The 72089-nt window shown below is 34.3% G+C and overlaps 1 protein-coding gene across 1 annotated transcript; it reads left to right on the top strand.

The window, feature by feature from the left end:
• Positions 1 to 13019: 13019 nt before the first annotated feature.
• On the top strand, positions 13020 to 36251 carry LOC110108384. Its single transcript, XM_020839011.1, has 7 exons — positions 13020 to 13420; positions 13520 to 14737; positions 14844 to 14883; positions 14970 to 16262; positions 16392 to 16784; positions 35400 to 35648; positions 35787 to 36251. The coding sequence occupies exons 1-7, from the start codon at positions 13020 to 13022 to the stop codon at positions 36249 to 36251; spliced, it is 4059 nt and encodes a 1352-aa protein (XP_020694670.1).
• The last annotated feature ends 35838 nt before the right edge of the window (positions 36252 to 72089 follow it).

The raw sequence follows: 72089 nt of genomic DNA, 5'->3' as shown, positions 1-72089 counted from the left end.
CTAAAATTTGTTATCCTCTAGGTTAAATGCAAATTCAATGTATGGAGTTTCAAAAATATGGGGTGATGCTACCGGATTTCAAATTTTCAAATCTCTTTCAAAATCATTCAATTCCAATCATCATTTTTGTATGTCCTCCTACAATAACCTCTTGTAGTTTAATATACGCAATGCAAATTCAATCATTTCCAAAATCAACTTCAAATTTCAATTCTACTTAAATCCAGATTCTCGTATTTTACCCCCAAGTCAATCATGTGAGCAAAAGCGTCGCGCTGAAACCCCTTGATCTTCCCTACAAATTTTTAAACCTTCATGTTGAATATCCATTTAACATGTTGAGTTTCGAAATTTAGGGAAGATCCTTCTATTTTTGAAAATTCAAAATTAATCCCCGTTGTAATATTTTTTCTATGGCATTCCCTTGTAGATTAACGTATACAATACATTCTCAAATCCTTTTCAAAATTCATTTCAAAATTCAGTCAAATTCAAGCTTGGACATTTCACCCCCAAACCAATTGGTGAGATGACGAGTCAAGCTATTTCCTTTTGAATTTTCTCATAAATTTGTAAAATTTTATATTATATGCAAATTCAACATATTGAGTTTTAATACTTTGATGAAATTTTCTCAAATTTATCAAAATGTAAAATTATCCAGAGTCAATCGTCATTTTCATATGTTCACTACATTGTTCACTTGTAGTTTAACGTATGCAATGCAACTTTAAATCTAAATCCTAGCTTTGACATTATACCCTCGAGCCAACTGACAAGATGAAAGAGTTGAGCCAAAACTTTTTCATCTTCTCTCCAAATTTCTAAACCTTCATGTTTGGTTCATAATCAATATGTTGAGTTTCAAAATTCAGGGAAGATCTTCTAATCTTCAAAAACTCATAATATTCTCAAAATCACTCGAATCCACTTTTATCTTCATTATTATGTGTTTCCTATAACGTCCTCTTGTAGTTTAACGCATGCAATGCAACTTCAAATTCAAATCCAAGATTTGACATTTTACCTCCAATTAAATTGGTGGGGCAAAGGTGTAAGTAAAACTCTCAAGTTTTTTCTATTAATTTTGTAAACCTACACATTCGAGTGAAACTCAATGTGCTGAGTTTCAAAATTTAATAGATCTATTCAATATCAACTTCAAATTTGAATTCAATTTCAATCACAAATCTAATTAAGACCTAAGCTTGACTCTTTCACTCCCTAAACTGACTTGGAGTAAAATTTTGAAACCTAAATTTGAATTTGAAGTTGCATTTGACTTGAATTTGAAAAGTTGAGTGAAAACTTGGATTGTTGAGTTTCAAAGTTTAGAGAAAATCAATCAAGTTCAAAATTTGAAATCCATTCTCAAATCAACTAATTTAAATCACCTTTTGTTAATTCCAAGAAATTAAATATACTCAAATGGCTGGGAAACTCATTTTCTTACTGAATATAGACTTGTCTGGGGAAGAAGTCCTCTATGGCAGCTCAATTCTGGTTGGAATAGAATTTTAGAACTTCAAGCTTTCAGTTAATAAAGAAATAATCATTGAATTGTCTGCTAGTACAAAAAAGGATGTTCCCTTAGTTGAGATTACTTTAGGGGTAGGTGTTGACTCTCTCATCTCAAGGTGGAGGTCACTATCGGACCTTTACCCACTGTACCCTCTACTTAGGAGGATATGAACCATAAGTCAGTAACAATGGAAGAGTTACAATCTTAGTCAGAGATCGGTTCAACTTCTAGCACTCCTTTCGTCAGCTAGAACCAAATAAAGAACTACCTTAGAAGAGCCAAAAAGAGGAATTTTAAGGCTAGAAAGATCACTGAGTCTAAAGCCTTAAAGTAAGTTAAATTTGAGGTCGATCGAGAGTTCATTGCTCCTTTCATGTACCCCCTTGATGGAAACCATTTCCACCCTCTTCGTTTTTCCCAAAGGAGGGAGGATGTGAGAAGAGTAGCACGATCTCCACCATACCCTTTTGACCACTACATAGAAGACATCAATCAAGCAAGAATTAAGCAATCACCAACATCACGTCATAAGCCCCCAGTCGAGGGTTATAACTCATCCACTCTATTAAAGGATGTTAGGGCACGTTACTATGCATGTCCCTCTACATCATCTATAGAGGAGGAGGAGGAGTAGAAACCACTCAGGGTGCCACTCTCCTAACTACTAGGCCATTAGTAATGAGAGAGGGAAATTAATTTAACAAAATATCAGATTATTATACCACCAAAATTTAACTTTCAAAGGGTTCCTATCATGATAAATCTTTCAATTAAAATAATGCCATATCAACTAAGGATAGTGCAGATCCCATAGCAGTCTCTCCCTTCAAAGATATTATAAGACAATAATTCCATACTACTAGGGTCTTGCCACCTAGACTTACAACCCTTAAGGGAAATGTACCACTTCTCAAGTGTACTGGATCTAGATTTTTAAGATAAGTTAATTCATCTTTTTAATAAAAATTTTACCTCTATCTTAAATCTCAAGCAATTGAGAGTTATAGTTGGTTCTGCTAGATTTTTAGATGCCCCTCCCTCCCACTGCTTGTGTGGGTTAATTCAAAATTTGAATTAAAATTTATATCAAACCAAATTTAACTTTAGAAATAAAATTTCCTCAATCTTCTTACGTTTTTCTATCTTAATATGCATCACTTGAAAGCTTTGAATATATTCAATGATTTTACTAGTCAAGGTTATATTATTGTCAAAAGATTGGGTCCGCTTCAAGGATTATTCTTCATTATATAAGATAATGAGTTTTATTCTCTAATACTTGAGATATAATTCCAGCATTAAAAAAAATAAGCATTTTGAGATTCTGAAGAAAATTGAAGCCTCTTCTAAAAATAAATCAAAAAGTTAAAAGATGTACAAAGCAATCCAGAAATCAAAAGATGTGCAATATGCATCACCAGAAATAAGAAAGACTCTTCTTTCTTCTTAAACCCTTAAAACTCAAAAGAAAAATACATCAACTAAAATTACTTGACTTTGAAAAATCTTGAATCCAAATTCTCTATCATGTATTGATTAGATATCATATAGAAAATTCTTATGCAATATAATTGAAAAGATCAAATTTCTCTATCCAACTTAAACCATTTTGAAATCGATTTTAATTCAAAATTCACATAAGGGAAACCTCAGTTTAGTTTCAATAAAACTTGGTCAAGGTCAATACAACTAAATCCTTGAACCTCTTTAGGTTACCTGGAATCAATCTATTTCTCATTCTACTTGTAAATTTGTTCTTGTTTGTCATTCTAGCAGGGTTCAATGGCTAGAAGAAATTTCTAATAAAATGAATGAATCATCTTCTACTGATAAAAATTCAAATCTTGTCCTTAAGGAATACATGTGAGGCCTTTCATTGAAGCATCTTTTCCATCAAGGACTTCTATAAAAAATCACACTCTATGTTAGGTCCAAGATTAACCCCACAAGAGGTGTGTTTTACTCCACCAAAAATTGCCTTTCAAAATAAAATCATGATTGAGCAGAGTTCCTGACCCCAATTAGAGGAGCTCGAGGCCTTATAGAGGGTCATCTTTAAGGCTCAATGAAACTCAAAGTCATACAAAACTCAAATGTTTCAAGCTCATGATAAGATAGTGTGACTTAGAACCTTTCAAGTAAGAGACTTGGTCCAGGTTCTTTAGATGCCTATCTTAGCCTATCAAAAGACTGGTGGAGAGTTTTGAACCAACATAAGAATGACCTCTTGTTGTATAGATGATCATTAAGGAAATTGAAACATTAATTGATCAACCCTGAAGGATGCTAGCCGATATTTTTGAATATTAAGGAGGTTCTTTAGGAAGTACCATGTCATATGAGTATCAAATTTAACATCAAATTCTTTAAATTCAAAAAAAAATTTCTAGATTCAAAAAACTCTCCTTATTAAAAAATCATCAAACATCAAAATTAAAAATTAAATCAAATTTCAAATTCAAAACTCTTCAAATCTAAAATTAAATCAAGTTTCAAATTTAAACATCTTCAAATTCAAAACTAAATCAATTCAAATTAAAAAATCATTCAAATCTCAAATTTCAGAATTCAAACTCGATCCTCTGTGTGGAGCAAGTTTCCTCCAAACTCGATCCTCTATAAGGAAAAATTTTCCTCGATACATGATCATCCAAACCCGATCCTCTGTGTGGAGCAAGTTTCCTCCCAACATGATCATTTCAAATCCAATCCTCTGTGTTGAGCAAGTTTTCTCCCCACATGATCATCCAGTGGAGATTATGGGTATTAATTTTTGACACGACCTGAAACCCGACCAGGACCCAACCTAAAAAAATCCAGGTTAGGGTCAACCCAATTAGTAATTGAGTCAGGTTCGTGTTCATATTTTTAACTAATTTATAAAAATGGGTCAGGTTTGGGTTGACCCAAAAACCCAAAATCAACCCAAATTTAACCCAGAAATTTGGGCTCCTACTTCGGCAATCCGGGCTCAACCGCTTATCTTCCAATGTTTCGCAATCCAAGCTCAATGATTTAGTACCATAATCTGGGCTCCCATTTCTGGAGGAACCCAATCCAGGCTCAACTGCTTTGCTTACCACTTCAGCAATCCAGGCCCAGCCTAGCTAGTAGCCCCTCCGCTTCAGTACTTCCTGCTCTAGCATGCGTGATGAGCCATGTTAGCTTCCTTCAGGTCCACATGGACCACAACCATGCGATCTAGGATCCTTCTTCCACATTCCTAATTTTTTTTCAAGTCGTGTCGACCCGGCAACCTGGCGGGTCGAGTTCGAGTTGTATTTTTTGACCCGTTTACAAAAATTGGTTTGGTTCGGGTCGTGTCAAATAGCATTAGGTCGGTTATAGGTTTGACCCGAATGACCCATTGACCTGAATTGACACCTCTATTGGTGATATTTTATGATTAGGCGTGAGTCCATATGCTTTCTACCTCCTAAAATCTTTACTAACTAGTGGTGGATTTAAGCCTACTGGGCTGCATCATAGTTCAGTCACCTTCTAATCAGGATTCACCAACAATAGTTTTTAGACATACATAATTAATATATTTAACACAATTTAAGTCAAACATGTAAACATTATCTATTAGTTCAATGTTTATAATAACATTTCTAATTAAATTGATTAAACAAACGACATATAAAAATTTAAAATCAAATCTTTTGTCACACAATTAATTGATACTAAGTAAGTTATGTTTCATACCATCTACTAGAAAAATAATTTAAATAATAAAATTCTTATAATTTCCAATCATACTCAAACCTACCACTTTCCTGGTGGTTTTATCTCTATGTGTAACTTTATCTCTTTCCCTGGCCTCCAGTGAGATGAATTGCTTCATATCTCTGGTCATGTGTTGTGAGCATCCATTATTCATTTACCACATACTCTCATTAGGCCTTTTATGAGAACCCCCACTTTCTTGGGGGTCATGCGTCTTCCTAGGGGTATGCAATGCACACTATGTCCTAGACTATGGTTGTGTATGTGTAGGCTTGTGAATGTCTTATTACAGCCTTTTTAACTTTATTTCTAGAGTATTAGTTATACTTTTATCATATTTCAATTCCAATAAAACATCATGCCTATTGGTTTCTAGATCATCTGCAACTACATTTAACTTATAAAATACATTATTTAGCTTAATATGATCAGACTTCAAGGATTCATATGCATTAGTTAAGTCAATATGCTTCTTTTTTAATGAATCAGACTCATCGAGTAAATATATATAATCTTTATTTAGTACATAATACTTAATCCTAAGATTATAATGTTCCTTTTGTAAAGTATAAAAATCATATTTCAAAGTAGCATACATTTTCTTTAACTTCCTATATGAATCATGAATTTTTTTTAGAAATAATAAATAATTCATCATAGGATAGCTGACATAACACATCTTGATCAGACTTATTAAGACTATGATTAACCATGAGAGACATATTAGTTACCTCCTCCTTTCCTTCCTGTTCTGATGATTTTGATAAAGAGTCAGCCCAAAAGGTCTTTCATGTCCTATTCTTTCCTTTCCTGAAGTTTGCCTTTTCATCACCCTTCTCCTTACTATAGTGAGTTTTTAGGTTGGGGAAATCATATCTAATATGCACTAACTTCCTGCTTTCAAAATAGAATATGTCAGATGAAGCTTTAAAATTTCTACTACTTTTACCTTTACTCCATTATTGACGGTGCTTCTACTTTCTTTTTAAAAAGCTTAAACTATTGAGTCATCAGTACAACATCATCATCCTCCTTAGGTATAAAGCTATCATTGTCTGAATCATTGGCTTTCAAAGCCACGATTTTTCCTTTTTCCTATCACCTGCACTACCTAATCTTTGACTCACACCTTTCTCATAGGCAACAAGTGAGCCAAGAAAGTTATTAATAGAATTCACATTTAGATCTTTAGATTCATATATTGTAGTAACCTTTGCATCATAAGCAATAGGTTAGTAATGTAAGACTTTGTTAACCTTCTTAGAATTATATAATTCACAACCTAGGGCACTATCTAATCAAATATATTATACTTTAATTTTTTGTCTCATTTGGTTTCATGCAAAATAATTTGTATTCAAGCAATAAAATTTTTAATAAATATTATTTGGCCTCAATAGTACCCTCATATGTGATTCATAGTCTACCCCATATCTCCTTCCCAGTTGTACATGTGGACACTCTCATGTAATTTTTATATTTTAATGCATATAAAAAATAATTCAAGCACTTTGCATTTAATTAAGCAAGATCTCAAACCTTATTACTCCATTCATTTAAGGGTGTTTCTATATAGATTCCATTAACTAAATGAGAAGGTGTAGAATAACCATCTAAATTAAAAACCACATGTGATAATCAATATATTATAAAAATATTGGCATGGGTTTTTTCTAGAAATCGAAGGGGATGTTATCAAACAAAGGTGGACAGATTATAGAATAACCCACTATAGTATTTCTATTGCCAAAATGTGAACATGAATCATTTTTCTCAAATTTTTCTAGAACTCTAATTATGACACCCTCTCTGATGCCAATTGAAAGTTCAATATAGGATCTTAAGCCACGTTGAACTATTCCTAGGGGTGGTGAATTAGTTGTTTTAAAAAAAAAATTAATACGAAACAAATTTTTTTGATATTTTTAATAACATAAAATAAATAATATTATCACATGATGCCGAAGCAAATTAATAAAATAAAAAATAATAAAATGGTGATGATCAGTTACTCAAATTAATATATTATTAAATACAAATTTTCTTCTAACATGTATTTTTTTAAGAAAAAATTTTAGAAAAGTAAAATGCAAAAAGTAAAAATCAGAATAAACACACCATAATTTTATAGTAGTTTGATTAAACAATGACCTATGTCCACTCCCCGGAGTCCTCAACTCTGGGTATTGCACTAAAAACTTTCCTTTAGCCTCCACTACTAGGAAAAAAAGCCCATATAAACTTTTCACCAACCCGGTGTGACAGAGAACCTTGGCCTCTTTTTTCATCCTCTTGTTGAAGGCAGAGAACCTTGCAATCTTTTTCACCCTCCTAGTGAAGGCAAGGAACCTTGCATTCCTTTTTCACCCTCTTGGTGAAGGCATAAAACCTTGCAATCTTTTTCAACATGCTGGTGAAGGTAGAGAACCTCAAAGATCCTTTAGCTTAAGTTCTTCTTCCAAGAGCAACTCAAAAAACCAAGTAAGTCACTCAGAGGAAACAAGTTAGAACATAGTTCAGAGCAACAGTGTGGAATCCCCTCAAATTCCTTCTCCCTCACACACAACCTCTCATTTCTCCTTCCCATAGCTCTTCAAGATCTCTCTCAAAGCTCTCTCTCTAGAAAACTCAACAACTAACAAACATGGAAAAAGTATACTAAGAGAGCTTAAATACAAAGCTTTATAACAACCCTAATAATTCAAATATGTTGATACCTATCATATAGTATGATTAGATCAAAATGACTTATTAGTATTGTAAAAAGAATAAGAGTTTGTATGATCAGTTCAAGTACTTGAGTTGATCGTCCAGTACGATATAAGGCATCATCTAATGTAAATAATTCAATTAAAAGATATTATAATACCATATGAATGGTGGTGATTAATTATCATCACATGCAGTGATCAGTTTGTACAGTAAGATTGGTCAAATCATACAGTATAACCTGACTAAAACTTTATTCCAAATTTAATACACTAATTAAAGGATTCGATTATGCAAGATTTGATTATATCATACAGTGAGATGGGTATCGTACGATATGATTAGTAGAAATTTTAAAATATTACATAAAATATAATTTGTAGTTGAGATCTTGATTTCTACTAATTATTTGTATGATTTGTATTATAGAGTATGATTAGTACAAAAATAATATTTATTCCGTTTAGTCTTTATAATTATTTTTTGAATAACAAATTGTTATGTAAGATATGGATTATATAGTACGATTAGTTTAAAAAACAAATTACACTTCTAATTTTCTCACTCCCCGTGTGTGCATGCACAGTCACAAAGTTTAGTATCCACCAAGTGAGCATCCACCAAATATAAGAGTTTGACTCAAGAAAAAATAGAATTAAATAAAAGTAAAAATAAAAACTCTTAAAGAACCTTATACCTATTCTATCGAGTCTTGAGTTAATCACTTTGTGTCTTATACGGCATACCTGAAATGTTAGTGCATAAGAAAAAAATATCCAATAATACAAATAATAGGAGATGATATATAGACAATCCAATAATGTTTGTTATTATCAAAATTACAAGTTTTGGGTCTAGATTTGCAACATCTCTCACTCCCTTTATATATTTCTCTTCTTTATTTTCTACTTCTTGATTGGTTTCTCTTCTTTACTATTCTTTACTTTCTTCCCCTTCTTAAATCACAAAAACTATGCATTTCAAATTCATCTACATTGAGAATGTGATTAAATATATTGTTCAATCAAAATATTAGATTAATATAATTTATATTTTATCTAGGATTTGAAGTTATAGTTATATTTAGAAATACATTTTGGGAAATTTTGATATAGTTAAAATAATCGATTAAATTTTATTAATATGCAATTTAGGCTAATTACAGGGTAACTTAGATTAATTATCTTACACCTATTTTAATTAACTATTGGTATTAACACATTTAATTTTTTTCTTGTAACTAATTAAGTTTTCATATTCTATTTGAATATCAAGATGAGTTTTGACCAAAATCATTGGTTTGATATCAATTGGATTTGAAGTTTTGTATCACTCACCTTGAGGAAATAAACATATATTTTCTTAAGGGACAAACCAACTATTATATGTTAGGGGTGTTATCTTTAATTTTTATAATATGTTTTTAGAAAATTATAGGATTGCTAGTCTAACCTTTTTTATTCAATTAAAAGTTTTACCTATGCACATAGATCTCCTTCACTATTCATAATGAAATAACAGGTTGTATAGATAACTACCAACATTTATTACTACAAAAATATCTCTATATTGAATTTATTCCCGTGATAACATAAATTACTTTCATGCTACCTCTATTGGATTTAATAAATTTAATTTTTGTAACTTCTAGCTTGTTATGACGCTTGCATTTATCATATTGGTTACACAATACATGTTAAAACTTTCTTATAAATATAAATAAAACTTTAGGCTTCTGTATAGTGAATGTAGGTTGGTATAACTTTTTGGATATTAGCTAGCTGGGCTAATGGACCTACAAAGAAATTATTGGATTTCCTTAGGTTATTGTTTACCTTCATGGCATAAAGGAACCTTGACAAAATAAACTATAGATATTTAAACAAAACTAAATTGAAAATGATGAGTGTCTTATGAATTATATTACTAGAGGTATAACGGTATCTACTAAGGTTACATTTGAATATAGTAGAATAAAATTTATTGATTGCAGCATGTAACACACTTGTTATGAACATCATCATACTAAAACTCTCTTAGAATAGGCGAGACTTTCCATTATATAGCATATTACTACTTTAACTTGCTGATTTCATGGCACATATAACATTATTATCATAAACTATATCATATCCAATTTATTATTCATGTTGTATGGCCTAGATCCGTACCATTTATCATTTAATAAATAGAAGATACTTTTGGGTTTGGGTTATAAAAATAATTCATTAAAAACTTTTCTCATAATAGGTTCTACCAGAGTGCTCAGTTGACCACTATCATAGAAATAAATCTTTATGTTTTGATAAATCATTTCATATTATCAAGATTACGTAGTGGTTTTGTTTATATTTCCTCTATGTTGGGGTAGCTTCGTTTCTGGGATTATTTCTTTCAATTTTTTTTTCCATTTACTTTTTATTTCACTTACTAGTGCACTATTGTTGGACTTTATTAATAAAAATATTCATTATTTTCTCTAGTTATTCTTATTGTTTTTATTACTTATTATCAAATTTCATTTGTTTTAATAAAATCAATTTCATATCCCTTCATAACATTTCAGGTTACAATAGTGCATCACATTCTGAGCAGGGTGTGATACCTTTAAGTATTGTTGCCTAACAATGACACTTTGACCCCCATTGTTTGATTATAGTGTCTAAGATTATTGTTAGTTGACTTCATTCCTCTATGCATCATCATTGTTTATTTTCCTTTAAGCATCATTATCGTGCCATCATTGATTAACCATCATTGCTCGACTTTGATATCTCGACCATCACTGTTCGACAATGGCTAACCTAACACTATTGCTCAACTTTAATCCTCTGACCACCATTTCCCATATATCATTTCCTAAGAGTGAGAGAAAGTGTTTTTTTTTTTTTTAAATTCTTTCCCGGGCTTCTTCCGTTCTTCGCGAAATTGGCTCCTGGAAGGTCTATGGAAGGCCACTGGCCTTCATCGGCGGTTGGAATTACAGGAATTGTCAAGGGAAGAGGTTCAGCTATGGCAATGGAGATTGATGGTCATCATTCTTTTGCGGATTTGACGAAGGGAAAGGGTGATGTTGGGGTTTCAGGTGATCAAGATCTGGGAGGAATTTTGCGGAAGAAACCTGTGGGTGGTGCTTTCGGTAGGACATCAGGACCGTTGGTGATTAAAGAAAATTGTATGGAATCGATCAAGAAGGTTTCGTTCGTTAATGGTAAGGGCAAGGCGATTGCTGTAGAAGATGGAGTGGGTTCTCTTGTTACAGGCAATAAGGCTTGTGATCAGTATCCTGCTGATCCTGTGGCATCTTCGACAGAAATAAACATTTGTAATGAGAGGTTCGACAATGCGAATGCTTGTGATCATGGTAACAAAGATGTTAAACTCTGTTCGAGCTCTGCTCCGAAATTTGACAGGGAGACGGATAAGATGGTTGATGAAAGGTCTATGAAGAAATTGGATTGGATGGATGTGAATCTGTAGAAGAGGAAGCCATATATTATATTGGACTTTCAAGAGGAGGGCATGGTCTTCTCGGAAGATGGCAAATATGTGAAAATGGTGGAGGAAAGAGAGGTTTCTAATTCTCACAAGCTAAGGAATTCCTTGGTGATTAAGGTGTTTGGGAAGGAAATCCCCCCTCATGTTGTTGCTTGGGAGATATGGAGACAGTGGAAATTGTTTGGTAATTTTCACTTTACAACTTTGGGGAAAGGTTGGTTTCTTTGCTCTTTTGAGTCAAATGAGATTATGGAAGGAGTGTTATCGGGAGGGCCGTGGTTTGTCAATGGCTTTATAGTGGGGATTGAGAAATGGTTTGTGGAATTTCCACTCTTTCATTGAAAGGGTTAACCTCTCCAATCTGGATCAGAATGCCTCACCTGCCCTTATAGTGTTTGGATGAAGTGAATGTGGCTCGTATTGCTTCAGCCATTGGGAAACCGTTGATAATGGATGGTAATATGTTCCAATGGGGGAAAAGAGAATTTGCTAGAGTTTGTGTGAGAGTCAAACTAGATCAGTGTCTTCCCCTTGGTGTTTGGGTTAATAGCATTTCTGGAAAGTTTTTTCAAAAATTCGAGTATGAGAAGATATCGGGAAGGCTCGGTCATCTTATGAATGACTGTAACTTGAAGGCTGACAGGAAATTTGATAAGAAGCTGTATGAGAGTGAATCTAGAGAAGTCAACGTGGAGGAAACAGTTCAAGAAGTGGTTACTGATCAATCATACGGCCCTTGGGTCGTGGTTAAGAAGAAAATGAATAGAAGACCATTTGCTATGAAGGATAAAACGAGATCAGTAAAGAAACAGTGGTTGAGATAGAATGGCATTCAGGAGGTTGTGGCTGGAAATGGTATTCAAGGTGATGATTCTGCTGATGATATGGCTAAAGTTGTTGTGTTTGATCAACTTGAAGAAGGAGAGATACCTATTGTAGATGTTCAAGCTGAGGCTATTTCAGGAAAGAATCCGGCCGATTGGATGGTTCTGCTTTGGAGGCTTTGGATTCTCTCAATGTTTCTTCAGTAAATAACCGGTATGATTTATAGTACTAATCCTATTTTTCCTGTCAATGAGAATAAATTTGATGTGTTGAATGAGATGGAGGATGAGGGGTTAGGAAATGATAGCCTTAAAGTCATAACTGGTGGGGGTGGTTTTGTTAGTAGTGACAAGCCTCATCTAATTGTTGGTAGTCATGGTGGCATGGGAGATGATAATGACTGTAAAGACAGCAAATGTGAAGTGAGTAGTGAGAAGGAAATAATGTCTAGTGGGGATATGGGGAAGTTTAAGCTTGCTAAAGAACTTAGAGCTTTGGGCCCCATCAAGAGAAGCTCTAGAGAAAGAAATGTGGAAGGGGGTTTGAAGAAAAGAGGCAGGGGCTCTTCCCCCATAGGTGCTTAATGAATTCTATTATTTTTTGGAACTATAGGGGGGCGCAAAAGAGGGAGGCCTGTCTTTATTTAAAAGAGATTATCAAGGATCACAAAGTCTTCTTTGTTGGTTTGATAGAAACTAAAATTTCTTCTATGGATAAAGAATTGTTTATAAGGATGATGGGACAGGGCTTGGACTTTTTTCTGCTTCCATCTGCTGGGCTCTCTGGTGGTATTATGGTGATGTGGAGGTCAAATTTGGCGTCTTTTTCTGTTGTGAAAACTTCTGACCAATGTGTTATGGGTGAACTCAATGTCTTCAATAGAGGAGTTTGGATTATCACTACTGTTTATGCTAGCAAAGAGTCCGTGAGAAGGAGGTGTCTATGGGATCTTGTACAGGGGGCTGCTCAAAGTAATATTCCTTCTATTATTGGAGGGGATTTCAACTGTATTTTGTCTAAAGAAGATAAGAAGGGAGGTAGGAGATTCAAATTCAATCAAGGTTCTCTGGAGATGGTGAAGTTTATGAATGAGAATGATTATCATGAAGTTGGGTTTCTTGGACCGAGATTCACTTGGTGAAACAACAAGAAGGGAGGAGATAGAATTCTGGAAAGGCTTGATAGGTGTCTTCTTAATTCCTTGGCAATCAACAAAATACAAATAACTTTAGTTAGGCACCTTGCTAGAGTTGCATCGGATCATTGTCTGATTGCTCTGAAGGTGTTTGAGACGGATTGTAAGGGTAGAAGTGGGTTCAAGTTTGAAGACACTTGGCTTTCTTTCAAAGAAGCTGAGCATATTGTTGCTAATAGGTGGAGGAAGACTTTCTTGGGAGATTACATGGAGATTCTCAACAAAAAATGCAAAAGAACCTTAAAGGATTTATTTTATTGGAGCAAGAACATATTGAAAGAATTCTTCTTGGAGAAAGATATACTAAAAGCTAAGATTGTGAAATTGCAAGAAGAAGAATCTGAATTCAGTTGGTTGACTGAGGAAAAGCTTTGGTTACTCAAAGCTAAGGTTAAAGAACTTAATTTGGTTCTTAATAATCTTAACACTTGGTGGAAACAAAGGGCAAAAGCTAAGTGGATAAATGAGGGTGATGTAAACACCAAATTTTTTCAGTCCTTTGCCAACTCTAGAAGGAATGCTAATCGAATTTCCCAAGTTAAATACTCTAATGGGATACTAACTGAAGATACGAAGGAGATTGAGGAGGTTTTCAGGAGGTTTTTTCAAGGGAAATGGAAGTACAGGAACTGCAATTTTTCGGGTTGGCTTGAACTGAGGAAAGTGCTGGATGACTGTGATAGTGAACTGTTGATTAAAGACATGGAAGAGGCTGAGATTAAAGAAATTATAGTCAATTTGGGCAGTAATAAATCGTCGGGCTTTGATGGAATTACCCATTCCTTTTTCAAAGTCTTTTGGAATACAATTCGAATGGATGTGGTGAATGCGGTTAAGCAGTTTTTTGTCACTGGTTTGATGAACAAAGAATGGAAAGACACCTTAATTGTGCTCATTCCTAAATCTCCTAATCCCAGTACTCCTTCGGCTTACCGACCTATAAGCCTTTGCAATTCAATCTACAAAATTGCTGCTAAAATTTTATTGAATAGAATGTTGGGCATCATGCCCAGGATCATTTCTGAGGAGCAAGCGGCTTTTGTGAGAGGTAGGGCAATCTCTGATCATCTTTTTTTGGCACAGGAGGTCTTCAACAAAATGAGAATTTCAAAGGCTTGCAATGGCTACTTGGCTATTAAAGTAGATATGGAGCAAGCATATGATAGTATGTGCTGGTCTACCTTGGAGAAAATGATGCTTGATATTGGTTTCCCTTCAAGATTTGCTCATTTAGTGTTGGAATGTGTTACTACCCCAAGGTATTCTATTATGATCAATGGTGAGAGGTCCAGCTGGATTGAGGGGAAGAGTTGCTTTCGTCAGGGATTCCCTCTATCACCGTTTCTCTTTATTATTTGTTCCCAGTTGCTTTCGAATGCCTTTATTAGCAGGAACTCTGATGTGGGTATTAGGATCTCTTCTAATTCCCAGAAGATTTCTCACCTCCTTTTTGCAGATGATATTTAACTATTTCTTGAAGCTAAATTGAAGGTCATGAAGAAGGTTAGAGAGACTATGAGGGACTATCGCAATTGGACTGGTCAAAACATCAATTACCACAAATCTTCTTTGGTTTGTAGTTGCTCAGTGGAGAGGAGGAGAATCAAGATTTCCAAATTTATGGGTATTAAGTTGGTTAATGAATTTGAGTATTTGGGCATCAAATTGGCATTAAGACGTCTAAGGAAGGAGGACTTTCAGGTGTTATTGGACAGGTCCAGTAAAAGGATTAATGCTTGGGGAAACAAATTTATTTCCTTAGCCGGTAGACTGGTTTTAATTAAATCAGTTGCTCTTTCTCTTCCTTTGTTTGTCATGACTCATTCCCTTATTCGAATGAAAATTCTGTTGGAATTTGAGAAAATGTGTAGGGACTTCATTTGGAACAAAGTTGATGGTAATAGGGGCATTCATTATGTTTCATGGGAGCAATTATGTAAGCCTAAACAATTTGGTGGATGGGATGTACATTCTGTTGTGGATAGGAAGGATGCAATGAGAGCCAAGATTGCTTGGAAATTAATTGACAAACCTGAGTCCTTATTGAGCAGACATCTTATTGCGAAGTATGGAGTAGATTGGTGGAGCTATGAGCTAAGTAGGAGCAGCTCCTCTACGTGGAAGATTATGTCTTCTGGTTGGAAGGCACTCAAGGATCATGTTAGAAGGAGAATTGGAAATGGATGTAAAATTAAAGTGCTTAAGGATACCTTGATTTTAGATAAGCCATTACTCAAATGGCCAACATTTGTGGGTTATTTTGAAGATGAGGATGCTTCTCTGGACGGCTTTATTTCTGATGGCTGCTGGGACCGTGGAAAACTGGGTAGGTTCTTTGGGATAGATCTTGTTGATCTCATTTGTGAAGTTAAGATTGATAATGGTATGCATGAGGATGGTATGGAATTGAAACACAAGTTGTCTGGTAAGTCCTTATCTGCATTAATTATGCAAGACAACTTCAAAAACCAGGATGACTTGATGGCATTAAGTTGGATTTATAAATTGGGTTTAAATGAAAGAGTGGAGATATTTATATGGAGGATGGTTTCAGATGCTCTCCCTTCAGGTGCTTTCTTAATAAGGAGGAAAATTGTTGTTGATTCTGATTGCCCTTTGGGATGTGGTAGTGTGGAGGATATCAATCATATTGCAGCCAACGGTTGTAAACTCAGGAAAGTGTTGTATGTGCTGAGAGGATGGGGATTCCAGGTTCCAGTTTTTAATAGTTGGGAGGACTGCTGGACTAGTCTTCAGGAGCTCAAAGATGGGAACTTGTTAATGGTAAAATTGTATTTTACTGTTATTTGGTTTATGCGGAATCATAGAAATAAATTTAAACATGGAGACCCGGATGTTAGTGAGGTGTTCTTAGCTACTTCAATTCTCAGCTTTATTTGCCTGGATAAATAGAATTTTGGCCGATCAAAGAACTGGGTTGTCTATCAGTCCCGTGGATTGTCTTCCTGTGAATGGCAACCTCCTCCCCCAGATTGGATCAAGATTAACTTTGATGCTTCACTGAAAGGCAATTATGAGGCAGGTTTTGGTGGTATTGCAAGGGATTACAAGGGAAGGTTTATTCTTGCTTTTGGGATAAAGAAAATGCATTGGGACATTGCCCAGTTGGAGTTGTCCGCGGCTTCAGCTATTACAGAAATTATACGTGATAGATTTGATGATATTGGTGGGATTATAGTTGAAGGAGATAATAAAAATGTTAGAAAATTTCTTCACAATTTGCACAGTACACCGAAGAAAGTGGATAGGAGATTGGATCTTGAAGAATCTTCATTTCTTAATAAGGTAAATAATGTGATTTTTCATTGGGTGAACCGTAGTTGTAATAGATTAGCTGATTTCTGTGCTAATCATGCTCTTATTTCTGACTTTTTGTGGGATTTGTTTTGTGAGAGTGAGCTACCTTCTTCCTTTTGTGAGTTGTTAAAGGAGGATTGTGTGAGAGCTCTCCACTATCACTAGTTTGTATCTAGGTCTTTGCTTTGGTTTTTCTTTCTATGCAATATTAGCATTCTTCAAAAAAAAATATATCATTTCCTAAGAACTATTGCCTAAGTTTGAACATCCAAACATAGTTACTCGATATGATCATTCAATCATTATCATGGTTTGCAGTTTTTTTACCAATATTGCTTAATTACACACCTCAAACTACCCTTCTTGAATATGGTCCTTCAACCACCTCACTTGATTACGATCCTTGAACCATCATCATTCAATTATGTTCTTCTAAATATTATGGCCCAACAATATTTCTTTGATCACAAACACGTGACTATGATTGCATAGTCATTATTGCTCAATTATAATCCTTTGAACACCATCGCATAATTGTGATCCTTTATTAATTATCACCTAACTATTGGCCCCTTTCGGCTAATTATGATCTCTTAACCACCATCACCTGACTTTAGGCCTCTTACCACCATTACCTGACTAATATTCCACCAACCACCATCAACTATCCATCATCTCTCAACAGCCATCACATGACTATGACTTCCTAACCAACATTGCTTGACTTTAATCCTTTGACCACCAATGATAGACCACAATCATCAAACCACTATCACTAAACTTTGATCCATCATCCAACTTCACCCAAAGATAGTCCTCTAATAACTATAACTTGATTATGGTCATCTGACCACCATTTCCTGACTATGGTTCTTTGACCATTTCATCGTATTCTGATCATTCAACCACCTTAGTTGATTATGATCTAATGACCATTATTGTCAAAATATGGTCCTTTGACAATTATAACCAAACTAAGATCCTTTAATTTCTATTGCATGACTATGGTCTACTAATTAACATATCCTAATTATAATCTCCTAACCACTATTATGTCACTGCAGTCTCCTTACTATTATTGTATGACTACACTTGAACCTTCAATCATCACCATAAGCTATAAGATTGATGCATTCCAATATTAACTCTAACTCTTAATGTTAACACCAACTTTAATATAAGACTTCTTGGTCTTTAGTCTCCCCTCCTCAAAAGAAAATGAACAAATAAAAAACAAACTATCTCCTTAAGATATCTCCTATGACATAGGGCTCTTTCAACCTTCACCTTGAAATTTGTTTGATGTAATTTATATCCACTATGTTGCATTAACACCTTGTCTAATCACAAGTATAGTTTCATCCAAATATTTATTATGAGGCTCTTGATATTTGATTAAAAAAGATTATGGGTTTCTATTTTATGGAACTAAAATAGTGGACTAAAAAAAGAGAGATGCTTGAAAAGCAAAGGAAAAATAATGGGTTTTTAATTATTTTTTTCTAAATGTGTATGTTTAAATAAGATAAATAAATTCGAATGCTACATTTAAAAAATGAGTTGTTTAGTGGAATATAAATTAAACACATTAAATTATTTTTTTTAATTTGCTATAATAAGTTTCAAATTTAAAATATGATGGACGATAACATCCAAGAGTGAGGGGTAATGTGTAGTGCCAAATGTGAGTAAGAAAACATGAGTTCACAAATTTTAAGTTTTCTTAATATTTAGAATTTATTTGACATGGAACAAGTTTAAATTGGTAAAAAATGGACATTCTTTGATGTTCCAAATTCCTATACAAATGCTTTGTGATTAATTTAAATTAATATCAAAATTTAAAAAAAAAAATCAAACCTCTATAAAAAAAGATATGTGGAAGTTTTGTAAGTGACACCAAAATTTTTATGTGAAAAACCTAGAAAGGGGAAAAACCATGTGGCTTGACCTAGTTAGGATGATCCCACTAGTATTTATATTTGATTACAACTGAAACTCTTCCCCAAGGGAAGGCATTGAAAAAAATATAAATTATATTATTGAAGAAGGGAGAGCTCTCTATGGGAATTTAGTAAAAATCTAAGTATTGAAGGCGAGGGTCAGAGTTGAAGTTGACAACATTTATCAATACTATAAATGATGCTTGTGTTTACATTATTTGTAATGGTCGTTGTTGAAGCTAGTAGGTATTTGAGTAGCCAAGTGATAACAACAAAAAGATTATAAATTGATGGTTAAGAAAAATGCTTCATTGGGCTGCTTAATAACATAAATTTGTGTAGAAAATTCTGCGAGAAATCTACCAAGGATATTTGATAAATTTGAAATTTTTTGTTACTGCGTTGCTAAAAAAAGTGAACTTGTATGAAAAGGGTTGAGAGGAACCACCAAGAATTTGTGACTTATTCGAGGTTTTTTTTATGGCACTGTTTGATGAAAATAAACTCTATCCCTGAATGTTTGACATATTCGATATTATTTGTTAAAGTGTTGCTCAATGACATTTGCCTAAATGGAAGAAGATGAATCAAACCATGTGGGATTGATTGTACCTTGATTTGGAGGGGTTAATCATCACATGTATCCTGAATAAAAGTTGAAGATTAGCCTATGTCACAACTAGACCTGATATGACCCAAAATTGCATAGGTCATACCACGTTAGATTGTGGTAAGACTCAAACCCTAAGATTCAGTTGGGGAGGTACTTAAAAAAAACTTTCAATTTAAACAAATCACAGAGCTACTATAAATATAAATAAAGTGGAAGACTGATGAATATAAAAATGATTGTCTATTTAAAATACATGTATAATCTGAGATATCTACAACAACACTTGGTACATACAACAAAATAAAATAAAAGTCAAGCCTATAAAAACTAAAACTAACAAAAACATACCTACATCATTGATTGGTCAAATCCTACTATCTAAAACTACTAAAATTGCTCATAAGCCTTCCCTGGCCTAAAAATGAAAGTAAAAGTAGGAATGATCTAACACAGCTCAATAGACTATGCAGCTTAAAATAGATATCAATAATTAAAATCAAAAGAACTAAAAATATTATGACATAATAATAAACTGAATTATTATGAAGAAAGCAAGAATTAAAGTATATACTAAAATTGAATACATTTAATTAATCAATGAGATGTACTGAAATTGAAATATAAATAAATATCTTATTACAATTTTTAGAATAGCCTTTAGGCTTCAGCAGCATAACACACCTCATATCAGAATCCCACATTGATATCATAATGGATCCAACATAACATCACATTTTATATTAGAATCCCACCTTCATAGCCCACTAGCTCCAACACAACATCACATGTCATGTCAAAATCCCACCTCAACATTTTATCGTCTTCAGCATAAAAGAATTATATCTCATCAATCCACTAGCACCACCATTAAAGAATCCTGCCTCGGTCACCAACTATCCCTAAAATAACATCACTTCTCATTTATGTTTAATTTTCATGCATTTTATTAATTAATTGATAATTACACCAACTTCAAAAATTATAAAGATGCCTCGACAATTGGCAATATAAACACTACTGAGCAAAAATTCAAATTTTAAAAAATTAACTAAATTATCAGAGATAATGTATCACAACATTCTGAAGATTTAATTAAACAAAAACAAAAATTTTATATGTTAAAATAAATTTTTGAATTGAAATAAATTTCTAACTATGCTGACGGATAAAAAACAACCAGTAAAAATTTTTAGAATATACTTAAAATGTTCATAATCTCTATAATATATAAAAAATTATACCATAAAAGTTTTATAAAAATAAAGTTATCCTCCTTTTCTGTTAATGAAAATACAAATTTTATCAAAAACATTTTAAGAATAAAAAGTTATTAAAAACTATAATAGGAAAAATGTAACTTACATCGAGACGAGCGCTACAATAAAAAAAAACGTAACTTACATCGAGACGAGCAAATTTTTCAACTGAGCTTATGGACAAAAATGACTCTATGCCCACCAACCCTAGCTTTTCTTCTTCTCTCTCCTCTCTTCTCTCTCATTTTCCCAAAATCATTCTCTGTTAAATGAATTATGGGAAGATAAGTGGGTTTATATATTTAGATAAAATATATTAAGGGTATATGTTTAATTATTCCAATTATTCATAATCTAGCCTACAAATTCATATAAATCAATTTATATCTTCAAATATGGAGATTCAAAATTTATGAAAAAAATATTCAAAAGTTAGCTTATCATGTCTAGAATGATCGGGTAAAATTGATTTATAAAATAGGCACCTAAATATCCCAAAATCCCCACTTTTACTGACATATGCCAATTTTTAAGTGAATTTTGATAATGCCAAAAAATTAAAAAAAAAAATTAAATAGGGCGCTATAATACCAATGCTATAGAGAAAACAGTTTATAATTTGGACTTAAAATGACTCCATAAAGGAATTTTGACTATTTTAAATAAAAAATATATTTTTTAAAATTTTGACTTATAACAATCCACCCACCTTAAAAAAAATCATTTTCAACATTTATAGGCCAAAATAAATCAGAATAAACCTAAATATAGTTGTCTCAAATCAGATTATTTCTTTTAAGTAGCCTCTCTGGCAATTTTGCACTTACATTGTACCTTAACCATCAGAATCTATTTACTCCTCAATTTTCTGACGTCATATGCCAGAAACCTATCTGGCTCTTGATTATAGTGCAATTTTAGATGAATTGCAACATCATCAGTAGATAATCTTTTTTCATAATCTGATATCCATTTCTTAAAGAAGATACATGAAATATATTGTGTATATCTGACATACAACCAAGCAATAACAACCTATAAGTAGAACCACCAATCCTTTCAATAATTTTAAAAGGTCCAATGTACCTTAGACTCAGCTTACTGATTATTCCAAATCTACTAAGACCTTTGATAGGGCTAATCTTGACATAAAAATTTTACCAATTTGAAAATCAATCAACCTATACTTCTGATCATGAAACTGTTTCTATTTATTATGTATATCTCTCATTTTTTTTATGATCTGATAAATCTTTACTATAGTGTGATCCACAAAAGCTGATACTATCACTTATCTTTCACCTAGCTCTATCAAAGACAAAGAGCTTCTACACTTTATACCATACAGGGCTTCGTAAGGAGCCATATTTATTTTTGATTGATAATTGTTGTTATATGTAAACTCTATCAGTGGGATATAACCCTCCCAACTGCTGTCAAGGTCTAGAATATAGATTCTCAAAAGATCCTCTAGTACCTGAATAGTCCTTTCAGATTGTCTATCCATCTGAGGATGAAAATTCGTATTGAAGTGCACTTGTATATCTACTCCTTACTAAATACCTATCCATAACCTGGAGGTAAATTGACCTTCACAATCAGATACAATCACCTTCAGCACTCCGTATATTTTAGTAACATCTTTTATATATATCAATGCCAACCTATCAACTAGTTTAGTTTGTCGAATCAAAAAGAAATGTGTCAACTTTCTCAAGTGAGCAATAACTACCCATATGTCATAAACCATTATCTCAATATGAGAAAACCCATAGCAAAGTCCATCATTGTCTCCTCTCATTTTTACTTAGGAATATGTAATGACTGTAAAAAATTGTTCATTACTATTGCTCTTCCTTTACTAACTAACAGGTTTAAAATAAACTCTACTACATCCTTCTTCAAGCTAAGTGACCATAACATACCTTTCAAATCTTCGTACATCTTATTATTTCCTGAATGAATAGTATAGCCTAAAAAATATGTCTCATATAGGATCTCATCTTTAAGTTCACCAACAGAAGGAACACATAATCTATCCTTACAACAAATGACTCCTTAATCAGATAATAAAAGTTCAGGTCTCTTACCAATATTAACCTGACAACTTAACTTCAGATACTCTATATCTAACTTCAGATCTTCCTGAATTATTTCATACATAGTAGGTTGAATAATCACCTAAGCTAACAAATTTTGGCATGTATCAATTTATTCTACCTCGATCTCTAGCTTCTTCAAAGCTTGAACAAGAAAGTATACAAAAGTAAGCAAAAAAAGAGAAGTACCCAAAATCTTTCTACTCAATATATCTACCCTAATATTTTTTGTACCAAAATATTACTGAACAGAAATATCATAATCCTTAGTCAAATAAAGTCATCTCCTTTATCTCAAATTTAGATCCTTTTGAGAAAAGTTGTACTTCAAAATTTGATGGTCAATAAAGATCTTACAACTAACTCCATATAAATAATGCCTCCAAATCTTTAAGCAAATACAACTTTTGTTAGCTCTAGATCATATATCAGTTAAATCTTCTTATGAGGTTTCAATTATTGCAATGCATATATAATAACTGAAACTTCATTAGGAATGCTAAGCCCTCATGAACTAGCCCAAGGCTAACCAAGAGGGGGGTGAATTAGTATTTTAAAAACTTTTAATCAAAACCACAAGCACAAATCAAACAAAAATTCACAATAAAGAAAAGAGTGGAAATTAAATGTGGAAGAAGCGGTAAATAAAGAACATAGAAATTTATAGTGGTTCGATCAAATCGACCTATGTCTACTCCCCTGAGGCGCCCTTCGATTATTACACTAAACTCAGTGACTCTCCTTTTTCTCTCACAGCAAGGCAGAGAAGCCTTTACAAAACCTCCTTTCCATCGACACCGGTGAGGCAGAGAACCCAACTCCTTTTGTTTCCTCCTGAAACAGGCAGAGAACCTTGATCAATTACTGAAGTGAACCTCTCTTGAACCTCTAAGAATAAGAGACGATGATTGGAGAAGAAGACTTGGACCCTTGCTTGGAGCAACCCTTATGAAACCCCTCACAAACTCCCCCTCATAAGATCCTCTCTCTCTCTCCCTCTCCTCTAAGCTCTCTCAGGTCAAGACAGTAGCAAAAGATGATTTTTTGGGTAGAGCAAGTGGTCTTAAATAGAAGAGCTTTATAATAGCTCTTTATTTAAACAAATTGACTTTATTGTCCAGTACAATATGGAGATCATCCTAGATGATCAGCGTAAATTTAGCTCAATCAGCCCAGATGGTTTGGGACAATTAGAAGGTTTTTTGTTCATATCATCCAGGTCGATAATATATTGGGATGTATGATTAGTACAAATCGAAGAATATCATCTAGATAATTGTACTAAATGGGTGTCTAGACGATGGAAAATACCTTGATCGTCCAGGCCGATCCCACGATCATCCCAGCCAATTAGTTCAAATCCATGGAAATCATCCAGAGCATCGTCCTGAATAGGAGATGTCTGATGTTTGATCATCCAGGAGCAACAAAGGTTTTTGAACTAATCGTCCTGTCAATCCTGCAATCGTTCAGGATGAAATGATCCAGTCAATAAAACCTTAATTACTTTTCTTAATCTCCATATTAATTCAGGCATAGTTGAAGGACATCATCCAAGCTGATGACCTAGATGAAGATAAAAAAATAAAGATACCTAAATAGTTCTAGCGGCAGATTCTTTCTGATTTGAGCCTATCGTCCAGGCCGATTCGAATATTATCCAGGACGATGTGCTTAATGATGGCTGCCATAACCAGGATGCCCTAATTAAGGATTCTATTTTTTTAACAGATCATCCAGGATGCATGATTTATGGATTATCTCAGATGATGTGACCAAAATTAGTAAACTCTAAGAAACAGACAGAAATTTTCCCAAGGTGTGTTTGTGCAAGGTTACTTAGCATCATGAACCACATCTTTTATAATTGACTCAAAAAAAGAAAAAAATTACAAACTGACTCAGACTTAGTCTTCCTAATCTTGAGCTAGCATGAGTTACACTCGATTTTGTAGACCTGAAATGTTAGTAGGCAAAGCAATCGTAGAGAAGCCGAAGTATCATGAATGTTTGTTCTCATCAAAATTAGAATTTCTAAAACCAGATTTGTAACAATCTCCCTATTTTTAATGATGGAAAATACAAGATCAATTGAAGTGTCACAGAAATTAGAAACAGTGTATCAAAAAATTCAAATTGAACTAAAAATAGTACAACTATTACAGTACATAAAATAGGTACAACTACTCTCTCTTTTGACTTCACAAAAAGGAGGGAAAAGAAACATAACAAAAACTATTAAACAGAATAACAACATTAAAAGAAAAAAAAAATATCACACAAAAACAAGCTAACTAAAAGAAATATGGTCCCTGATCATCCGAAGCAGGAGGTGGTGGTGGTGGTGGATGTGGCTAAAAGTAACTGAAAAGAATCGTGAACTATTCCCCAAACCAGGCCAGGTAAAAAAGGTGGTCATATCATCCAGGACGATCAGATATCATCTAGGATGATAAGATATAGGCAATCGTCTTGAGGAGTCAAGCCAGACAATCGTTAAAAAAGAACATCGTCCTTGCCAATTAGGTGAATCGTCTAGGACCATACACAATAATGGAACGTACCGGCCAAATTTAAAAATGTTTAAAGCATTGCCATGTTTATCATCTTGGACAAATAGGTGGATCGTCCAGGATGATCATCAATAATTTATCATACTGGCAGAATTTAAAGGCTTTCAAACGTATTGCCACATGTATCATCCAGGACTAACATATGGATCCTACAGGTCGATTTCCCATAATTGAGCAAAGATTGTGAAGATTATCCAGGATGTGGCGGATCATCCAGGATGATCACAAATAATTGAAACAGAAGACGATCATATCGTCCAGGATGATAGTGGGTCGTCCAGGATGATCAGAAGCATAATAGTCAAAATAGCCATGAGATGATGTATGAAGAGTGAATTGAATGGATCGTCTGGGACATTGTGGCAAAAAGTTTCAAATCAGAGGATGGATGGGAAAATCAAACAAAGCCCAAAAACATGAAAATCAACTAAAAAGGGATAAAACTAAAATACAAAAAAGAAAAAAAAAAGCATCAAAAAGAACAAAAGAGAAACAAACCCCCTTTTTTATAAATATGCCTTGAATATGATAAATTTTACATGTGATTGAATTCAAAAAATTTGTAAAAAACAATGAGTTAACATCCTCAAAATCTAAAAAAATGGTAGAACAATCAATCCTGTTAGCCCTAACTCAGACTTCATCCAGGATAAACCGTCTTTTGAAAACAAGAATCTAAATCAGAAAATATATATATATATATATATATATATATATATATATATATAATGGATTATTATAGCAAGATTAAAAAGATCTCAATTTAAAAGTTCAGTTGTTAATTTGAGATAGATTTTTGTTTAGAAAAGAAAATTACACCACTAAAAGAAGTTAGAGAGATTGATACAATCAAGAATGTTTTCCCATTTAACTAATTTAGAGATGTTAATCATTTACTACAAAATTTTAAAAACAAAACATAGCATAAGATATCAATTCAGTGGTGATTAAAAGAGTAATAAAGCAACAAAGAAAAAAAATAAAAAATATAAACATAAGCAAGAAAAATAACTACAAAAAGAAAACAACAAATAACAGAAAAATGTCAGAAATCAGTAAGAATCAAGTTTATGCATTTATGTCAATCACACCCAATCTGGTCCTTAAAGTGCTGAAAGTGTCGAAGACTAGTGATTTAGTAAAGATATCAGCCAGTTGATTCTCAGTTGCCACATTGTGTAACTCGATGTCTCCTTTGGTCACATGGTCTCTAATAAAGTGATGTCTTATGTCTATATGCTTGGTCCTTGAATGTTAGATAGGATTCTTAGAAATGCAGATGGCACTAGTGTTGTCGCAAAGGATTAAAATTATACCTACAGCTAATCATAAATCCAAAACTTGTTGCTTCAACCAAAAGACTTGGGCCACACAACTTCCTAAAGCAATGTACTCAGCTTCAACAGTGGAAACTACAACAGAATTTTACTTTCTACTAGACCAAGAGACTAAAGATTGTCCTATGAATTGGCAAGTCCCTTAAATGCTTTTTCTATCCACCTTACATCTAGTAAAATCAGAATCAGAATATCCAATAATCTCAAAAGAAGTGTTGTGCCTATGATACCAGATTCCTAAGTTTTGGGTTCCTAAGAGGTATCTAAGAATTCTCTTAACTGCAGTCAGGTGGGATTCTTTAGGATCAACTTGAAATCTAGCACAGAGATAAACACTAAATATTATATCAGGTCAGCTAGCAGTCAGGTAAAGTAAAGATCCAATTATCCCTCTATACTTCTTTTGATCAATTGATTTTCTATTTGGGTTCTTGTCTAACTGAACACTAGAGGTCATGGGAGTATTAATTGGCTTGATTTTATCTATTTCATATTTCTTCAAAATGTCCTTTATGTACTTTGATTGATTTAAAAAGGTTCTATCATCTAATTTTCTTATGTTAAACCCCAAAAAGTAGGACAACTCTCCCATCATACTGATCTCAAACTTCCTACTCATTATTTAGAAAATTCATCACATAGCCTTTTATTAGAAGATCTAAAAAGTATATCATTGACATAGATCTAAATAATGAGTAATTCATCTCATACTTTCCTCAAAAAAAGGGTAGTGTCTACGCTCCCCTTAATAAACTCCCTCTCAAGGAAAAATATGCTAAGCCTCTCATACCTAGCTAAGGGTACCTGCTTTAATCCAATAAGGCCTTTTTTAATTTGAAAATAAGATTTGGAAATTAGAAACTCTCAAAACCTGGAGTTGCTCTACAAACACATCCTCTTTTATTACCTCATTTAAAAAGGCACTCTTAATGTCCATTTGGAAAAGCTTAAATCTCTTATAACAAGCAAAGGCTAGAAGCACTCTAATGGCTTACAATCTAGCTACAGGGTAAAGGTCTCCTCAAAATCAATCCCTTCTATTTTGTTGTACCACTTAGTCATTAATCTTACCTAATTCATAACCACCACACTATAATCATTAATTTTATTCTTAAAGACCCATTTGGTTCCAACTACACTTTGTCCCTTTGGTCTTTCTACAAGCTCCCAAATATCATTCCTAATAAATTGGTTTAATTTTTCTTGCATGGCTAAGATCTAAAACTCATCGGAAAGGGCTTGATTAATGTTGGTGGGTTTAGTCATTGAGATAAAGGCATAGTGGTTCATTTCCTTCCTAAGTCCATGCCTAGTCCTAACACCTTCAGAAGGGTCTCCTATGATCAATTCTTTTGGGTGACTCAAAGAATATCTTCAATCTCTATGCAAGGTGTGTGTAGGTTCAACCCTTTCCTCCAGATTTATATTTTCTACTCCATTGGGTAATCTCACCTACTTCTTCAGTGTTTTGGGGTTCTACCCTTTTCTCCAAATTTTCAATATCTTCAACTTCATCTTCATCCACAACTCTAGTCTTCTTAGGATCAGATTCATCAAACACTACATGAGTAATCTCCTCTACCACCAAAGTCCTCTTATTAAACACCCTAAAGGATTTTCCCACACTCGAATATCCTATGAACACTCCATCAAATTTGGGGTCAAATTTTTTAACAAGCTATATTTACCGCTTCAGCCCAAAAGTATTTTGGAAGCGAATACTCAACAAGTATGGCTCTAGCGGCTTCAACTAAGGTTTGATTCTTTCTTTCAACAATCCCGTTCTACTAAGGGGTCCTAGGAGCTAAGAAGTTGTGACTAATCCCCTTATCCTCATAGAAGTCTCCAAATCTCTCATTTGTAAACTCTCCCCTATGATCACTATAGATGGTCAAAATCTCACAACCTAGTTTTTTCTGAATCCAAGTGAATAAGGATCTAAACTCATCAAAGGACTCTTTCTTATGTGACAAAAATCTAATCCAAGTAAATCTCGAGTAGTCATCGATAATCACAAATTTATAAAATTTTCCCCCTAAGCTGACAGTGCTAATGGGTCCAAATAAATCCATGTGAAGGACTTCTAAAGGTCTAGAGGTGATAATGTCATTAATGGAGTGAAAGGAGGATTGGACTTGCTTCCCTAATTGGAAGCCATCACTAAGGTGATCTTAAGAAAATTTAAGCTTGGGGACACTTCTAACTAGGTCTTTCTAGGTCACTCCCCTAAGGACTTTTATACTGGCATGACATAATCTCTTGTGCCACAACCATGAATCATTAGCAGTAGTTTTTAAGTAAAATAAAGCAGCACATTCAATATTATTTAAGTCAAGCAAGTAAACATAATTAATCTGCTTTCCCTACAAAATAGTATTATTATTTAAGCTTATGATATAAGTGTTTGCCAAAAAATTTATGATGAAGCCTTTATCGCATAGCTGACTGATGCTGAACAAGTTGTGTTTAAGTCCATCTACGAGCAAAACATTTTCAATCAAAATGTTTTTAGAGTTTTTTATTATACTTGCACCCACCACTTTCCTGGCGGTGTTGTCTCCAAGAGAAACCTTGCCTCCAGCCCTGGCCTCCAGTGAAACGAATTGATTAGCATCTCCAATCATGTGTCATGAGCATTCGCTGTCCATGTACCACATGCTTTCATGAGGCATTTTGTGATAGCAAGTTTATAAAATCATCAAACATCATATTTAGGAACCCAAATATATTTGGTTCCCTTCTTATGAAAAAAAGAATGTAATGCATGTATGTTATGATGTGAATCATGCAATGGGTCTCTATACCCAATGTGTACTACGGTGAATAGTGCAAGTGTGTGAGATGTGTCCTAGCATGCCACATAAAAAATATCTAATACTAGGAAAAGGATTTCTTAATCTATTTGGGTAGTAATGCTTCATTTTAACGTTATGAGATGCATGTAATATTGGTTTGTTATTTTCAAACGCTTTAAGATTTTTTAAATTTTTAATCTCTTGTTCTAACTTAGCATGAGATGACTTCAAAGAATCATGTGCATCAGAAAATTCAGTATATTTTTTATGTAATACATCAAACTCATCAAGTAATGACATGTGATTGCTATCGATTGTAGAATTATCTTTAAGTAAAAATTCATGCTCGTTTTATAAATTTAAAAACTCTAATTTCAAACTAGCATGTGACTTCTTAAGTTTCCTATATGATGTATGAATTCATTCAGAAACTTCAAGTAATTGATTACAGGTTAGTTAACATATCTCTTCTTGGTCACTTTGACCAAGATGATCGTCAGCCATGAAGCACAAGTTTATTATCTCCTCTTCAGCTTCAGTCTTAGAAGAGTCTAATGCAGAATCCACCCATAATGCATTTTGGAACCTCTTCTTATCCTTTTTGAACTTTGGTTTATCCTCATCTTTCTCCTTGCTTGAGTGAGTTTTAAGTGTAGCACAATCAGCTTTGATGTGTCCCGGCTTCCTACATTCAAAATAAATCAAATCATTTAAATTCTTAAATTTTTTGCTACCCTTACCTTTATTCCACGAATGTAGTTCTTATGCTTCTTCCTTATAAATCTTTTAAATTGCATCGTGATTAAGGCAACATCATCACTTTCAAACCCGAAAGAGTTAGTGTCCGAGTCGTTGGCCTTTAGCGTCACATTTTTCTCCTTCTTCTTCTCACCTGCATCAAAGTTTCTTTAATTCACCCCTTGCTCATAATCAATGAGTGTTCTAAGTAAGTTATCAATTGAATAGGTAGTCAAATCTTTAGATTCAAAAATTGCAGTAATTTTAGCATCAAAGGAAGCATGCAAACATCTCAAAATTTTATTAATTTTTTCATAATTTATGAGTTCTCTTCCTAAAGCATGCAATGAGGTGACATTTTGAGTAAATATTGTATATATGTCAGAGATCAATTTATTAGGTTTCATATGAAAAAATTCGTAGTCATAGAACAAAATATTCATCCTTGATTGTTTAACTTCTTTGGTTCCTTCATAAGTGATACACAATTTATCCCAAATTTATTTACCAGTGGTACAAGTTAAAACACCATGTAATCTTTAGACTTTAAAGCACAAATAAAATAGTTCAAACACTTTGCATTAAATTGTGCTAAATTTCAATCATCACAAGCCATTTAGTAAAAGGAAGTGGAATAATAATGCCATTAAGTTTACCAGTCAGAGGTGTATAACCATCTTTAACAAGCATCTACATGCGATAATAAATCGATTGTAAAAATATAGACATGCGAGTTTTCCAAAAATCAAAAGGAATATTATCAAACAAAGGTGGTCGGGTAATATAATACCCTTCTGTAGTATTACGATTACTGGAGTTAGCCATTGATCAAAATTCAAAAGCTTTCAAAAACTCAATTTTATGAATCCCGCTTTGATACCACTTGAAAGTTCGTTAGGAATGTTAATCCCTCATGAACTAGCCCAAGACTAACCAAGAGGGGTGGGGTGAATTGGTATTTTAAAAACTTTTAATCAAAACCAAAAGCACAAATCAAACAAAAATTCACACAAAAAAAAGTGTGGAAATTAAATGCAGAAAAAGCAATAAATAAAGAACACATAAATTTATAGTGGATTGGTCAGCTTGACCTATGTCCACTCCCCAGAGGCACCCTCTAAGTATTGCACTAAACTCAGTGACTCTCCTTTTGCTACCACAGCAAGGCGGAGAAGCCTTTACAAAGCCTCCTGTCCACCGACACAAGTGAGGAAGCAGGTAGAGAACCTTGATCGATTGTTGAAGTGAACCTCTCTTGAACTTCTAAGAATAAGGGACGACGATTGGAGAAGAAGTCTTGGACCCTTGATTGGAGCAACCCTTGTGAAACCCCTCACAAACTCCCCCTCACAAGATCCTCTCTCTCTCCCTCTCCTCTATGCTCTCTCAGGTCAAGACACCAGCAAAAGATGATTTCTTAGGTATAGCAAGTGGTCATAAATAGAAGAGCTTCAGAAAAGCTCTTTATTTAAACAAACTAACTTTATCATCCAGGATGATATGGATATCATCCTAAACGATCAGCGTAAATTTAGCTCAATCAGCCTTGAAGGTTTGGGACAATTAGAAGGTTTTTTGTTCATATCATCCAAGCTGATAATATATTGGACTGTATGATTAGTACAAATTGAAGAATATCATCTAGACAATCGCATTGAATGGGTGTCTGGATGATGTAAAAATACCTTGATCATCTAGGCTGATCCCGCATCCCAGCCTATTAGTTTAAATATGTGAAAATCATCCAAGGCATCGCCTTGAATAGAAGATGTCTGATGTTTGATCGTCTAGGAGCAACAAAGGTTTTTAAACTAATCATACATAAATCTTTTTTCTCCATTGGTCCTATTAAAAGTTCAATTTTCATTTTAAAAAAAGCGACAATGCTAAAGTAAAGTTACAAATTTTTTTAGTAGAAATATGCTACGAGCATAAACAAGACACTAACACTGATGTCGAGGGAGTAAAGTGTCTAAAGCTATACCCTATATAATATAAATCCTATAAATTACTTCTAACATGAGTAGTGAATCATATCGACAATTCTTTCACTTAATATATATTTATTAAGTGAAGCAATAAATTCCTAAAATTCCTCTAGCTACTTTCAATGAAAGCCGTAAGTCTAGTCTTTAGGGGTAATAAGTAGAAAACAACTTAACTCTAGACCCCTTAAATGGGCATCTTAGCCTATATGACTAAGTTGTAAGACCCAGCATTTAGGCTACTTCTAAGTGAAACAGTAAGACCCGCATGTTAGGGAACTTCTAAACGAACGACCCTATAACCAAAACTCAAATCCCTTTGGACATCTTAGCCTATAGGACTACGTCGTAAGACTTGTAATTTGGACTACTTCTAAGCGAAGCAGTAGTACCTTTTGGTGAAGCATCACTAAAAACTTATAATCTACTAGTAGCTGAAGGAATTTTTAGAATCAGAACATAAATCAAATGATCCTTCATCATCTAAAAACTCTCCTTACACTATGGAGTTTATACAAAACCTACTTACTTCTGAGTTAGTCTTGTCATTGGCGAAGAAATTCAAGAAAACCCTAAGCAAACTTTCAATAATAACTAGTCAAGCCTATGAAACTACAAATCTCAAAAATTTTCATCAATCTCGACCATCAAAAATAACATGAACCTTCTGAGGATTTATTACAATACCTACACTACTCACTACATGCCCCGGAAGGAAAATGCCAATTAACCAGAATTCAAATTTTGAAAACTTAGCATATAACGGATGCTACCACAGAATAAATCAAAATGTCATATATAAATATTATCACAAAATTGCCCAAATATTTCCTAAAAAACTATGTTCATCAAATTTATAAACACCACTAGTTATCAATTTAAATGGCATGACCAAAAACTCACAATGCTTGTATCTAGTACTAAATGAAGCCTTCACTACAGACTCCTCTCTCACCTTTAATTAATGATAATCAGATCGTAGATCAATCTTAGAAAATATTGAACATCCAACCAGCTAATCAAACAAGTCACCAACCTTAGACAAAAAATGCTTATTTTTCATAGTGACTTTACTCAACTCATTGTATCCAATGTTAATGAACATCAAATCATCCTTTTTCTTCATAAAAAAATAGGTGATCCCTACAGAGACACTCTAGGTTGGAAGAAACCTCTATCAGGTAACTTCTAAAGCTGAACCATCAATTCTTGAAGCTCCTTAGGTGCCTCCTATACAGAGCTTTCAAATTTCGGGTTATACCCAAAAAAAATCTACAAAGCTCTGCCTCTCTATCTATTGATAAAATAACTAACTCCTCATGGAAGACATCTAAACATTCCTAAACTATATAAACATTACTTATAGATGCATTAGAGATGTGAGGATCTCTAATAGATGCCAAAACAATTAAACTACCTTTTCTCCAAAGTCTATCCACTTCTTGAGTAGAACTCAGACAAGATAAAAAACCTCTTACTTCTTGAAATATATTGCTCTTATAGGCCAAAAATAAGGTGATGCAATTTTTTAAATAATCAATATGATCCTCATACTGACTTAACCAAATTATACCCAAAATAATATATACCGCAAAAATTCACTGGAACTTCACTTCCTATTATAAATCTCAATGTTGTAGAAGTAGAATCTACTGGCTATTAAACCATATCCAGTCAATAAAGTGATAAACTGAGAAAAGGGTAATAAAACTGAAGGCAAGTGCAATAAAAAAACTTGGGAATAAATGAATGATTAGCTATAGAATTAATTAAAATATGATATGGTTAATTAGAATTGAAAGTCATAACTATAAGTGGAGCATCTCGAGCCTCTTACTAAGTCAAACTATAAATTCGTAGTTGAATATGGATCAAAGAAACAAAACTACCAGCACCCTGCGAACCTCTAAAATGCTAACCTCATGATCTCAGACCAACATCCTGGCTACCATAAGTCTCAAAATATGGTTAAGGTGGTATTGCCCTCAACTTACCCACGGTTGGCTGTCCAGAGCTATCAGCTCTCAAATCAAAATATATATCAAAGCCTCCCTATGAACACTTAGAAATACTATGTTCAAACTAACCGCAAAAAAGAACACTTACTTAATGCTCTATAACACTAACCACTGTGCTTTCTGCCACACTACCAACATAATGGGGCCTCATTGATTTAAAAATCAGAACTAAAAATACTGCCTCTATTTGATATAGAAGAAAATGTTACTAACTGCCCCCTCCTTCCAAACATAATATGTACCTACTCTTTTCACCTGAATGACTATTACTAGCCATCTCACTACCAAACATCTTCCTACTCGCAGACCATTACTATTGAACTGCTTTCAAATAAATTTTTATTCTCTTGGCCCTCTCAATCAACTAAGCAAAGTCAATATTATCCTATGCCAGTAATGGCTACCTCAAATCTTAGAGTTCCTCCTGAAATCTTTAACAGTTCTCATTAAAACTACTAACCAACTTTGGAACATACTAGACCAAGTAATAAACTCTATCTCGTACTACATCAATGACATATTTTTTTGAATCAACTTCAAAAAAAGAGCTTTGTATCTTTTTCTTAGTAGATAGAGATACAAACCAAGTCCTGAATGTCTATGTAAACTCTTCCCAGGTAATTAAGGTATTTGCATGACTCTAGAACTTCTATCTGTGCTAGACCAATCACCAACATTCTACCTCCTCACCAACAAAAATGTAGCTATTGTAACTCTCCTCTTAGGATGATAATACATTTCATCTAGAGTAATCTCTATTCTCATCAACCAATCCTTAGTTGCTCTAGGCTCAATAGTACATGAAAGTTTAGGTCGATGTAATCTCATGAAATTCTATAAATATTTATCCATTTCATCAGAATTGGTACCAAAAACCTAGGTATGAGCCTTACCTACCAACTATACTACTATGCCTGCAATATGAGAAATCAGCTTAGAACTCATCATAGGAGTTATATCTTGAACTTGAGGTATGAGCTCTGCCCATTGGTTATATTTGGATCTAGTAGAGGTGGATTAACCATCATATGAATACTGAACAAAGTTGTTTAATTGCTTCTCTTGTTGGCAAGCCTTTTTTACTGGATGGAAATATGTTCTAATGGATTAGAAGTGAATTTGCTAGGATTTGTGTTCGTATCAAACTTGATGAACAAGTTCCTCTAGGAGTATGGGTGGAAGGTGAATCTAGAAAATTCTTTCAAAAAATTGAGTATGAAAAAGTTTCTAAACTTTTTGTTACAAGTGTGGCAAGATTGGTCACTTGCCAACATCTGAGAATGAAAACATCAAAGAAAGTTCCAAAAATGTTGCTAAGGATGTGGTTGCTACTAAATTTGTTGTCCAAAGGGCTGCTGGACAAACTGATTTGGCCAAGAAGATAACTGAAGACATGGGAAACCTTGAAGAGGCAGGGTATGGACCCTGGGTGCACGTTAGATATGGAAAGAAAAAAAGATTTCCATATAATGTTAACAAGGTTTCTGATAAACTGGTGAAAGAAGTCTAGAAGGCTGTTTCTACTGCTGTTCCTATTCAAATTTATGGCCAGAATTTAAATTTGGTAAAGTTTATTCATAACAAAATAGACAAATATTTTGTTGATAATCAAAGGACACTCTATTCTGGACAGAAAGAAGATCTTGTTGCTGCTGATTCTATCAATTCTGGAACTATTAATGCTGCTGAAGAAAATAATATTGTTGTATTTAGCAATTCAGAGTTGGAAGAAGGTGAAATGCTGGCTAATTACTCCGGGTTTGATAAGAATATTCCATCTAGTAAGATCTCTTTTGCCCCTACACCCGTTATTGTTAACAATAATATGTTTGAAATTCTTAATAATGTTGATGAAGATGTGGAGAAGACTAAAAATGTTTTGAGAAATAACATAAACGATGAGGATGATTCTTCTTCGGAAATGAAGAATAAGAACATAGGAGCAGTCAATGCTAATATGGAGAATTCTACTATAAAGAGAAAATTGGAAAAAGAGCTCAAAACTCTTGGACCAATTAAGCTCATGACTAGAAACAGGAAATTGGAAATGGGAATTAAAGCCAAAAGGATTGGGGCTAGTCCCCCTCCAAACCAATGAATACCATAGTGTTTTGAAATTGTAGAGGAGTAAGGAAGGCTCATGCTTCTCTATATCTCAAGGAATTGGTTAAAAAGAATAATGTGGTTTTTGTGGGCTTGTTAGAAACCAAAGTCTCTTCTATTAATAGAAAGGATATCAACGCTCTTATTGCGATGGATTGGAACTTCTTCCATTATCCATCATAAGGCTTGTCTGGAGGTATTTTGATTCTTTGGAATACAAGGTTTGCTTCTTTTAATACCTTGTTATCTTCTAATCAATGTATTATTGGTGATTTAGAAATCCATAATAATGGTAGTTGGAGGATTTCTACTGTTTATGCTCATAAAAACACCTACAAGAGAAGGGAACTATGGAATCAATTGGAGAATTATTTGCTTGTTAATAGTCCTTCTGTAGTGGGTGGTGATTTCAATTGCCTTCTTGCTAAATGTGATAAAACGGGAAGAAGAAAATTTGATTTTTCACAAGGTCCTAAGGAAATGAAATCCTTTTGTTACAAACCTTGATTATCAGAAATCAAATTTTATTGGTCCAAGTTTTACTTGGTGTAATAACAAAACAGGTGGAGCATGGATCTTAGAAAGACTTGACAGGTGTTTTTGTTAATTCTTTAGCCCTTGATTCCAATCCATTATTGTTGGTTCATAATCTTCCTCGTATTACTTCTGATCATTGCCCCATTATGATGAAATTATGGGAAGATTATCCTAAATCAAAAAGCTACATCAAATTTGAAGACACTTGGGCTTCTCACTATGCCTCAGCTATAATTGTTGAAAAGGCATGGAATAGGAAAATTGCTAGTCAGCATTTAGATGTTCTGGAGATCAAGTTCAAAACGGCCTTGAAAGCACTTTTTTTTTTTGGAGCAAAGCAAAACTAAAGGATCTCAATCTGTTGAAGAAAAAGCTTATCAAAGAAATTTATGATCTTCAAATGGAGGAGTCTTAGAATGGCAGCTTATCCGAAGAAAATGTATTACTTCTTAGATCCAAAATTAATGATTTGAATTGCACTTTAGCCTGGCTTAATTCTTAGTGGAGACAAAGAGTGAAGGCTAGATGGTTAAAGGAGGGAGACTTTAATTCAAAGTTTTTTCATTCCTTTGCAAATGCAAGAAGAAATGCAAATTACATTTTTAAAATTAAAAATGAAAATGGTGATTTGGTGGAAGATCAAGCTTTTATTGAGAGTATTTTTTACAAATACTTTCAAAACAAATGGAATTTCAAAAATTGTTCTCTGGATGGTTGCCCAGAACCAAAAGCAGTGTTATCGAAATCTGACAGAGATTTCTTGAATTCTGATCTTAAGCTGGAAGAAGTGCAAATTGCTATTAGCCAAATGGAAGGAGGTGTATCTCCGGGAGTGGACGGTATTACTCACTCTTTTCAAAAGTTTTACTGGCACATCATTAATATAGATGTTTGGAATGCTTTGAAAAGTTTTTTCTCCATGGGAAAAATGGAAACTAGTTGAATGGATACTTTGATTATTCTCATTCCTAAAGTTAATTTGCCTATATTTCCTTCTAATTTCAGGCCTATAAGTTTGTGCAAGACTATGTATAAACTTGTGGCTAAAATTCTTCTGAATAGATTTGTTAATCTTCTTCCAAAACTTATATCTGAAAATCAAGCACCTTTTAATAAAGGACGGTCCTTATCTGATAATGTTTTAATTGCAAAAGAAGTCTTCCACAAATTTAGATTTTCTAAATCCTCTAAAGGATTAATTTCCTTCAAAATTGATATGGAACAAGCTTATGATAGCATGTCTTGGGAAACTTTGGAGCAAATTTTGAGTTATTTTGGTTTCCCTTTACATTTTTCAAAGCTTATTTTGGAATGTGTAAAATATCCAAGGTTCTCTATATTGATCAATGGAAAATCTTCTCAATGGATAGGTGCTAAAAATGGCTTTCGCCAAGGTTTTCCCTTATCTCCTTTTCTCTTTGTATTTTGCTCTCAACTTTTATCTAATGCTCTAATTCAAGAAGAGAGGGATATAGGAATCAAAATTTCATCATAATGCTCCTAGGATATCTCATCTGCTTTATGCTGACGATATCTTGATATTTTCTGAAGCTAATATGAAGATGGTAAAGAAGATTAAGAGAATTTTATTGAAGTATTGTAGTGGTTGGGACAAAAAATCAATTACAATAAATCTTCCATTTTTTTTTTGGAAAAACTATTAGTTCAAGAAGGAAGAAGAAGATTGCTCGGGTAATGGGATTCATGATTGTGAAAGAATTCTATTACTTAGGAATTAAAATAGCCTTGAGAAGATTGATGGCTTCAGATTTCAATTTCCTAGTTGAGAAAGTGTTCGGTAAGATGGACACTTGGGGAAGCAAATTTATATCTCTTGCAGGGAGATTCACTCTTGTTAAATCAACAATTCTTTCGATTCTTGTATTTACTTGCACACATTCTTTGGTTCCGGCTGGAATCCTAACTTAAATTGACAAAGCTTGTAGGGAATTTATATGGCACAAGGAGAAGAATGAAGCAGGTTTGCATTTTGTGAGTTGGGAAAATTTATGTAAACCTTTACACTTAGGAGACCGTGGCCTTCTCTCTATTGTTCAAAGAGTGGACACTCCAAGAGCAAAATTTTTTTGGAAATATGTAAATGAAGATGACTCTTTGTTGCATAAATACTTGAAGACGAAATATGGTAATTCCTACTGGAATACTGATTGCAAACAAAATAGTTCAAACACATGGAATATTATTAGAAGTGGTGCAAGGGCTCTTAAACTGATTATCAAGTGGAAAATCTGCAATGGAGTTAATGTTAATGTCATGAATGATGTTTGGTTATTAGACAAAGCTTTTTGTAATTGGCCTACTTTTATTGATAATCTTCAAATTAATGAGTCCTGTGTTTGATTATTTTATGATAGAAGGAGAATGGGACACAGAGAAACTGCCTAAATTCTTTGGGAACGATTTGGTTTAGCTTATTTGTAATGTTAAAATTGAGAAGGATGGTGTTAAAGACCAAATGGAGCTAATTTTATAGAATTCTGGGAGAACTTTGGCGGCACTTTCTTTTGAAGCTTAGATCAACATATCTAATGGGGAGAATTACTGAAATTGGATTAAGAAAATCTATCTTAATCCAAAAACTAAAGCTTTCTGGTGGAGGATTTATCATAAATCCATTCCAACTTTTCAATTTTTGGAATATCGAAGACTCAAAGATGGATGCTTATGTCCGAGAGGTTGTTTGGATATTCAAGACATTAAGCATGTGGCGGTAAGCTGTGTTAAATTGATCCATGTTATAAAAATTCTGAATCATTGGGGATTTCAAATTCTGATTTTCAATTGTTATGCAGAGCTAATTTCTTGGTTGGAGTTCAACGCTACCAAAAAATTTTTTGTCACTAATGTTTATTGTACATTGGTGTTTCTTTGTTGGAAGTCAAGAAATAAACTCATTCATGAAGGATAGGAAGATAGAAATGTATATATTGCTTCCAATGCTCTTAGTATAACTTCTATTTCTATTTTTAATATAAATAAATCAGGCCTTTGGGGTGTTAATCAACCATCTCGGTTGTTTAATAAATCTTGGCATCCTCCTCCACCCGATTGGATCAAAATAAATGTTGATGCTTCTTTACTTACTTCTTACACGGCCGGTATGGGAGCAGTTGGCCGTGACCACAAGGGAATATTTCTTTTTGCTTTTGGAAGGAAAGGTATTCATTTGGATATTCCTTAACTTGAATTGGAATCTATTCTTTCTATTCATGATACTATTATGGATTGTATCACTCAATACAAGGGCATTATTTTTGAAGGAGATAATGAAAATGTGATGAAATGTTTTCAAAGCTATAACAATAAGAAGTCATGGAAAAATTCGAAGATGGATGTAAGATTTTCTTCCCCACTTAATTATTTCAACTTTGTTATTTTCAAATATGTTAGTAGGGAAAGCAATGAGTTAGCATCCATGTGTGCTAACTTTACTCTAAATGGAGATTTTGATTGGGACTACCTTACTTTGGATCACATTCCTCCTTCCTTTTTCTTTTATTAAAGGAAGAATGTGATGCTATTAGCTTGTATTAGCTTATTTCTTTTTTAATGCTATTTCTTTCTGCATCTTTCAAAAAAAAAAAATAATTATTATTGAAGAAAGAATTAACTTTGACTGAAGCAGTAGAGGTAGAATTCAAGATGGAGTCAATAGAGTCTCTACCTAACAATCTATCTTGCCAAAAGAAGATATTACCTTCACCAAGCCCCCAAGAAATAAAGGGCTCCACCTCCCATTTAACCTTGCACAGCCTTTTCCAAACTTTAGAATCACCTGGCTTAGGAAAAATATTAGTTAGATTTTTACCAACACAATACTTAGATATCATAAAATTAGCCCAAAGTTTATCTTTAGTGTGTAAGTTATACCAAAGTTTAAAAGAAAAAGCCTTAGCAAGATCATTTAAATTTTTACAGCCAAGACCACCTTCAGCCAAAATACCACAACACTTATCCCAAGTGGCCCAAATAATTTTAGAACTAGAAGAAGTGCCTTTCCAAATGAATTTGTTAATAAGCTTGTGAACCCTAATGTAAACAGTGCGAGTCAAAAAAATAGTTTGAAAACTATAAACCAATAATACACAAAGAACACTTTTGATCAGAGTAACTCTACTACCAAAGCTAAGAAAATTGGAATCCCAATATAAGAGCTTATTCTGAATAGAAGAAATAAGATCATCAAACCAAAAAATTTTCCTCCTACCCTTAAAAAGTGGAACACCAAGATATTTGATAGGTAAGTGAGAATGGGTAAAACTAGTAACATCTTTAATAACTAAAATACGTTCATTTGAAATCCTCTTAGAAGCATTAAAGAAACTTTTATTTTTGCTAAACGAAAGACTACTCACCATCTAAAATTGATGAAAGAACTCCATAATTTTATGAACTCTATTAATAGTCGCATTAGTAAAAATAATAAAATCATCCGCAAAGCATAAATGAGATATATGAAAACCTCCCAAAGTTCTAAAATAAAGACCAGGATTATTCTCAAATAAACTGCAAAGAACCCTAAAAAGAAATTTAGCAGCATTAATAAAAAGGCTAGGAAAAATAGGATCACCTTACCTTTAGCCATGCGAAGACTTGAAAAAACCATTATTAGAACCATTGACAATTATAGAGAAATAGTCATCTTTAATACAATTATTAATAAGTTTAATAAACACAGAATTAAAACCAAAAAATCTAAAAGGGAAAGGTAAATAAAGTTTGAATCAATATTGTCATAAGCTTTGGAAATATCAAGTTTCAAATTCAAATTGCTCCCTCTCATCCGAACATCCAAATCTTGAACAAATTCTTGAGCCAATAGAATATTATCCATGATAGCTCTACCTTTCACAAAACCCATCTGAGAAGGGGAAACAATTTTAGGTAATAAAGTAGTAAGAAGATTCATAATAATTTTAGAGATCAACTTGTTAAAGAAGGTACAAAGATTGATAGGACAAAAATCATTCCAAGTGCTAACAGAATTGTTTTTGGGAATAAGCACTAACGAAGTAGAAGTAAAAAACTTTAGGATAGGGTTACCATCAAAGAAATCCAAAACAATAGCAAAGATATCATTATGAATAATTTGCCAAGCTTTTTGAAAGAAAAGAGTGGTAAAACCATCAGGCCCCGCCATAGAATCTCTATTCATACCAAACTGAATCTCTTTAACCTCCTCCAAAGAAGGAGGCCTAGATAGAGAGACATTATCCTAATGGGATATAAGGTTGGTAATAAAAGAGTGATCCATAACTTGAGTAGTATTGAAAATTTTTGAAATGGTATGAAAGTGATGAACAACAAAATTAGCAATCTCCACAGTGTTGTCAGTAAAAGAGCCATCCTCCCTTGGGATTTTATTGATACTATTTTTTACCCTTTTTCTCTTAGCTAAAGCGTGGAAATACTTTGTATTATTATCACCTTCAACCAAGTGTTTTACCAGCAGCCTTTTGTTTCCAAAATACCTCTTCCTGATATTGGAAATTAAAAAGATCAACTTTAGACTTCTTTAAAAGAGTAAAATTAGCATCAGTAGAATCATTTTGACACAAAATCTCAGTAGAATTCAAAAGTTGTTCAACTTGTAAAATGTTAGAAAAAATATTTCTGAAAACTTGATGATTCCACCAATTAAGAACTTATTTTAACCTTTTAAGCTTAAGCCACTTTCCAATTATTTTGAACAATCTCCAAAAAGAGTTATGAAGCAACCACATGTTTTGGAATATGAAATGAGAAGGAGCATTAAAATGTCTATAAGTAAAGGTAATAAGTAGAGGAGAATAATCAGACAAAGTTCTACTAAGATGTTGAACATTGGTGGAATTAATGGAACTAATGCAAGACTCATTAAAGAGCACATGGTCAAGCCTTTGCCATACCCCTATTCCATATAAAGTTATTACCAACAAAATCAATACAACCAAAATGCAAGCCAAAATCATAATATTAAAATCTTCCATTGAGCGATAAGGAGTAGAATCACCAATCCTTTCAGAGGGATTAGTGATGGCATTAAAATCTCCACCAACAAACCAAGGAAGATTACAAATACTTTGAAAATTAATAAGTAAATCCCAAAGCATTTTTCTAATGTAGAGGGAAGAGAGTCAGCATACACAAAAGAGGCACAACAATGGAATTTAAAAGCATCAACTTTATAATGCAATACTTGAATAAAATCACCAATAACATTAATTTTAACCGAATTTTTCCAAAAGACCCAAATTTTGTTGGCCACAATTGAAATAGCATAGTTGAAACCCAAAAAAAGAGAGGTGCTTAAGAACCTAGAAGAGGAATAAGAGGCTCAAGAAGGACAAGAATAGAAATATTATGCACATGACATAAATTCTTAACATTAATTCTAGAAGACGGGCAATTAATGCCCCTCACATTCTAAATAATTATACTAAATATAAAACAAATGCTTAATGAGAGTATTCATGTGACTGTTTCTAGGAGGTTATAAAGAAATATGCTTTAACTTCCTTCCTCTTTTGTTATGAACTTTAATAAAGCTAGTATCATTATCATCCCAGACAAAATATCAGTAACAATATTTAGAACAATGATCAATAGAAAAAAGTTTTCCTTCCCCTAATGGCATGCCATTCATGTCACCTTCTTTAGAGGGTAATTGAATATCAACATTAGCTCCCATAACACAATCTTGGTCATTTAAGGGATTAGAAGGTTTATGAGAAAGAACAATATCATTGGAATCAGACATATTGTTATTAATAATGTAAGAGAGAGAAGTTCCATCATTAAAATCCTTTTAAGCCTCAATATTAAGTGAGTTATGGGCCACATTCTGCTCACAATCAATAGTAGGAATAATTAAAGTGTTAATAAAAACTCCCTGATCATGAGTCAAAATGTCAGCATTGGTAACAACATTGTGAACATATGGACTAGGTTCCTCCTTAATAACCACCAACGGGTCCTCAATATGTTGTGAGGGATTATAAGTATTACCCATCAAAGGGTAGGATTAGACACTTCCTGATCAACCACACCATTCATTTATTTCAAAGAATTCTTAGATGTACAAAGGTGAGGGTGTTTCCAAAAATAATCATTCATAGCATGCCCATGCATTTTATAAAAAGAGTAAAATATAGGTAAATTCTAAAATTAACTTTTTTTGAAATAACCCTTGACTTCAAATCCAATCCATATTTCACTAGGATGTTTCTTAGAAATATCCAACTTAACCAACACCCTTGCAACATACGGCCTCAACAGTAAAGTCATAGCTTGGCCAGTTTGCAAGGGACGCTAGAATATAGAGGCCATTCTAAAAGGAATTTGATGGTTAAAAAAATGCAGTCTCAATTTAGGAAAAAAAATCTAAACCACAATAATAAGGAATTCCTCCTTAACGTCAAAATTCATAGTCTATTTTAGCAAACGCATTTGACATGCTTGAATATAATACGTGGCTATATTCAAGATCATTTAAAATATGGATAGCAACAAGTCTTTGATCATGTAAACTAATGTGAAATGATCTAGAAAGCATTAAGTTAAGGAAAAACTTACATATAACATCAAGATTCAGTCTGCTCAAAAAAATTTACTAACTAAAGTTTAGGCATGAAGAGCGGCTAACTGGTCAACAACAGAGTCCATAAAAAGAAGAGCCGGACAACCCTTGAAGCATGAATGAATAAAATTAAATATTTGAGACGAAGACAAAGATCCAACAACAACATATTTGAAAGATTATGTTTTCCCCTCAAAAAGAGAGAAAGAAGATGGGTTTGATGATGAAGGAGTCATCATCACCTAGCATGATAAACCAAAGAAAAACTAAAAAACAATGAACGAAAATGAGAAGAATGAAAAAAGCAACTGAGAACAATAAAAAAAATGGAAAACCCAAGCCAGGAGGGCTGAAATCCACTACAGAAGGAAGTGTTGAAACTTGTTGAATATGAGTTAGGTTGTTAGTGTTGTAATCCATGACCCCTAGTATGAGATTTTGATGATGATAAATAATATCGTCTAATTTACTATTCATCGAATATCTTTTATTTTTAATATTGTCTGTGAGTACTAACATTTCAGGGAGATCAAAAGTTACTCAGGACAATAAGAAACTCAAATTTTGTTAGAATAGAAGTGTGAGTTTGTAACATTATAATTTCTTCATTTATTTTAATTTCTCTTTTCTTGAGTTTGGCCATAAATTGCATGTAAATCTTAGTAACCATGCACACACATAGGGGGAGAGGGTTTTTAAAATGTAGATTTTTATTTCTTCTCTATTGATCGTATTGTACGAGGTTATATCATACTGTGAATAGGTCGTACAATATGACTACGATCTGATCTTGCTAAAATCTATTTCTGTGAACAGGTCATACTGTATGACTACGATCGTATTGTATGATGTGTTACCTATCAAAAACCCTAACCACCAGATTTAATTTATGAAAATTTTTATAGTCGTTCGTATTATATGAAGACATTCATACTATACGATGTATTTTGAATACTTACTTAATTTAACCAGTGATTAGTGGAATAAATCAATGATTAATTTCTGATTGGTCATCGAATTGTATGAACTAGTTCGTATTATAGGATGAACCGAGGATATTTTTAATCGTTTAGTAGTTCATCCTAGACGATCCCTTGATTTTTCCTAATCGTACTGTACGAAGTAAATCGTACCCTATGATGTACAGAGATGAGTTTTGATCGTTTTGGACTTCATCCTAGACGATACCTTGATTTTGACTAAACATACTATATGAAGTAAGTCGTACCCTATGATATACAGAGACAAGTTTTGATCGTCCTGAATATCATCCTGTGCGAACTGAAGAGTTTTCCCTATCGTACTGTGGGAGTTTATATCGTACGGTACTAACTTATTCAGAAGTTTTGACCTATTCGTAAAAATTTGTACTAGGACAAAGCTCATTTGTACTAATCAAACTGTACGATATGGAATCATATTGTACGATATTTAACGGCTAATTTGAAAAATTATAGGGTGTTTGGAGCCTATTTTAAGTATAAAAAAAGTTATGTTTTCATATATGACTGAGAGAGGGGAATGTGAGTAGAGAGGGTTTCCTTGGGAGACAGCTCTTGAAGAGATTTTAGGGTTTGTGAGAGGAAGGAGAAGGTGGGCTTGGTGAGGGAGGAGTGTGACAGAGATCACACGGTTGCTCTGAGCTTATTGCAGTTTACTCCTCCTATGGCCCGAGAAGATCTTGTGGGAGGCTTTCTTAGGGGGATACTCATCTGCATCAGTGTCCTTTAAGGTACTCTACCTTATCCAAGAGGGAAAAAAATGAGAAGCTACGCTGTCATCGCCAGGAGGGTGAGAAAAGCGCTTGGCACTCCGCGGGGGGGGGCAACTACTATTGAAGGCTAAACCAAGGACTTAGCTTGGTTTGGGAGCCTACTAGAGAGCTTTAGTTCTCACTTAGGACTAACCCAGCATCCTAGATTAGTGGGAAAGGGGCCCACACATGAGTTTGACCATGGAGCTCCTCTTTTAACCCTTTGTTGACCAAGTTGACCAGACAAAAGGTCTTGGAGGCTGAGGTGGCAGTGAATGGGTATGGGAAGCAGTTTGGAGGCTAGGGTCCAAGGCCAAACCCCAAGCTCTTGGGGTCAAAGAAAGATTTTTTCTACTTCAAAGAGAAGTTTAAATGACTTTTTGACTTATTTGACTAGTCAACAAAGTCAAAATTGCCAATATGGAAACTAGGGGAGGTAGAGAGCTATTTGAGGTGGCTTGGTCAAAGGTCAAGGATCAAAGTCAAGGTTAGAGTGGGTGGGAGCAAATGTTATAAAGGTTTAATCAAGAATGGGGAGTTGACTTGGTCAGCTCAAGTTGGGTTGGGTTAACCAGATGCCAAGTCATGCTTGGGTCAAGTCTAGGAGTTAATTTGAATGGAGTGATAGGAGTTGGGGAGCTCAAATGGGTTAATTTGACCCATTTAAACCCTTTAAGGGTTAACAGGTCAACCTAGGTTGAATTGGTCAACTAAGTTGACCCAAGGGTTAGTCTTAAGTCAAATGGATTTTTTTGGCCATTCAGAGTCTAATGGATATGGTTTCAAGGTTCAAAAAGGTCATTTGGGTCAAATGACCTATTTTAGGGCACTTAAAGGGTCATTAGGTAAACATAGGTTGATTGGGTCAACCAGGTTGACCCAGGGACAATGATTATGATCAAGTTTAAAATGATATTTTGAATATGTTGGAAGAGATTCCAAGGCAAGGTGGGTTCATTTTGGTCAAAATGAGTGTTTTGACCCTAAAGGGGCCTTTAGGACAAGCTAGGCTGACCTAGTCAACCAAGTTGACCCAAGGTTTGGAATTGGGTCCAATAGGTCCCAAATATTGTTTAAAAAAGGTTTCAAAGATTGATGGGTTAAGTCAAGTTGAGTTTAAGACAAAAGTCCAAAAATCCCCTTTTATGGCATTTTTGGTCATTTTGGTCTCAGGTCAATACTAGGTCAAAATGAATCCAAAAAAATGTAGATTAATGCTTAACTGGTCAATATCAGAGGCTTGGAAGAGATCAGAGGATTTGGAAGGTGCTACAAGGTCAAATTCCACTAGGTGATAGGTCCAGTGGCATGGGTCATAAATATTTGAGGGTTTTGCAATCTTTGAAACTAAATTTGTATATGGTGTTATAGACATCAAATTGAGTTCAAACTTGGAGGGCTGACCCAGAGACATATCTTATCAATATGCAATTGATAGATCTTGAAGGAGGGGTCAATTGACTGGGTTTTAAGGTGATGGGAGAATCACCTAGAAGGGGCTTCAGGACCTAAGTCCTTAGCCTTAGATTTTATTTTGGATTGATATGATATCTAAGTTGATCCTAAGGTCTAGGGACTAGAAGGATCCTGAGATCTAAAGTCAAGGGAAATATAAGGTCTAGGAGGCCCTAGGGTCTAGAGTTTGTAAAGAGGTCAAAAGTGACCTCATACAAAAATGAGGTCAACAAAATCATCAACCATGATGTTATAAGAGCTATTATAGACATTTTTCATACTAATTCTATGATTGAGAGATCAAAAGTCACAATAATATTTTTTATCCAAAAGGTGGAAGGTGCCATTTACCAACCAAGTTTCATTTGATTAGCTTATGCTAGTCACTTTAAAAGGTGGTGGCCAAAGTGCTCAACAACAGGCTTAAATCAGTGCTTGCTGAGGTGATCAGTGAGAAGCAAGACACTTTTCTCGTTGGGTGATCCATCTCATGCCATGGACTACTTGCCCAAGAATTGATTTTTAAATTTTAGCACTTGACTTCGAAGGCTGGTTTGATCGTGTTGAAGGTTGACATGGAACAAGCGTATGATTATATGGCTTAGAATACCAAATAGTAGGTGATGCAAATAATGGAATTTTCTATTTGCTTTATCTAGTGGGTGAATCAGTGTGTGCCTAAGGTGGATAATGCTAATTTTTCCTCAAAATTTTGGCCCATCAGCTTATGCTAAACCTTTTAAAAGGAGGTGACCAAGGCCCTAGTCAACAAAATCAAGCCGGTCCTTCTATCAATCATGGGAGAGGAGTAAGGTGAATTCATGCCAGGGCAGTTCATTTATAGCCTTTGAACTCACTCTCTAATATAAGGAAGAGTAAAACACGAAGCAGAATCAAATTCATATGATAAAAGCAATGACAAGATTATGAAAGCTTGAAAGTGATTTACTGACTTTGAACATTATTTATATAAGATAGATTATTATAACAAAATAGAAAATATCTCAATCACAAAGTCTAATTATTAATTTGAGATAAACTTTTATTTAGAAAATAAAATTACATCGCTAAAAGAAGTTAGAGGAAGGGAAATAATCAATGGTGTTTCTCTCTTTAACTGGTTTAGGGATGTCTTTCATTGACTATAAATTTTCAAAAAAAAAAAAAAAGGAACAAATTATCATTTTAGTAGTGATCAAAAAGAAAAAAAATTGAAGAAAATAACAGAAATGAAAACATGAAAATAATAACAAAAAGAAATAACTAAAACTATAGTCAACATAAAGAAAAAAAATAACAAACAATAAATCAAAAAATAAAATTAAAAAATCAATAGGCATCAAGTTTATGCGTTTATGTCAATCACACCCTATCTGGTACTTAAGATGCTGAATATGTAGAAGGCTAGTGGTTTAGTAAAGATGTCAGCTAGTTGATTCTTAGTTCACACATAGTGTTACTCAATGTCATCTTTAGTCACATGGTCTCTAATAAAGTGATGCCTTATGTCAATGTGTTTGGTCCTTGAATATTGTATAGGATTCTTAGAGATGCATATGGCATTAATATTATCACAAAGGATTATAATTGTGTATACAAGTAATCCTAAAGCTAGAAATTATTTCCTTAACCAAAGGACTTGGGCCACACAACTCTATAAGGTAATGTACTCAGCTTCAACAGTGGAAAGTACAACATAGTTTTATTTCCTACTGTACCAGGAGACTAAAGACTATCCTATGAATTGGAAAGTCCTAAAAATACTCTTTTTATCCACCGTACCTCCTGCAAAATTAGAATCAGAATATCCAATAATCTCAAAAGAAGTGGTATGCTACAAATAACAGATTCTTAAGTTTTTGGTCCCTAAGATATATCTAAGGATTCTCTTAACTACAGTTAGGTGGGATTTTTTAGGATCAACTTGAAATATAGCACAGAGAAAAATACTAAACACTACATCAGGTCGGCTCTAGTTAGGTAAAGTAAAGATTCTATCATCCCTTTGTACTTCTTTTAATCAACAAATTTTCTATTTGTGTCATTATATAACTCAACATTGGTGGCCATGGGAGTATTTATTTGTTTGGATTTATCCATTTTAGATTTCTTCAAGATATCCTTTATATTCTTTGATTGATTTAGAAAGGTTCCATCATCCAATTATCTTATACTAAACCTAAAAAAGTAGGATAACTCTTCAATCATATTCATCTCAAATTCCTTACTCATTATTTTAGAAAAATTATCACATAATTTTTTATTAGAAGATCTAAAATGTATATCATCAACATAGATCTAAACAATGAGTAACTTTTCTCCTACTTTCCTTAAAAAAAAGGGTGGTGTCTATGCTCCCCTTAACAAACTCCCTCTCTAGTAAGAATGTTCTAGCCTCTCATACCTAGCTCTGGGTGCCTGTTTTAATCCATATAAGGCCCTTCTTAATTTGTAAACATGATGTGGAAATTGGAAATTCTCAAAACTTGGGAGTTACTCTACAAGCACATCCTATTTTATTACCCCATTTAAAAAGGCACTCTTAACATCCATTTGGAAAAGCTTAAATCCCTTATAATTGGTAAAGGCTATAGTAGCACTCTAACGGCTTCCAATCTAGCTACAGGGGGACAGTTCTCCTCAAAATCAAACTTTTTTATTTGGTTGTATACCTTACCCACCAATCTTGCCTTATTCCTAACCACCACACCAAAATCATTCATTCTTATTCTTAAAGACCCACTTGGTTCAAACTATACTTTATCCCTTTGGTCTTTCTATAAGCTCTCAAACATCATTCCTAACAAATTATTTTAATTCCTCTTGTATTGCTAAAATCTAAAACTCATTAGATAGGACTTGATTGAAGTTGGTGGGTTACATCATTGAGATAAAGGCTGAGTGGTTTACCTCTTTCTTAAGTCCACGCCTAGTTCTCACACCTTCAGAAGGGTCTGCTAAGATCAATTCTTTATGATGACTAGACGAATTATCTCCAATCTCTAGGCAAAGTGTGACTAGGTTCTACCCATTCCTCCAAATTTGCATTTTCTACTCTTTGGGTAATCTCACCTACTCAAGTGTTTTGGGCTCTACAATCTTCTCTAAATTTTTAACTCCTTAGGTAATCTCTTCAATTTCATCTTCTTCATAACTCTAGACTTCTTAGGATTAGATTCATCAAATACTATATGAGTAGTCTCCTCCATCACCAATGTCCTCTTATTAAACACCTTAAATGATTTCCCCACACTTGAATATCCTAAGAACACTCCTCCATCAAAATTTTGATTCAAATTTTCCTAAGTGTGACTTCCCATTCTTAAGAATGAAAACCTTATAGCAAAAGACATTAAGGAGGGAAAGGTTGGGTTTCCTACCACTAATGATCTCATAAGATGTGTTATCTAGTTTGGCTCTTACATTTACCCTATTCAACACATAATAAGCTGTGTTTATCGCTTCAGCCCAAAAGTATTTTTAAAGTGAATACTCATTAAATATTGGCTCTAACAGCTCCAACTAAGGTCCTGTTCTTTCTTTCAGCTACCCCATTCTATAGAGGGGTCGTAGAAGCTGAGACATTATGGATAATCCCTTTTATCCTCATAAAAGTCTTCAAATCTCTCATTTTCAAACTCTCCTTCATGGTCACTATAGATGATCAAGATTTCACAACCTAGCTTTTTTTGAATCCAAATAGAGAAGGATCTAAACTCATCAAAAGACTCACTCTTATGGGATAAAAATTTAATCCAAGTGAACATCGAGTAGTCAACAACAATCATATATCCATAGACTTTTTCCTCTAAGATGGCAGTGCTAATGGTTCCAAACAAATCCATGTGATGGACTTCAAAAGGTCTAGAGGTGATAATGTCCTTAATGGAATGGAAAGAAGATTGGACTTTCTTCACTAGTTGATAGGCATCACACATGTAGTCTTTAGTGAACTTAAGCTTGGTGACACCTCTAACAAGATCTTTTTGGGTCACTCTCTTAAGAGTTTTTATACTAGCATGACATAAAATCTTGTACCACAACCATGACTCATTGGCAACAATTTTTAAGAAAAATGAAGCAGCATATTCAATATTATTCAAACCAGGCATGTAAATGTTGTTAACCCGCTTTCCCTGCAAAATAGTGTTGTTATTCAAGATAATAATGAATGTATTTGCTAAAAATTTTATGATGAATCCCTTATCACATAACTGACTGATGCTTAGCAAGTTGTGTTTCATATCATCTACAAGCAAAACATTTTCAATCAAAAGATTTGTGATGTTTCCAATTATACCTGCACCCACCACATTTTTTGGTTGGTGTTGCTCCAGTTGTGACACTGCTTCTATCCCTGGCCTCTAGCAAAATTACTTGGTTGGCATCTCTAGTCCTATGTCGTGAACATCTGTTGTTAAGGTACCATATGCTCTCACGAGGTCTTTTGTGAGAGCAAGCCTATAAAATTATCAAACATCAAATTTAGGAACCCTAACAATTTTGGGTCCCTTCTTTTGGAAAGAAGAATACAATGCATGTATGTTATGTTATAAATCATACAATTTGGATCTCTACACCCAATGTGTACTATGGTGAACAGTGCAAGTGTGTGAAATTTGTTCTAGCATGCCACATGAAAAATATTTAACACCAGAAAAAGGATTTACTAATCTACTCGAGTGGTGATGCTTCTTCTTAAAGTTATGTGATGCATGCAATGATGATTTATTATTTTTAATTGCTTTGAGTTTTTCTTTTAATGATTTACTTTCATTATCATAAACTGCCACTTCCTCTTTTAACTGATGTTTATTATTATATATTTCTCATGTAAGCTCCTCTAATTTCTTAAACTCTTTTTTAACTCAATATGAGGTGACTTTAAGAAATCTTGTGCATTAGTTAATTCAATATGCTTTTTATTTAATGCATCAAACTCATCAAGTAGAGACAGGTGATTTCTATCAAGTGTGGAGTGATCATTAAAAATAACTTCATGCTCTTTTTGCTAATTTAAAAACTCCAATTTTAAACTAACATATAATTTCTTATGTTTCTTATATGATCCATGAATTTGTTCAGAAACTTCAAGTAATTGATTATAGGTTAGTAAACATATCTCTTCTTGGTTAGACTAACCAAGATGATGATCTGCCATCAAGCATATGTTTGTAGTCTCCTCTTCAGCTTCAGTCTCAGAGTAGTCAGATGCAGAATCTGCCCATAATGCCTTTTCGAACCGCTTCTTATCCTTATCCTTTATGAACTTGGGTTTCTCCTCACCCTTCTTCTTGCTTCGGTGAGTCTTAGGTATAGGACAATCATCTTTAACATATCCCGGCTTCTTGCATTCAAAATAAATCATATCATTAAAACTTTTAAATTTTTTGCTAACCTTACCTTTATTCCACTTATGATGGTGCCTTTTCTTCTTCCATAGAAAGCTTTTGAATTGCCTCGTAATTAAGGCAACATCCTCACTTTCATACCCAAAAGAATCAGTGTCCGTATCATTAGCCTTCAATCCACAGTTTTCTCCTTCTTCTTCTTGCCTGTATGTAGTTATCTTTGGTTCACTCTTTTCTCATAAGCAATTAGTGATCCAAGTAAGTTATCAATATAATATGTATTCAAATCTTTAGATTCAATTATTATAGTAATCTTAGCATCAAAGCAAGAAGGGAAGCATCTCAAAATTTTATTCACTTTTTTATAGTTAGTTAGCTCTCTTCCTAAGGCATGTAATGAGGTAATAATTTGAGTAAACCTATTATATATGTCAGATATCATTTTAGTAGGTTTCGTATGAAAAAGTTTGTAGTCATGCAATAAAATATTTAACCTACATTGCTTAACAAAATTGATTCTTTCATAAGTAATACACAATATATCCCAAATTTCTTTACCAGCAGCACAAGTTGAAACATGCCTGTAATCTTCAAATTTCAAAGCACAAAAAAAATAGTTAAAGAATTTTACATTAAGTTGTGCTAAATTCCTATCATCAAAAATCCATTTAATAAAAGAAAGTTCAGTTTTAATTCCATTAATTTTATGAGTTGGTGGTGAATATCCATCCTTAACAAGCATCCATATGCGATAGTCAATCGATTATAAGAAAGTAGACATACGAGTTTTCCAAAAAATCAAAATGTATGTTATCAAATAAAGGTGGTCGCATAATAGAATACTTATTCACAGTATTATAATTTTCGAAGTTAGCCATGGATCAAAATTCAAAAGATTTCAAAAACAAGATTTTGTGAATCCCGCTTTGATACCACTTGAAATTTCATTAGGAATGTTAAGCCCTTATGAATTAGCTCAAAACTAACCATGAGTGGGGTGAATTAGTATTTAAAAATTTTCTCAAACAAAATCACAATCTTAAATAAAACCAATAACCGCCATAAGAAAATTAAATGTGGAAAAGCATTAAGAAAGAAAATCTAGAATTTATAGTGGTTTGATTAACTTGACCTACGTCCACTCCCTAGAGCCTATACTCCGGGTATTGCACTAAACACAGTGACTCTCCTTTTTATCCCACAGTAAGATAAAGAAGTAGAGAACCATACTCATTTCACTTCCTCCTAAAGTAGTTAGAGAACCTCGATTAGTTACTGAAGTAGACCTCTATCAAACCTCCAAGGAACCATGGATAATGACTAGAGAAGATAACTCAGATCCTTACTTAGAGCAACCTTTTTGAAACCCCTCATAAACTCCTCCTCATAATATCCTCTCTCTCTCTCTCTCTCTCTCTCTCTCTCTCTCTCTCTCTTGCTCTCCCTCTCCTCTTGGCTCTCTCAGGTCAGGACAAAAAAAGATACAATCTTGAATAAATAAGAGGTCTTATATAGAAGAGCTTCAAATTTGCACTTAATTATAAAAAACCAAAAATATCATCAAGGATGATCAATGGATCGCCCTGTACAATTAGTTCAAATTGTTGCGTATCATCTAGAATATCACCCTGAATGCATGTCTGGATGATGAAAAACTAAACTGATAATCTAGGATGATTTCACAATCAGCCCGGACGATTAGTTCAAAATGTCAAATATTGTCTAAAACATGGCCCTATTTGCTTGTCTAGATGATGGAAAAATACCAGATCATCCAGGATGATTTTGGATTATCTCAGATGATTAGGAAAAGTAATATACATCATCTAGAACATCATTCTGATCATCGGGGAAGAAACTAAGCTTTGTTTAATTGATCATCCCAGATGATCCTATGATCGGCCAAGATGATATGATTGTGCAATCAAACCTTAATTGCTTTCATTAATTACCACACAAATTTAAGCATAATTTCACTTCATCATCCAGGATGATGTCCTGGAAGATGTCCAAAAATAAAACATGCCTAAAATGATGTTGTTGTTGATTATTTCTAATTTTAGTCTATCATCCAAGATGATCTACTTAATTATGGCTACCTTAAATAGGATGCCCTAATTAGGATTTCTATTTTTAACTGATCATCCAGGATGATTTGAGATCATCCCGAATGATATGATCAAAAATAAAAAAATTCTAAAATAGTTAGAATTTTTCCCCTGAGTATGTGTGTGCAAGGTTATATAGCATCAGAACCCACATTATTACAATTTACTCAAGAAAAGATAAAAGATACTTGACATACATTATAAACTGACTCAGTCCTAATCTACCCAATCTTGAGCTGGCTTGATTTGCAATTGAATTTATGGACATGAAATGTTTGTAGGCAAAGTAGTGGTAGAAAAATAGAAGTGTCAGAAATATTTGTTATCATCAAAATTTTGATTCCTGAATTCATATTCGTAATAACATGGCTTCGAGTACTCTTGAGTAGGTTATGCTTTAGATGGGCTTCTCAATTGATTTTGTCAATTTAATTATCCAATGTATCTCTTAGCCTATGTTTACCTTCCAGATGAATGGCAATAGCTCTCTATGTATTTAGGCCATGAGTAGCCTTCAGCAAGGTTGTCCTTTATCACCCTACCTTTTTATCATGTGTTTTAAACTTCTAGGTAAATCCATCAAATAATAAAGAGCACGTCTTGGTGTTTAGATCGTGAAACAGGGAGCGGGTTTCCCATCTCCTTTATGTCGATGATATCCTTCTCTTTATTGAGGCTAGCAGAGCCAATGCAACCCGCATCCAGAATATTCTTGAGGACTACTGTGGCTGGATGGGCCATCATATTATTAGTGGTAAATATTCCATCTTATTTAATAGACATTGCCTACAATGGATGTGTAGAAGAATTTCAAACTAGGGTACAGAATTCTCCCTATGTTGGAATATTTGGGCTATCCATTAGCCTTGTAGAAGTTGGTTAGCTCTAAATTCTCCAAAATCTTGAAGGGTGTCAATGAGAAATTAATGTGAGGGGGTGGAGCCATACATGTCACTGGTAGGTCATGCTACCCGTATTAGGACTTCTCTACTTGCCACTCCTATGTATCTTATGTCCCATATGATTATTCCTAATGGTGTTCTTTAGATGGTTTAGAAAGTGGGCCGACACTTTCTCTGGCAGAAGGATACTAACTATTGGGGCCTGCATCACGTTGCTTGGAAGGACCTCTGTCAGCCATTGTGGCATTGCAGGTAGGGGTTCTATTCTTTATTATTATGGTAAGTCCCTCTGTGGGATAGACTTGTGATGATTTCTTAAGGAACCCCACTATGCAACTAAAGAGACTGCTACATGCTAAGTAAGGGGGGATCTTTTGGTGGATAATCTAGGCTACAATGTCTCCACCTCGTTGAAAATTCTACAAGACGATGCTAATGCCTTACGATTGGTGCTCCAGTGGATAATTAGGGATGACTTATAAGTAAATATACATAGTAAGACGTGAATCCTGAACTAGTAGCTAGCTAAGTGGAAAACCTTTTTAAATATTGATATCTTAGAGGATTCAAAGGTGTGTAATCTCCTTAATAAGAGTTGATAGTGAGACTAGGATGGATTGATTGAATACTTTGGCTCAGCTTTCACTCAGTGTATTATGGCTATTCAGATTAACAATGTGGAGAGGGATGACTTCCCAGAGCTTATGTTCTCTCCTACGAGTATGACTGTCACTGTTATGGCCTATAAGGCTTACATTAGGAACTCAGGTTTCTAATTTATAGGGATTTTCCACTTAAAGTTGCACCCATGAGAATATTTTTCTTGTGGAAGCTCCTACTAGACGTCATTCCCACTAACTCGTGGCTATGCCGAAGAAATCTTTTGGACACCCCTCTTTGCCCTTGGGGCTGCAATGTTGAGGAGTTAAGGGAGCATTGCTTGGCCAATTTCAACTAACTTATGCAATTTTTTTAGACCCTACATCGGTGGGGCTTTGCCTTGCCAACCATTACATCCTAGATGGATTGCTTGGCTACTCTAGAGAAGCTTTTGATATATAACCAGGAATTGGGAAAATTTACTGCTAAGCGGTGTATCATCAATGGAGAGTGAGGAATGGGATTAAGCATGGCCGTCCTTTCTTCTCCTCCTCGATTATTACTATTAATATTTTTGCTTCCCTGCCGAGGAACTTTTATTTAGTCCGGTGAATGTACGTAGAGGAACCTCCAGTCGGCACTAAAATCCCACAAAAAAACTCGTTATTTGCTCAGTATTGCTAGGTATTATTTGTTAATAACAAGGAATACCATCATGTGAAGACCAATACCGAGTTATACCGAGCTATACCGAGCAATATCGAGTTATACAAAAAAATACCAATTTTTTCTAGGAAAAACTCAGTATTGTTTTGTATAACTCGGTATTGCTCGGTATAGCTCGGTATAACTCAGTATCTGGTCTTCACATGATGGTATTCCTTGTTATTGTTTGGTATTGCGCGGTATTTCTCATTTTGCAAGATTTTAGCTCCGACCAGACGTAGCTCTACGTCCGGTCAGAGGACGTAATAATTGCTCCCTGTCGAGACCTTATTGCATACAAGTGTTGGAGAAACAGAGTACCAATAAAAACATTAGTTTGCCTCTTGACAAGCTATGGTGCCCCTCCTCCAAACTGGTTAAAGTCTAATTTTGATACCTCAGTTTAGGATTTGGTCAATGCTGGCCTTGGCATGGTGGTCTGTGGCCATGAGGGAGACTCATGCTGGCTATTGGTAAGCATGTGGAGTAGTTGGAAAGCACTAGGGCTGAGCTTTAGGCAGCCTTGATTATCAAGGAAGTAACCTAAGATTGGATGACTTATTTGGATGGAATTATTTTTGAAGGGTACTACATTTGTGCAATTAAATGACTACAAGGGAAATTTAGCAAGGACTAGAAGACTCTTTTTATTATCGATTTGCTTGATCTCTCCATCCTTTCTAAATTCAAACAAGTGCTCATCAAATATATTCCCCGGGATAGTAACAAGCTGGCTGAATTTTGTTCTCACTTAGCTCTTTTTGGTAGCTTTACTTGGCAAGATGTAAATAATAATAAAATTCCTTCAACTTTTTTGTGAATGTTGAAGGATGATAGTGATAGTGTTTAGCACTTTTTGTGCATTTTTGTGTGTATTTTATTTTATAGTTTGATTAATGCAAGTGCATCTATCAAGGAACCCAAAAACTTTGAGTGCATTTTACTCTTTTTGGGGACTATTGTGGAATGATATTCTTGATTATAAAGTACCCTCAAGTTTGGTTAATATTTTGAGGGATGAAAGTGATAGGATACCTCTTATATAGTTTCAGCTTTTGTAAGTATTTGTATTTGCGCTTTTGATTAATGCAACTTTCAAGGAGCCCAAAAACTTTGGGAGGTTCTTCATTTTCCCTTTCTTTATTCTTTCTCTAGATTAATTTCTAGAGTGAGAAGCTCTAAGTAGTAGGTGACTCCCCGCTCAGGTGGGGGAGGTGGGGATAGTGCAGCTTTTCGTGTTGATGTTGAGTAGCATATTTTAAGTGGAGATTCTAGTGGTGGGAAGAAGGGTGGCGAGGTCAAGTCATCAGCTAAGAGTGACTCAGGTAAGTCCAAGGGAAAATTCCATTGTTGGTCGAAGAGCACTGCGGTGGTGTAAGAAGGAGCAGGTGAGGAGAAGCTATCAAAACATGCCAGTAGTGGAAGTATGGTGGTGGCCAACTTGTAGGGATTGACTCCTAAGGTTAATGGTGATAGGCTAATGCACTGAACCCCCACTTGTAGGGGGGGGCTAACTTGTCAATGGGGGTGAAGGTTATTCATAACTTGATGTTCATAAAGGTCTCATCTATTTTGGAGATTGAGGAGATGGTGGTGAAGGCCCATTTAAGCAGCAGAGGGCTGGCCATACTCTCAGGGGGGGGGGGATTAGAGTTGGTAGATTGATGTTATAGGATATGGAGGTTAGTATGTCCGGCCTGGAAGAGTATGGTCCTATGGAGACCATTTTTGATATAAAAATATAGGAGTGTACCATCGATGGAATTGAGGGCGGTGTTACTACTATAGGGGAGACTATGCCTATCTTGGATACCTCTGATCAGTAGAATTAGCTACTGGGTACACAAGGTATTCAAGGAAACGTCTCTACAAGCTTAGGGGTTGCAAGCGAGGGATAGGGTGCTATCTTTGGCTTGGATGGGCGGAACTCAATGTTCGCTCTTCAGGATAATGCCTAGAAGAGGCCCAAATATATTCGAATTGAGGATGTGGAGGATCTTATTTTCTTCTAAAAGGATAGGGTGACTGTGGACTTATATTTGGAAATTGTTCGGGGTAACATGCAAAAATTGGATTATCTTATTATAGGCAGGGTCTTGGGTAAAATATTGCCTCTTGTTTTTTTTAACTCTGAGGTTCAATGCTAGTGGTGGCGCTTTGGGAGTTTTAGTTCATGACCATAGGGGCAAGATTTTTTTTTTTTTTGTATCTTTTCTATTATGGAGGCTTGAGATGTTGTGTTATGTGGTGGAGCATAGGTCATAGGAGGTAACATTATGGGGATAGATAGGTAGACTCCTTAATTCTCAGTTGACTCGCTAGTCGGGTTGTCCTCCCTTTTCTTGATCCATTTCCAAATCTACCTTTCTAAATTTTGGATCTAAAGAAAATTATGATAATAGCTGCAGCTATTGGCATTCTTCTATGGATTGATGCATAAACTAGGGCTTGGGGTCTTTAAGAGTTTGCTCAGGTATGTGTCTGGTTAGACTTATCCAAGAAGCATCAAACTAAAGTTTTGGTCTGAGATTAAATGGGAGGTTTTACTAGAAGGTCGAGTATGAGGGCATTAGTCTGTCATGCTTTAATTATGGTTGGATTGGGCATAGGAGGGACCATTGCCAAGTATGACTTGCACCTCTCATGCCTTTTCAATTTGATGGGGAAGGCAGGACTAGTAAGGGTGTCAAGGAGAAAGGGTGTTAGTTTACGGGCAGGCTCATTTGGCAAAAAATAGTTGTAGCACCCATGGCAGATGACTGAATATAATGTGTTAAATGGGCTTCCCAAAATTTCTAGTGGTATTGGTGAGGTGCATGGGCCTTCTCTACCCAAGGGCATGGGTAAGAAACTGATGGATTACTCCAATAGTAGGCCTTGAGAGAAACTAGAGAATAATGACAAATTTGAGTGGTTGAATTATTATGAGGCTCTATTTGGTCCTTAGAATCTTGTCCCCCACCCAAGAGGAGGCTAGGAATAAACCGAAACCTAACATTGAGGCTGGTTTGGCTCTAGTGAATGGGCAGGCCCCTCCTCCACACATCAATTTGGTTGTTGGGTTGGAACCTCTGGTGGTTAAAAAAGGGAAAATTCAAGCCCATTTTTAAGGAGAATAGGATGGGAATTACTTAGCTTTTGTTGTTTTTCACTGGGGTCAACTAGCCCAAATTGAGAAGTATGCCTTCCCAAACAAATTTTAACAAGGTGTTGCAACAATTAGGGCCAATTGAAAAACATCTTAGAAAAAGGAAAAAGGAGATTGAGGACAGTAGTGGTGGTGGGGATGCCTCCCCTTTGGTTTATTAATATCATCTTTAATCTTTTAGAACTACTGGTGCACCTATAAGAGGGCTATAAGTGATTACTTGCATCATCTTGTGTGGGAGAACGAGACTTCATTTGTTGGACTGATAGAAACAAAGTCTGAATGTGTGACTGGGAGGGATGTAGATAAGCTCGTTAGTTACGGTTATGAGTTCTACCTCCAACTGGCCATAGGGAAGTCAGGCAGGCTTCTTGCCCTATGGCGTCGTGATATTACTCATTTTGAAGTTTTCTGCTCTTCAAACTAATATATGGTTGGGATCCTTGATCTTCCTAAGACACCTAGATGCATGGTGGCTTTTGTGTATTCCAACAACGGCCTACATACTTACCATTAGTTTTGGGAGGCGGTCATCTTGTCCCTTGCCCCGGGGATGCCATCTGTTATTGGGGGGGGGGGGGGTTTTGGGGGGGGGGGGACTTCAATTGTTGTATCTCTCAAGTGGATAAAAAAGGAGGAAAGAAATTTGTGTTCACAACCACGGCCAAAGAAATGACTAAATTTATGACCACTAATGACTTACATGATGTTGGATTTTTGGGTCCCAGTTATAATTTGTGCAATAAAAAATGATGGTAATAACAAAATTTGGGTGTGGTTTGATTAGGTGTTTGAGGTGTTAGGTATGGCCCCCTTGGCAGCCATCAAGTATCTCATCTATCTTGCATCAGACCACTACCCACTTCTCCTCATGCTGCTTGGCAAGCTAAACACCCAACCTGTCACTAGATCATCTTTTAGGACATCTGGACTACCTATCCAGCTTTATAAAATTTGGTTTAGAAGCATTTGAGTAAGTTTAATTTTGATTGTCCCTCTGAGGTCCTCAACCATAAGTGCTCTTAAACACTTCATGCTTTATTCTTCTAGAACAAGAATTACCAAAAGGACATGAATGTTTGTAAGGCCCAACAGTAGAGACATTTGGCTTAGCTTCAAGAGATTGAAGGATCTGATGTGGGCCTGGAGGAGCGGCATACAGAGATGTGTCAGGTTGCGATGGTCCTATGCATTACCCTTGGTTAACAATTTTGTGGCGACAATGTGCTACGGTTCACTGGATTAATAAAGTGGATTGTAATTTTGACATCTTTCAACTACAACTTTAGGGCTCCAGCTCACCAATTGGATCCTTCTAGAGCAAACTAAGGAGGAAAACCTCTATGAGGACCTTGGCATCATCCATGAGGTTTTTTGGAGGTTCTTTTTTTCTAAATGGGAGAAGAGGAACATCTACCATGTGGGTTGGTCAGTGTTTATCCAAGGTCATACAGACTCAGGCTATCTGGTCAAGGTTCTTCAGGCGGATCTTATAAAAGCTAAGATACATGCTGCGGTCTTCGGTATAGCATCCAATTGGGATCCGGGAATTGATGGTACCTCCTCCATCCTCAAATTTTATTTGAAAATTATTAAGCTTTTTGTTCTTAGTATGATTGAACAGTTTTTCAAAGCTAATTCTATGTTGGATGATTAGAAAGGATGCCCACTGTCGCACTACTCATTTATCATGTGCTCAGAGCTTCTCACCAAGCCTTTCAGGTAGGACAGTGTATAATTTAGAGTTCAAATGGTCTGTAACACTGAAAGAATTTCTCAGCTTCTGTATCCAGTTAACATTCTTATTTTTTTTAAGCCTCTTACGCTAATGCCATATGTATTTTTTATTTCTTGTGCAGGTACTGTAGCTTGACTAGGCAGAAAATAAATCTTGTAAAATTGATGGTCCTTTTTAATAGGGGTTGTCCCAATTTAAAGCAGTAGAGGCTTTCTAAAAGAATGGAATTAGGAGGGTGACTAAGATGTAGTACCTGGGCATCCCGTTGGCAATGTGGTGGGTTGTTGCATCTAATTTTGATCAAGTCATTAAATTGGTTGTCAAAAGGATTAACTTTTGGGGTAGGATGCACTTGTCACTTGTGGAGCAAGCCACTCTCATATGATCTACCTTATTTTCCATTCCCATGTACCTCATGACCCATACTCTCTTTACTAAGAGAACACTAGCTTCCACTGATCGTATGGGCCTCTACTTTCTCTGGCCAAAGGACCCTCACCGCCGTGGGGTGCAGACTACATCACTTGGGATCAGCTCTACCGACATACTTTGGACTGCAATTGATTAGGTCATTGAGGGCCAAATTTGCTTGGGAATTCATGTGCAACCCTTCCTCATTGTTATTTCATGTTTTCAAGGTTAAATATAGGAGGAACATCTTGTAGGAGGTGGTACGAATGGGGAGATCCATCACTTGGAAGATCATCCTTGATGGGCCAAGGCATTACGACCCACTCTTAGATGGTGTATTAGGGGGTTTAGTACTACCTATACATTTTAGACTTATATCCTACATTAAAAAGAAAGACACCTAATAGAGTAAAATCCATGTTGTTCGTTCTTTATGAAAGATTGGTGGGTGGCTAAGTTTTTTTAGAAATTGAAGCCGTCATCTAGAGAGGCTTCTATGTGGCCTTGTACTTATGAAGGACAGTTTTATTCTAAGATAAATATAATAAAAATTTTATTTTAGTTAGTTTTTAATATAATGCATGTTAGTTAAAAGTATCCAAATCATGAATGCTTTAAGTTTTAAAAATGTTTAAAAAATAGTTTTTTTTTTTCAAAGATTAGACTTCCCCAGGCTTAGCACCTCATCCTCAAAGGTCTGATAATCTTAACTCAACATATAGGCAGGGAAATATCTTAAAGCAAGAAAAAAGAAGATGCGTTAATATGCATGAAAGAAAATTTTATCTCTAAAGAGCCTAATAAAATCAGGTACACACACATGCAAAAAAGAAACTTATCAAAAGTAGGAAATTTCTGCTGCATAAGCAAAGTAAAAACATTAATAAAATAACAACCAGAGTAAGAAAAAATCCAAAAGTCCATGGAAAGTGCCATATATTATACAACCCAGGGTATGTAGAAAAGTAATGGTGGTCAAGCCCAATCAATAATAACTTTGATTCTAATCCTACAGAATAATGAAAGCCTTAAAAAAATAAGGCATTTCATCTTCTAATGCTTCTATGGATCATCTTTCTTCAGTCTTCTTATAATTTGTCCTCTAAAATGATGCCCAAATGTAAAGAAATTCCCTGCAAGGTATTTTATTTTCTCTTTAGATCCTTTGAATTTGAAATGTCTTATTTTTATAGAATTTCATAACTCGGTAAATCAAATAACATTACATGATAGAAAGGAAATTCTAGACCCTTATGTAGGGTTGTCCTAAAGTAGTTAAAATAAAACATCCGAGGCACTTATATATGTAAATAAAAGTACTCATGCCAACCACACTTAGTCATGCTCTTATTTAATTGGGGGCTAAGCGGCTGAAACACCTGTAGCAGTTATATTTTGGCCATACTAATGATTTAACCCCCTTTATTAGCGCTACATGACCATGTCTACTTGCATAAAATATCATTAGTACTAAGATCTCCCCTAACCTATGGGTAATCTATCACACATCACTTCACCAAGAAAGTACAATAATAAAAATCATTATTACAACAATTACCATAGGAAATCAAAATGATTAGCACATGTGCCACATGTAGAGTATCACATCACTAAAATAAAAAGAAAATACCGGCCTATCATAGAGCTAGAGGTTGTGTCCTAACAAATAATTCTATGTGTGTGTAGGGGCTGTGTTGTTTTAGATATGTCCTATGTTAGACAACGAGTTCAAGTTATTTCTGGATTGATTTGATAAAGGCCAAAAGGTAGTTTTGGTTAAAGATCAAGTATATATGTTTTGAATTTAATTTTTATTAATTCAATTGGTTGGTTAGTTTAAATTTTTAGTGTAATATTCTATAAAGTTGAAGTTCAGTTAGTGAATTTTAGAAGGTCCGGGATTCACCCTACCCGCTAAGTTAAAGGGGTCAAAAGGTGACTTTTAAAATAAGCCAAGTTCTAGAATCCTAGAATTTTTATTTAATATAAGACATTATTAGGAGTAATTAGATTTTAAGTTTGCTGGATTTGGAGTTTTCCATGCAAAGTTATGATTTTTAAGAGTTTTAGGCCATAATTATCGATATATGGTTAAACGAAGAGTTGAATTTTTAAGTTAAGTTGATTTCTAGAATGTTCATATTTTTAATAAATATTAGATTTTAATTGGAGTTGAATGCCTTTTTGTTTGCACAACTTGGATTTTTCTTGAATTAGTTATGATTTTTTAAGGTTTGGGTATTTAAAAAATTATTAAAATTACATAATTAAGGATGTTTTGGGGATTTTGATCTAAATCAGCCCCAAACCTTTTGAGTCACCTCCAAAGGTTAGGAATGCCCAAAAGAAGAATTTTCAAGTGTTTGGGAAATTTTTTATATATTTAATTTAATTAAAGCATGATTTTTAAGAAAAATTAAATTCATGCTCAAATTAAGGCCCAATTAAGGGGCATCTAATTTTCATAGATCAAGGGTTAACTTCTGATGAATGTGATATATTATTGGTATTTTTAGATTTAATTTAAATTTTTAAATTTTTTTTCAATTTATCAGGGTTTAATTAAAGGGTTGAATTATAGGGTTTGCTAATTAAGTGGCTTAAAGAACCCTAAAATTCTTAGAAAATTCTAGTTTGTTTAAAATGTTTTAAATTTCATGTCATTCGGAGGTGTAGTCCTAGTCCCTACAATTTCCTCTAAGTTTTCGATACAGGTCCTTAATTATTATCCCTAAGGTGTTGCTTGTGGTCCCCACCTTATATATAACAAAATATTAAATTAAATAATAATTAAATATTTAGAAATAATTATTTTGAAAATAATTTAAAATATATAATATATTTTAAAAAAAATGACTTTTAAATTAAAGGAAAATAAATTCTAAAATTTTCATATGTTATTTGAATTTTTTTGTTCTAAAAATCATTTTTAACAATTATTTTAAAAAATCTAATTAAAAATACATTTAAAATTAATTAAAACTAATTAAACTTAATTATTTGGCAGCAGTGAGACATGCTACAAGGCACGATTGGCTGATTCAAAATCACGAATGTAATTTGCAAACATTGCCAATGATTGCGTTGTTATATAATAATTGGCAATGATTTCCACGGAGCAGGAATTAGTGCCCATGGACTTAACCATATCGGCACGATCTCATAGCCGTCCGATCGTCCTCAATTTGAGATCAAAGGTTTTGATCTCGGGAGATAGAGAAACTAACCGCAGGATCGAAGCTGTGGTTGAACAGATGCCACATAACGATGAGATCAAAATTGTTGATCGTAAGCTCAATGGTTCAGCTCATACGTAAAATGAAAGTTTTGTAAAGCAAACCCTAAAGGCATTTTTTTACTCGTTCCCCTTGATCGGGTGAACCAAATTACATAAAACTTTAAACACAACCTCTACACATGAAGAGCATTCATGGGGGACCAAAATCACGATCTAAAACACACTGTGTGAAAATTAATTTAGCTCTAAGTGTTCTAGACTAGGGTTTAGTTTTCTTATATAATACATTAGATGGATTCAAGAGATCTTGGGCTTGCAACACTTGTAGATTGTCTACACTCTTAATTGTAGAAGGAATCACATATGAAAATGAAATGGATCGATGACTAATTTGCTTGGTAGACTAAGGGCTTTGGTTCATCAGAATCTTATCACAAGCAGAGTCTTGGTGGTGGATATGGCATAGGAGAGGTGTAAGGAGGCTAGGGGAGTTCACACAAGAAGTCTCTTGGGTTAAGAGAGTTAAGGGAAAAAAAAAAGCAAGATCCTTCTAAAGATGGCCTAATACCCTTATTTATAACCCTAGGCCCATGATAGATGGCCAACATCATTTCTAGGGGTAATTAGGAGGGAAATAATCCTCAACCGCCAAGGTTTGGGTCAAGGTAGGATTTGGAAAGGTTTTTAATGAACAGGGGGGAGGAATTTGACTTTAATCGGTTAAATTTGACCAAAGAAGGCTTGGGTTAACTAGGTTATGTGTTGACCTTGTAAATATCGTCAAACAAGCCCAAATGGTTGAGGGGTTGGGCAAGATAGGCCTTGGAATTGATTTAAATCAAAAGGGAAGTGATTTATGCTAGTTTGGTCAACCACGTTGACCCAAGACTTATGTCTAGGCCCAACAGACCTAATTTGACCCACTAAACCAAATGGAGGAGGTTTTTGGGTCATTCTTAGTCAATTTGAGAAAGTCAACCCCCTTAATTTAGGATTTAGTTAAAATCAAGGTCAACAAAAAGACCCCTAATTAGAGCGGCAAATAACTAGTGAACCATTCATGTTGGCATTGACTAAATGTGATAAGAGAAAGAAGTTAAGAAATACATGGAGGACCACTAAAGAAAGAAAGTAGGGAGATCATCTGTTTGCCTTACCCCTTTTTTAAGGGCATAATAAAGAAGGAAACAAATGCAAAAGGGTACACATTCAACTGAATATATCAAAATAGTGAATGTAGATAGCTCGATGTTCACCTGACCATATCAAAATAGTGAAACAAATAGCAAAAGGGAAATGTAAAATCAACTACATGCTTGTCCATATCAAAATAGCATAATAGAAGGTGAAAATAAAGACAAAGGGTCTCATATTCACCTGACCATAACAAAATAATGAATGTAGATAACTCGTACCTTTTTTTTTTGATAAAATGCACAAAGCAATTTTATTAAAATAAGTCAAAGAACAAGAACCTAGGTGAAGAAAAGCCTATCACATTCCTCCTTTAAGAATTTAAAAAAAGAGGAGGAACCTTATTGCTATCCAAACTATCCCAAAAAAAATCACAAGAACAAGCATAGTTAGCACAACAATCTACTAACTTATTGCACTCCCTATTCACAAATTGAATAATCACTTGATTAAAATTTCTAAGAAAGAAGAAGTCATCTTGTCTTGAGTCATTACCTTTTGTTATTCCTTCCTTCAAGACATTCTGGACATACTTCATAACATTATAATTACCCCCCTCGATAATGATTCCTTTCGCCACATACATCCATTATTGAATTACTTTTCTAAAGGATAAAATTGCTTCCATCTCCAAAATCGTGCAATCCCAATGCAAACATTTGAAACTAAAGGCAAATAAAAACCTTCCTTTGCTGTCTCTTATTACTCCTCCTAAGCTTGCACTATAATATTTGTCAAGAGAGGCATCAACATTAAGTCTGATCTAATCGGTTGGAGAGGGATTCCAAGTGGGAGAAAATAGCCTTAGCTGATCAGAATCCCAGTTGACGGAAATTAGATAATAATTAATCGATGATGAATCAAAATTGATTGCATTTTTTTCTATAACATTAAGGCCATCCTCCTTGTTACCATTAACAAGCTTGTTTATACTTTTCCAAGATAAGAAAATAGCTAAACAATTTAAATTACCCATGAAAGGATTGGATTTTGACATATCCACCAGCTCCTTATAACAATTATCCAAATCAGATAAAACCTTATACCATTATCCAAATCAGATAAAATAGAGATTCTAAATCCCCATTTATTAATGACCTTTATTACTTTTCGGATGAAAGAACAATGAACTTCTATATGCTCAGAATCCTCAACTGCACTACACCCTCTTAGGCAACCATTATGGTTAATAAGTCTTCTATACATCAAGAACTCATTAGATTAAATTGCCTTGTGTATCAATCTCCACTAAAAAAGCTCCACCCTCGATCTTAATTTTAAATTCTTTAGCCATCTCCAGTTACCATCCTCCTCTTCATATCTTCCGGTTTTTTCAAAAATCAATGCTGCCAACGTCTTTCCAGAATGCTTAAACATTTCATCATTTTGAGTTTCAATGGTAATCAGAATTGAGCATATAAGTTCCACAAGCTCTTTTCCAAATACATGCTGCAGATTCAAGACATTCCAGCTGCCTTCATGAATAAGAAACTTCAAACAACATTGTTCTTCTTGTAATTCAACAACAAAGGTTGGCCACCTATCAATACATTTGTCTTGGATCAAAATATCTTTACTTGTATCAATACTCTTCCCATCCGAGACCTTCCATCTCACAATTTCCTGAGAAATTTAGCTCCATTGATAATGATCTTCCATGTAGATGATTTTCCATTTATGGCTTTAGAATTTCAGATATCTATCCCATACTTTGTAATTAAGATTTTATTCAGCAAAGAAGAAGGATTTGATAAAAGACTCCATGCAAATTTATCCTCCATGGTCCTATTATTTCAAATTCTAAAATAACTCCTTGACCACCTAGCCTTTTTTGTTTACATAGAGGTTCCCAATCAACATAATGATGTCCCTTGCTCCTATCTTGTTTCTTCCATAAAAATTCCCTACTCAACTTGTCCAATTCTTTCAACACTCCCACTGGAACCAAAGAATGAGTAGAAAGAAAGATAGGAATAGTTAAGAATGATGACTTAATGAGTTGAAGCTTACTAGATAATGTTAGGAACCGATTTCCCCAATATAGTTAGCTTATCATAAGCTTTCTCCAGCAAACCTTGAAAATATAAAGTTGTTAATCTTCTCAGTGCCATTCTAACACCAATATAAGTCAACTCATTTACTGCTTTTATTCCCAAAACTCAAAGAGAGGGCCATGGATTTACTTCTTCTCACTGAATTACCAAAAAGTAATGAAGATTTTTGCACATTAAATCTTTGTCCTGTCGAATTACTGTAGTTCTACATAATCTTCATAATCTTCTTTGCATTCCTGTGATTGCCTACAGAAAAAACTATGATATCATCAGTATACTACAAATGAGAAACTTTTTCTGTAGTAGTGGCAACCTTGATTCCGATCTTTGCATCTTTTTTATTAAAGGCTTCAGTTAATAGTTGAGAGCACATGATAAACAAATAGGGGGATAACGGGCATCCCTTCCTGAATACACATTTTGCCCGAATCCATTTAGTATTAAAGCCATTAATTCGAATGGAATACTTAGCGTCGACCACATATTATAGTAATAGATTCAAGAATTTCCACGGGAAACCAAATTGCTCTAACACATGCTTCAAGGTCTCCCATCCCATACTGTCATATGCTTGTTTCATGTCCACTTTAATAGCCATCATACCTTTTTTTGGTTTAGAATATCTAAACTTACTGATAATTTCTTGAGTAAGTAAGATATTTACATATATGGATTTACCCCTTTATAAAAGCAACTTGATTTTCTGAGATCATTTTTGGAATAAAGCAAACTAGCTGATTCAATAAAATTCTTGCTACAATCTTGTAAATGGATTTGCAAAGACTAATAGGTCTATAATTAGAAGGGATTAGTGGATTCTTAAGCTTGGGAATGAGAACTACAGAAGTTTCTCTCCACTCCTCTCACATAACTTCTGAATTAAAAAAATTGACTAACAGCCTTCCAAACTTCATCTTTAATAATAAGCCAATAAACTTTTATAAGGGAGTATGATATACCGTCTAAACAAGGAGTTTGTTACCTTCCAATTGACTAATAACTGAATCCAATTCCTCCTTAGAAAAATAAGACATGAGCATGCTTCTATCCCCTTCATCCAGAACTCCACTTAGCTTCAGCCATCCAGTTATAGAACATCTTTTATCTTTCCATTTTTCTTTGAAAAATTCAAAAGGAGTTTCTTCATTTTTACTTTGATCCTCAGTAAATATACCATTGATGTCATTGATTTGTTTGATGAAGTTGCTATTATGCCTTCCTGAAGCAACAAAGTGAAAATACTCTGAATTTGAGTCACTATCTTTAATCCACTTGACTTTTTCTCTTTGTCTCTACCAAGAACTAAGCTGTCCCAAAGTAGAATTTAACTCCTTCTCCTTGAATTTTAGCAAACAGACTTTATCATCCGATAATCCACCTATATTGGCCTCTTCCTCTTCCAACTCATGGATCTCTTCCTTCAATTTTTCTTTCAAAACGTTGGTATTTGAATGCTTAGCTTTGCTCCAATGGAATAGCGCCTTCAATGCTCTTCTGAATTTTAGATTCAGTACTTGAACATCATCCCTTCCAGCTTATTTCATCCATGAGTTAGCTAATATTAATCTAGAAGCTGGAAATGAAGTCTAGATTTCTTCAAACTGTAATTTTTAAATTTACGGAATCCTAAAGTAAAAATTTTAATCACTCTTAGGTAGTGGTCTGAAGAAATTCTACCAAGATGGCAGACAACTGCAAGTTGTATAACCTTCAGAGCAACCGAATTAAGAAGGCAGTGGTCCAGTCTTTCTAAAAAGCGTGATCCCTTTCTTATTATTGCACCATGAAAATTTAGGACCAATCATTTCAATATCAAGGAAATCACAGCTATTGATAAACATATTCATGTCTTAAGGGCCTTGATAAAAAACTAACCTCTTACCACCCCTCTTTTCCACTTGAGACAATATGCAATTGAAGTCTCCTCCCATAATGAAAGGAAGATGGGTATTCAAATAAGCTTCTAGTCTTTCCCACAATTGTCTTCTCTTATAAATATCTTTGCTTCCATATATCGTGGCTACCAACCACTCACCTCTATTTGGAATTTTAAACAATCCAACAACAACTTGAGATGAAGCATGAATCACTGAAAAAGAACAAATACTGGTCTTCCAACAAATTAAAATTCTACCTGAAAGACCTTCTGTTGGAACACAAAAGAAGTCTCAACTATCTCCAATAAGTTTATTGACTTCTAATCTATCAATTGATGAAACCATTATTTTAACTAACCCAACAAAGAAAGTATCAAACTCTTTCACAAACTCCATTAAATAGTGAGAGGCTTCTATCTTCCTAGCCCCCCTGCAATTCTGAAAGGCTAGAGATGTCATTTGGGCTTAAAAATGGGATTACTCACATTCTTAATCTTCTTAGCTGCTTCTCCTTTCCTTCTTTAAGTTAATATATTTTCTTTGCCCAGTGAATTAAGCTCCTTTAGAAGCTTACCTTTAACTTTTCCAGATTCAACCATCTTTATTTATATTTCAGTATTACCACACTTCATGTTATTGTTCTGTAATTCTCCTTCTTCTAATTTACCTTCACCTGATTTGGAGCCAAGAAAACATTCCACTTCTTCTGAACAGAGGTTAAGAATACCAAACTTATTCTTTTCATCAACCGGATTATGGATCATCAGAATGGTTCTAGTGCTTACCGGAGCTACAACTACTTCTGTATTTTCTTTGACATTCTCCTCCACAACTGAAACATCTCTAATTTCAGTATCTACAGAGGTACCTTCCCTTAACTAATGGCAAAACAATAGTATCTTCTACAACCTTATCTACATTTTGAACTCGATTTTATTCAGATATTTGATCAAATATTTGAGAGAAATTATTGGATGATTTTTCAACAAAAACTGCTTTAGTTTTATTGAAATTTGGTAGCCTTCTAATTTGCATTACCCACTACAGGAAACACATTCCTTCTTTTTCTCATATTTTTGACAAGTATCCAAGGCACATAAGCCTCATCTGAAATTCCTTCGTGCTGAAGAGGCTGGGTTTCCTTTCCCAATTCTGAACTCTTTAGATTTGCCTCATAACTTAC

This window comes from Dendrobium catenatum, unplaced genomic scaffold, assembly GCF_001605985.2.
Source record: "Dendrobium catenatum unplaced genomic scaffold, ASM160598v2 fragScaff_scaffold_21, whole genome shotgun sequence".
NCBI classification, from domain to species: domain Eukaryota; kingdom Viridiplantae; phylum Streptophyta; class Magnoliopsida; order Asparagales; family Orchidaceae; genus Dendrobium; species Dendrobium catenatum.
This window is presented reverse-complemented; position numbering and strand designations above follow the sequence as displayed.

Coding starts and splice junctions, on each gene's coding strand:
- LOC110108384 (XM_020839011.1), top strand. CDS start 13,020: ATGGGACAGGGCTTGGACTTTTTTCTGCTTCCATCTGCTGGGCTCTCT. Junction 14,738..14,843: donor GAATGTGTTACTACCCCAAG/GTATTCTATTAT, acceptor ATTTGTTCCCAG/TTGCTTTCGAATGCCTTTAT. Junction 35,649..35,786: donor ACAAGGTTTCTGATAAACTG/GTGAAAGAAGTC, acceptor TATTCTGGACAG/AAAGAAGATCTTGTTGCTGC.